The following is a 58,435-nucleotide window of genomic DNA, read 5'->3' on the forward strand; positions in this document are numbered from 1 at the left end:
GCAAATCATATTATCCATAAAACTCTATTTTCTCCTGTACAGTGGTACCTCGGGTTAAGAACTTAATTCGTTCCGGAGGTCCGTTCTTAACCTGAAACTGTTCTTAACCTGAAGCACCACTTTAGCTAATGGGGCCTCCCGCTGCCGCTGCGCCGCCAGAGCATGATTTCTGTTCTTATCCTGAAGCAAATTTCTTAACCTGAAGCGTTATTTCTGGGTTAGCGGAGTCTGTAACCTGAAGCGTCTGTAACCCGAGGTACTATTGTAGTTCTTTTCACATTGCAAGTGTTATTTCAATCTTGATAATGTTTTTAACCGTTTACAGTGTTCTGCCAAATATATTACAAATGTTTTCCAGTCCTTATTAAAAAAAATTATCGCCCAGAAAAAATATGGAACGCTTCACGAGTTTGCGTGTCATCCTTGCGCAGGGGCCATGCTAATCTTCTCTGTACTGTTCCAATTTTAGTATATGTGCTGGTGAAGCAAGCACCACCCTCTGATGTGGGGAGCTTCTGCTATTGTACCAGTGAAGACTTCTAATGCAATTTGATGGCTTACACATGACATGAGTAGTACAGATCCCCAAACGGGGATCAAGAGTTTAGCCAGCTAACATTTACCTTCCCGGACACTGCACATTCCCCTGAATATTGTGCAACACATGCTCCTGATCATGAACCCACGACTCTCTGTTGACAAACCTGCCTGGATGAACCCGGTTTAGTTATGGTTTGCCCCTTAAAACCTCAGTGAGCCACAGACTCCAAATCACTTAGCCTTTGTACTCATTTTCCTTTACGGACAGCTCCTGTAGATCTTCCTCCTGCCCCGGTGCTGACAGTGGATCCTCTGTCTGGAGTGGTGAACGCAGGGGGATTCCTGCGCCTCACTTGCTCGGCCATTGGCAGCGACGCAGAGCAAAGGTTCCATTTCTACAAGGATAGAGTCAAGATTTCCTCCAGCAGTGAAGAGTCGCTGACAGACTCAGGAGAACCCAGGAATGCCTTCTCAAATGCCTCTGCAAACCTCCTGGTCCCTGTCACAGCCAGCATCCACGCTGGGGGATTTGCTTGCAGGTATGAGCAGAAACTGAGCAACCAATGGATCATTTCTCCCTGGAGCCAAACAGTGAATGTCACAGGTGAGCCATGCCCCATTGGGAACACAGAACCCACCTTAGAAGTGGGACGGTTCTCTCATGGGTATTGTGTTTGAACTCCAAGACTGAAGGGTGGAGGGGAAAGAGCAAGGGGTGGGAAGAAAGCCATTCTTTGCTGCCTGCGACTTCCCAGCTCTCAGCCTTCTCCTCCTGGGATTATGTCCAAATGAGCTCTGGGCCCCGCATTGTCCAACACTCTTCTCATTTGGAAAAGCATTGTGGCCGTAATCACAATATTACGACTCACATTACAAGCCGCGATGGCAACGCTCTGCTTCCACAGTTGAAGGCAATGTTGCTGGAAGCCACGGGAGGCGAGAGAGCTGTTGTGCTTGAATCCTGCTTGCAGGTTTCCTGTTGGGGCATGGGCATCTCGTTGGCCACTGTGAGAATGGGATGGCCATTGGCTGATTTAGCAGGCTCCTCTTACGTCCTTCCTTCCTTCCTTCCTTCCTTCCTTTCCTACTTACTTACTTACTTATATTTTGACAAAGTAATAATCATAAATAAATACGAATAAAAATGTGCACCCCACCACCGAGGCCATTCCATCGTAACTATCCAGCCTCCCAAAATTTCAACACCTCTTGCAATGGTTTGACCCCTTTCCGTTTTAACAGTACGAATTCTGCAAACACCCTCCATATCTCCTCAAAATCATCCCTCCTGCGTATTCCCCGTCTTACCTTAATGGCACATGTTAATTTATAATTCATAGCTATATCCCACACCTCCTTATACCATTCTTCCCTTTTATGTTCCCCTTGCCCCTTCCACTTCCTAGCTATAATAATTCATGCAGCTGTTAATAAATTTGTGAGCAAGTCCTTCATAGCCTGCGAACCGTGCACCCCATCGTAAATCGATAATAATGCTACCTCTGGACTTCTGATCAGCTTTAACCCAGTGATTTCTGTTATCCCCTTAAACACCCTTTGCCAAATTTCTTTTTAATATATTTCCTTATGGTGTCTTTAAAGACTAGCTTTCAACATTGTGTTGAATTTTCAGGAGTAAGCCTGTTGGGTTTTTTTAAGGGCATACTCATCCCCGCTCCTTTATTTTTTTGTCTTCACAGCTCAGTTGCCAAATTCACCTGCTCCATCAGTGAGGCATGCATGGTGGGCTAGTCTACTTCTGATGCCAGTGGCCCTGTTCGCTTACTGTTGTTGGAGAAAGAAAGGCCGTAAGTGATGGGACCTTGGGACCATCCAGCTTAATCCCCAGAAGAAGAGCCTGCCTCCTGTTGGACCTCGTTCCATAGATTAACTATGCACTGCTGTTATATAATCCCATAATAATAGATAACAAAGATGAAAATATACTATTATGAGTTTGAGGGGCCAGTATGAAGGATACCCTGTGACTCTTCCAAACCTATGGTACTTTGTGCAGGCTAAAATCTGTAAATGGAAACCAGCCCACTTTGTTAAGTTAATGACTTTGGCTGGCTAGTTAAGTACCACAATTTAGCATAACGAAAGAAGTTGCTCTGTGTCATAGAATAGATGGGTCAGCCGTTCTTCCAGTTCCTCACCTACCTACATAGGGGAACAATAGGCAGAGTTGTGGGAGAGTTGGAAGCTGGAGAGAGAGTAGAGATAAAAAGGCTGGGGGGGGGCAGAAAAATGGGGGGGACACTTTCCATTTTTTCTGGGGGTTTTCCAGGCCTTCCCATCTCTAAGAGAGAGAGATGTTTGCTCTGGGTTTGGGGGCTATCCTGGAAAGCTAAAGGGGAAGCAAGATCTACGAGGATGTCAATGCTATGTTAACTTCCATCCTATGCTCTGGTTGTTTATGTGTGTAAATAAAACCATATACCCTAGAGACACCACAGTCTCTGCTGGTCTTTATTCCAAGGAAACTGAGCCCTGGATCATTGCAGGAATTTGTGGAGTCTCTCACAGATCAGAGATTAGGATGGTGCATAACCATACTTTTAACTTTTCACTCCTTTTCTCTTTCTTTATAGTTCTTTTTGCCCTGGACACATCAAAATATCAGCTAGCATCTGAGCCAAAGGAAAGCAAGGAGGAATCAAGTCAATACATGTTAGGGTTGTCGGTGCCCCAAATGACAGACCTTCGGGTCAAAGTAAGTAGAAAGGTTTAGGTTTGCATTTTGCTTCCATCTGAGCTCGGGAATTGAGTCCATCCTCTTATTGAAACCAGTTTTACGTGTCAGGATATCTTCCAAAGAAGCTTAGAAATTGTAATGGTTGTTTTTCCATCCAGGTGACAGAGACAAGTACAGTCATACCTCTGGTTGCGAACGGGATCCGTTCCGGAGCCCCGTTTGCAACATGAGCAGCGCGCAACCTGAAGCTTCGCGTCTGCACATGCGCGCGACGCGATTCAGCGCTTCTGTGCATGCGCAAACTGCCAAACCCGGAAGTAACCCGTTCCAGTACTTCCGGGTTCGGAGCGTTCGTATCCCATGACAAACGCAACCCGCAGCAATCGTATCTAGAGGTATGACTATAAACAAGTGTGTAGCTGTCCTTACAGAATTGGCTACCGCAAGGAGTGGGGAAATAATAATAATAACAATAATGATAATTAATAATAATTTATTTATACCCCGCCCATCTGCCTGGGTTTCCAGCCACTCTGGGCAGCTTCCAACAGAATGTTAAAATACAATAATCTATTAAACATTAAAAGCTTCCCTAAACAGGGCTGCTTTCAGATGTCTCCTAAAAGTCTGGTAGTTGTTTTTCTCTTTGACATCTGGTGGGAGGCTGTTCCACAGGGCGGGTGCCACTACCGAGAAGGCCCTCTGCCTGGTTCCCTGTAACTTGGCTTCTCGCAGCGAGGGAACTGCCAGAAGGCCCTCGGCGCTGGACCACAGAACGGTGGGGGTGGAGACACTCCTTCAGGTATACTGGACCGAGGCCATTTAGGGATGGCCACTTGAATGGAAAAAACCAACAAAAAACAACCTCATGAACCTCTTGTGGCTATAACTGCTAAATTGGCCATCCATGAACAGAGGAACACAAGAAGCTCCTTTATACTGAGTCAGGCGATTGGTCAGTCTAGCTCAGTATTATCTGCATTGACTGGCAGTGGCTCTTGAGGGTTTCAGACTGGAGTCTACCTGAAGATACCTTCAGGAATCAAACCTGGGAGCTCCCTTGCCGCTCAGCTACAGCCCTTATCCCCCACTCCACAAATTAAGGTAAGGCCAAAAAAAAGGTAAAGGACCCCTGGACGGTTAAGTCCAGTCAAAGGCGACTGTGGGGTTGCATCGCTCATCTCGCTTTCAGGCCAAGGGAGCCGGCGTTTGTCCACAGACAGCTTTCCAGGTCATGTGGCCAGCAGGACTAAACCGCTTCTGGCACAATGGAAACACCTTGACAAGTCCCAGAGCGCATGGAAACACTGTTTACCTTCCTGCCACAGCGGTCCCTATTTATCTACTTGCGCTGGCGTGCTTTCAAACTGCAAGGTTGGCAGGAGCTGGGACAGAGCAACTTCGGCAAGCCCAAGAGCAGGCATCCCCAAACTCTGCCCTCCAGATGTTTTGGGACTACAATTCCCATCATCCCTGACCACTGGTCCTGTTAGCTAGGGATGATGGGATTTGTAGTCCCAAAACATCTGATGGGCCGAGTTTGGGGGTGCCTGCCCAAGAGGCTCAGTGGTTTAGACCACAGCGCCACCCGTGTCCTTTCCAAACTACCAGACTACTGGTGATAAACAAAAAAGGGATGGTTACCTGATAGCTTGTGAGAGTCCCAGATACATCTGTCAGGCCGATGTCAGAAACAGAAAACAGAACTTATGAACTGATTCAGCCACATCGGTTGTGGCTGCTCGCCACAATGGCTGTTGTCTGCCTCCGCAGCTGAAGGCAGCAATGCTTCTGATTACCAGTTGCTAGAAACTACAATAGTACCTCGGGTTACAGACACTTCAGGTTACAGACTCCAATAACCCAGAAATAGTACCTCGGGTTAAGAACTTTGCTTCAGGGTGAGAACAAAAAATCGTGCTCTAGGGGCGCAGCGGCAGCGGGAGGTCCCATTAGCTAAAGTGGTGCTTCAGGTTAAGAACAGTTTCAGGTTAAGAACGGACCTCCAGAATGAATTAAGTTCTTAACCCGAGGTACCGCTGTACAGGAGCTCTTGTGCTCAGATCCTGCTCGTGGGTTTCCCACAGGCATCTGGTTGGCCACTGTGAGAACAGGATGTTGGACTAGATGGGCCACTGGCCTAGCCCTGCAAGTCTATTATTATTATTATTATTATTATTATTATTATTATATTTATTTGTATACTGCCCTACATCCGTAGATCGCAGGGCAGTCCACAACATAAAACTACAATATAAAATAACACAAAATGCATGTTAAAAATAAGAAACCAATAACCCCACTAACACATTTAAAAGGGCATTGGGTGTCAATAAGCCAAAGGCCTGGTTAAAGAGGAACCTTTTTTGCCTGGCGCCTAAAGGCGGGGCTGTTTTAAGCATATGTGGCGCCGGGGTGCAAAGATCCACCCTGCGTCCCCGTCCCCCTGGTTGCCCAGTCCCAGGCGCACAGGAGGGCAGAGCTGTCCGGCCACCTCAGCGTCTTTCTGGCTCAGTCGCCCCTGAACTCGCGATGCAGAGCCATCCGCAGCAGAAGAGCCCACCGTGGCACTCCGACCAACGGGGGGGGGGGGCTCTTCCCCAGACTCAACTCTTGGGCCTGGACTCTGGGCCTGGCACCCCTGAGAGCACAGCACCCGGGTGCCCCACACCCCTAGCGCCTATGGGTAAGGCGGCCCTGCCATAAAGGTGTGTATTCTTAAGTTCTTGTGTGTGTGTTGTCAGATATTATTTTGCTGGTCATCCCACTGAAGTATATTTTGCAGAGATCCCTGGGGGGTGTACTGGGAAAGTGGGTTGCAACCCCGCTCCAAAATGAGGGAGAGAAACCTCCTTCTCAATGGGCTGCTCCTGAGACGTTTCTGCTTTCTGGCCTGAGCCGTGATTCATCCTCAGTTTCCCTCTCCGTCCTCAGAGCTCAGACGTCACCTATGCCTCCATTGCCTCCCCATCGGCGGTGACTCCCTCTGAACCAACGCTGAAGGGTGATCCCATCTCGGCAAAAGACAAAGAGGTCCTCTACAGCGATCTTCTCTTCCGTTCTCAACAATGATCTGTAAAAATGTTACATGGAAAAATGCGAGAGACACTGTACACTTGTAAACCTAGAAAATCTCTAATAAAAAAAAAAAAACAAAGCCGCCAAGAGGCTGTGTAGTAAAGAGATGCCCCAGAAGTGGAGAGGGCAGGTCCCGTGTGAAGCAATGGATGGATTTGTCCCTTTCACTTTCTCCTTTCCCCACCCTCATTTCTCCACACTGACACATCAGTTTGTGATTTATTTATTTTTTAATTCTCATAAAAACTCAGCAGCGTCTTAGAGGGAATATCTCCTAGCATACATACTTGCCTATGCAATTTTGCTTTCTCTGCACATCCTTGCAAAGCAATTTTCCCCGATCGTAATGTGTCCCTGCATGCTATTTTCACCAATATATGCACACATTTTACCCTAAGTGTGCATTTTTCGTACACGTTGCTCAGCTGGAGAACTGCAAAATTAGTGTGAATTTCGAAGGCTGTCTCTTTTTCTGTTCTTTTTTGTATATAATTTTTATTACATTTTCTGTTTTACAATTTAAAATACTCATTTTACATCCTTAAGATATCAATGACTTCCCTTCTTCTCTTTCCATGGTTCATTTTACATGTCATAAGTCCCTGCATATTTTACAAAAACTATGCAATTCAGTATTCCATTATTGCATCCATCAAAACTTGTTTACACTGTTGAATTTATCTTAATGCCAGAGTTTTCAGGTATACCTAATTATTTCCCATATATTCAATAAACGTTTTCCAATCTTATCTAAACGTATGTTCTTCTTGTTCTCTTAGTCAATATGTTAAGTCTGCAAGTTGTGCATATTCTGTCAGCTTAAATTGCCATTCTTCTTTAGTTGGAACCTGGCTCATTTTCCATTATTGGGCTAATAAAACACGGGCCGCAGTAGTGGCATACATAAATAACCTTTTTTGACACCTGGGAATTTCAGTCTGAATTATCTCCAACAGAAAGGATTCTGTTTGGGGGAGCGGGAGTACTTTTATTTTTAATTTTTTTCCAATTCGTTACGGATCATTTCCCAGTACTCTTTTACCCTTTTGCAAGTCCGCCACATATGAAAGAACGTTCCTTCCACCTCTTTTCATCTCCAGCAGTTATCTGATTCTGTCTTATATATCTTAGCAACCCTAAAAGGTAAAGGATCTCTGACAGTTAAGTTCAGTCGCGAACGACTCTGGGGTTGCGGCGCTCATCTCGCTTTACAGGCCGAGGGAGCTGACGTTTGTCTGCAGACAGTTTTTCCGGGTCATGTGGCCAGCATGACTAAGCCGCTTCTGGCGAAACCAGAGCAGCGCACGTTTACCTTCCAGCCGGAGCGGTACCTATTTCTTTACTAGAACGGTTTCAGGTTAAGAACAGACCTCCAGAACGAATTAAGTTCTTAACCCAAGGTACCACTGTATTATCAAAAAAGGACAGGAATTCCTTTGAATTATGACATGTCAGGGAAGTACTGTGTATATTGGGTGTCACTGCCGAGGCAAGCTGCCCAGAAGCAGCCTCTTCTCCATAGCTGATGGGCAAAACCCCAACCGTTCCTTTGAAAGATGATGCAAGAGGGGGAGCCGCAGCCTGATATTACTAGCAGGGATCTGCGGAGGGAGCTGTGGTTTGGTTTTGTTTTTCTGAGAAGAGAGGAATCTGGGGAAGTGGCCAGTGTGGTTTACCAAGTGAGGGAGTGCTGTTTTTTCCCTGCACAGCCACACAGAGGAAGAGCCCCCAGGGTCAAGGCCTGCCGTTCTCTCCAGTTTAAATCAAACCTCACACACAGCAAGGGGAGAATCTGTCCGTGTTGACAGTGGCGGACTTTGGGAGAAGTGCTGTGCGTTTGGCATGCTTTAAACACGCGACCGCTGGCAGACTTCCGGCTGGCGACGCCATAGCGGGTGGTCGGGGCTGCTTCGGCTGCGAAGCGCCCGATCCATCCCGGGGGTTAGGAGCCCCGCAACCGCAAAGCGGGGCTCCGGTTGGGGCGCGGGAAGAGCGTCCCGCGCCCTGGGCTCCCCGGCGGTGCCCGTTGTGCTCCGAACCCTTCCCCCGCTCCCCCTGTAAAGGGGGGGTGGGGGTGAAGGGACTACGGAGCCGGGCCATAGGGGACATGCCCCAACCGGGATGCAAATGCGGCGACAAATCCCGAGATGAGCGTTGAAGTTCTACCTGTGATGTTAGGTCCTGAAGAACCCGGAGGTCGTAAGTACGAGATTGGACTAAATATTTTACTGTATGGAACGATCCGGGGGAAGAAGAAAGGCAGCCTGCCCTTTTCCCTTTGGTCGGAAGAAGCTAACCAGCTTGAATGACTGTTGCTACTAAATGGATATAAAGTATCGGAATTGTGGAGAGTGAGACTGTTACAATTTCCCTTCGGGGAGTAAAGGTGTGAAAGATATCTCGGTTTGAAAGTCTCGGTCTTTGCATACTGATTTTATGGAAAATGGCGACGAAAAGTTCTAACCGGACATAAAGACAGGAATTGCAATATGACACTCACTCCTACCCCTCCTTCTACTGTGTTGGGCTTTGTTTGGAGGCTTGTTTTGAATTCCACTTTGACGGACGAACAAAGACTCCTGGAACTGAGGTTGGAGATTCTCTACTGGAAAGTAAAAGCCTTGTGCGGGGGCCTGATAAGAAATGAATTTCCCGCAGAGGAGGCTTCTGAATATTTTGATACTTTGGAAGAACGTGTCTGCCGCGAGCTGAGAGGGTGGGTAGGAAGATGGAAAGAAAAGACAGGGCTGCTCCAAAAGGAAAAAGATTCCGTCTTTGGGGGTGGCAGCCCCAAGACGGTAATAAGTTCTGTTATATCCAGCCCCCGAGGTGTGAGCTCGAGGGCATGGGACAAAGAATTGAGCTATTTTCAAGAAGAATGGTTTGGAGGAATGGAACAGCCGGGAGATCGCGAGATGGATACTCTGGAGCTCGTTGCAAGGAGCGCGCTGAACTGTGCCTGCCTCTGTGACTCTTTGGGAAGAATAGACAATTGGAAACTTGGCTCTGGCACTACTAGGAGAAAAACAATGGACAGAAGGGGTGTGGGGTGAAGTAATAAATTAAATTTAAAACGGTTGGATATGGTAATCTGAAATTGGAATGTGAAGATCGGCAGTTTGATTAGATTTTTTGTTTTTCAAATGAGACATCTGAAGTTTTATGTGACTAGCAACAGATTGCAGGACAGAAGAATAAGTAATGTTTAAGAATAAGATAAGAATAATAGATGAGGATTTAGGATGAGGTTTGATCATATGGGGGTATTACTAAGAAGACTAGTGCAAGATGAAAAGTAGATCATGTTAAGTAAGATGATTTTTGTATTTTATATATAAAAGTATGTTTAATTTCTAAAAGAAGGGGTTAAGAAAAATAGATTAGGTGTAAAACCAATGGAGAAAAGGCAGGGGAAGTCGTGTCAAGATATGGAAATAGGAATTTTTTTTTTTTTCTGAGAAGAAGCTTAAGGAAGAAGGAGAAAACTTGGCGATGTTTGTGTTTGTTTTAGTGAGTAAGTGATTTGTATTTTTATTAATGTTGGTGTGGGTGTGGGTTTTTGTTGTAATAAGAAAAATGTCAATAAACTCTTATAAACACGCGACCGCTGGAAGGAGTTAGAAAAATCGCCCCTCCCGGTGTGTGCTCTTCACATAGAGGGTGGTGGGTGAAATGGGCGCACAAAGCAGGCATGATGCCGCCTTCTGAAACCTCCTCCCTCTTCCCCCTAAGAACAACCAGCTTTGCAGGTTCTGCAGAGCAGCTTACTAGTTGCAAGGCATTCTGGGAACCTTTGATGTCTGGCAAGCGGCAGCAACACCTCTCACCGACCGTCACATCTCTGAGAGCCTCTTCCTTCCCTTTGCCCTTGGTGAGATGCAAAAAGTGCATTCGGGTGCTCGGCCAGTTGCAGATATTAATATCGCGCAGTTTAAAGGTGGTTGGAGGATGGATGGCAGATAACAGATTGAGGTTGAATCCGGACAAGTCAGAAGTACTGTTTTTGGGGGGACAGGGGGTGGGCGGGGGTGGGGGACTCCCTGGTCATGAATGGGATAGCTGTGCCCCTGAAGGACCAGGTGTGCAGCCTGGGAGTCATTTTGGACTCACAGCTGTCCATGGAGGCGCAGGTCAATTCTGTGTCCAGGGCGGCTGTCTACTAGCTCCATCTGGTACACAGGCTGAGACTCTACCTGCCCGCGGACTGTCTCGCCAGAGTGGTACATGCTCTGGTTATCTTCCGCTTGGACTACTGCAATGCGCTCTACGTGGGGCTACATTTGAAGGTGACCCGGAAACTGCAATTAATCCAGAATGCAGCAGCTAGACTGGGGACTGGGAGTGGCCACCGGGACCACATAACACCGGTCCTGAAATACCTACATTGGCTCCCAGTATGTTTCCGAGCACAATTCAAAGTGTTGGTGCTGACCTTGAAACCCCTAAATGGCCTCAAAGGCCCAGTATACCTGAAGGAGCGTCTCCACCTCCATCGTCCAGCCCGGACACTGAGGTCCAGTTCCGAGGGCCTTCTGGCGGTTCCCTCACTGCGAGAAGCAAAGCTACAGGGAACCAGGCAGAGGGCCTTTTTGGTGGTGGCGCCCGCCCTGTGGAACGCCCTCCCACCAGAGGTCAAAGAGATAAACAACTACCTGACATTTAGAAAATACCTGAAGGCAGCCCTGTTTAGGGAAGTCTTTAATCTTTGACATTCTAATGTATTTTAATATTTGTTGGAAGCTGCCCAGAGTGGCTGGAGAAATCCAGCCAGATGGGCGGGGTACAAATAATACATTATTATCATTATTATTATTATTATTATTATTATTATTATTATTATTATGTGTTTAAGGAGGACTGAAGACCATTGATGGATTATCTATCAAAGTACCACCCATACAGGAAGTCTCCAGCAGGATTTGAAATATTTGGGGGGGGGGCAAATTATTTTTATTAATTTTACAATAATACAATACTAATTTCCATTACATCTTCTCCTCTTATCTTATACATATTGCCTGTGGGCTGATGGGAGCTGGATCCCAAGATCATTGAGGGAGCCTTGATCTAGGGGGAGGAACAGCAGCTAATTGGGCAAGTCCTGCCGCTTACAGGAAAAAACCCTTGGGCAATGGGGCAAAGTGTTTTAGACAGATAAATTCTTGAGGAAAGAGCTGCAGAAAGTGAGCCAAGCCGTATGCTGGAGTAGGCAGGGGAAGGCAAAACACTGCCCTTTTCCCTGAGCCCCTTGCACCCCATCTCCCTGGTCGTAAATTCCCATCTGAATATTTATTATTATTACTAGCTGCCCAGCCACGCGTTGCTGTGTTGTTGTTGTTTTGCTTTTTAAAATTCTGACCCCGAAAGTATTCTGGAAGCTCCTGTTTTCGTTCTTCCCTGTCCCTGTAGAGTAGGGGTCAGCAAGGGGCCGGTCTGGTGGTATTGATCACTTGGGACTGTGTGTGTTCATCATGCTAAGTTGCGGCGGCCATTTTAGGTGAGGGCACTTGGGAAATTTTAAAATGCCTGTGAGTGTGCAGCGGCCATTTTAATTGAGGGCACTGGGCACTTTATGGAGGCCTACTGCGGGCCTTGCTCTGGTTTTTTTTACTGTAAAAGCGCAAACACCCCCCCCCCACAAACACCCCCCTCCTCACAATTAACTGGCCCCATGCTCTACGCCATTAAAAAGAGCATTCTCCCCCATCCCAGTCCCAAAATTACGCACCCCAGCGACAAAATCCCCTCAGAGCCGGTCTTACTCACTGCGACCTCTCAGGCAGCCTTTGGCTTATTTTGCTCCCGCATTTTTTTTCTCCCCCCTCTCTTCCGCATCTGCCCTGCCTCCTGCTCTGTCTTTTTTCCACATTTCCACTAAGCAGTTTGTGTCACAAAGTCCTTGGCTGCTTACAGATGGCAGTTATAAAATGGTGGACAGGGTTTTCTTTTTGGCGCAGGTCTGATGACGTCAACAGGCAATCCGCCTTTCTATTGGATGCTGTTGGAGTCTTCAGTTCTGTTGCTGGTGACATGTAATGTGCGCGCCAATTTCTTTTGCCTTTATTCTATATTTTAGGCGTGACAGGTGTGTTGTTGTTTTTTAATTATGCTAGATCCTTCCTCGATGGTCATGTTACGCTTTGTCCTAATTTGATGCTGTTTGGTGCAGCGGTTACGGAGCAAGGTGGTGTCGCGCGCACACACAATGGGAACATTTATATATAGATAGATTATTATTATTATATCTTTATTGGTAATAACAACATAATATAACAATGCATCGATATATATATATATATATATATATATATATATATATATATATATATATATCACTATTCAATCCCTTTTCTCTTCACAAAGTCATTCTAAACTCAGCCAGATGTTTACCCTTGGACCTTGCTTTTTAAAATATTCATTCAAACATTCCCACTCCTTTTTCACTAAACTTTTTGGTTTATGTCTTACTATATCCGTCAATTTTGCTAACTCCAAATATTCACATAATTTACACAACCATTCTTCCCATCTGAATATTTTCATCTCCCCGATGGCTCATTCTTCTTCAGAATCTCTGCTCTCTTCTTGGCCTGAAGGGGAATGTTGTTGTAGAGACCTTCCTCCTGGTCGTCTGCCAGTTTGGCTCCGTTCTCCATCCTTGATGGCGATATTGGGGGCTGAGGCAGAGCAGGGGGCGGCAATGCAGTGAAAGGCGTCTGAGTCCTGAGAAAGCAGAAGGAAATTGAGGGATACGTTCAAAGAATGATGTTCCCCCAAGGCTGTTGGGAGCAAATTGAGCGTTCGCATCATCCAGTTTTGACAGCAGCCAGCTGGACACTCCTGGGCAACTCACAAACAGACCATCCTCTTTTTCTTATCTCCAGTGCACAGCAATTCAGAGGTAGACTGCTCCTGCACAATGAAGATCTACTTAGCTGTCATGACTAAAATGTTTTGGCGGAATATTCTTCACGAATGTACCTATTTTCAAAAGGCATCTAAACCACATCCTGTGGCAGCCAACTCCATAGCTTAGTTTCCATTTCCTTAAATAGAAATTTTTTTGGGGGGGAGCCAGTTATTGTATTGTCAAAGGTTTCAGGGAGGAAGTCGTGATGGTTTCAATATGAAAGACAGGAAGAATCTCCCAAACCCAGGCATGAATGGAGGGGGAAATAACCTTGCTAAACTATTTTATTTTATTTTTAAACGTTTCCATCCCAGTTTTTTACACAGAGAATACACACAGCAGCTCACGGCAAAGGTGAACGGCCAAGTAACTCAACAAATCCCTCTCCTGTAAGAAGTCCAAACTCCCATCAAGCCATCTGTCTGAGGACAGAACCTCCGGGGTCCAGAATAGACATTAGAATCATAGAATCATAGAGTTGGAAGGGACCTCCAAGGGTCATCTAGCCCAACCTCGGGCAATGCAGGAATCCTGCTCTGCTCCCTTCGCCCCTTCTGCCCCCACCTTTCCCTGTCCACTAGCTCTGTCACTGTCCCAGCCACACCATCCCTTACAGACATATTCCCTTCTCTCCAACATGCCAATCATTTCCCCCTCCTTATTCAGGTAGGTAGCTGTGTTGGTCTGACGCAGTAGAAATATATATATATAATAAAAAAATTCCTTCCAGTAGCACCTTAGAGACCAACTAAGTTTGTTCTTGGTATGAACTTCCATGTGCATGCACACTTCTTCAGATACACTGAAACAGAAGTCACCAGACCCTTATATATAGTGAGAGGGTGGGGAGAGGTATTACTCAGAAGGGTGGTGGGAATGGGTGATTGGCTGATAGGTGTGGTAAACCTGTTGACCCAAGGGGGTTGGACTAGAGACTGGATCAGGGGTCCCCAAACTAAGGCCCGGGAGCCGGATGCGGCCCAATCGCCTTCTAAATCCGGCCTGCGGACAGTCCGGGAATCAGCGTGTTTTTACATGCGTAGAATGTGTCCTTTTATTTAAAATGCATCTCTGGGTTATTTGTGGGGCCTGCCTGGTGTTTTTACATGAGTAGAATGTGTGCTTTTATTTAAAATGCATCTCTGGGTTATTTGTGGGGCATAGGAATTTGTTCATTATTATTTTTTCAAAATATAGTCCAGCCCCCCACAAGGTCTGAGGGACAGTGGACCGGCCCCCTGCTGAAAAAAGTTTGCTGAACCCTGAACTAGATGATCCACTGGGTCCCTTCCAACTCTACAATTCTATGATTCTTCCTTTGGGGTCTCTTGTTCCTTTTCCTGCTGGGGACACACTCCTCTGCCTGTTCCTCCAGTCACCTTTCATCCTTTTATCTCCTAGCCAATGGGAAGCTGTCCCTCTCTTGACTCTGATAAATCTCTCCTGCATTTCCAGGTTGCCAGGCTGTCTGTGTTCTGTGTTCAAGTCTGTGTTCAAGTTTTCCTCCCCTCCGGAAACTCCTTGCATGGTTTGTGGGTGCTCTTCACCTCCAACTACGTTCAAAACTTTAAGAACTGAACTGCTGCCTGAGGTGGCTCTTTCGCTCCTCCCTTCTTCCTTGTGCGCCATGACCATTGATATTTTGGTCGGCCAGTCTAGGAACACTTTTTGGAAGAAATGCTTTAAATAAAATAAAATAAAAATCATGAAGATACACATGCATCACATCAGTGCTGTTATACCAGCCTTAGTTGCCATTACCTCTGAGGCTTCCTAGTGGCGCTGAACATTTCAAGGTACTCGGAATTTGCTTCTTCATTGTTTTCCTGCTCGGATTTCAACGCTTCCAAAGTGGAAATGAAGAGAGAAAAGAGAAGAACGACAGTGAGACAGGGCTGGTCCTGAAAACAAACCTCTTGTGGCTGGTAGTTGCACAGTACAGACACAAGCAGGGCTCCCTCCCACATCCTAACCACATCCAACACGAAGGAAAACAAAATAAATGCTTGCTTTTAACCAACATTGCTTCCATGACCACCACCCTCGCGACGCAGAGGAGAGCACCACCCCCTAATTGGAAATGACAGGAGAGGGCCACGATCCTCAGCATCACCTACCTCTCTTCCTTCTCGTGCAGTAAAAAGCAAGAGGGACCATCAGGATCGCCAGTGGAATCGCCAAGCATGCATATAGCAGGGGTGGCGAAGAGGAATTTGGTGCCCAAACTGCAGAAAGGAAAGAAGGGGATTCGGTTGTTGGTATGAATAATGGGGGGTGGGGGGGGGCTCCATTGCAGCCATTGCCCTTGAAGGCACAGTAACAGTAATTCACTGGAGCAGGGGCGGAGCAAGGGGGTGTAGGGGGAGGGCCGCCCCGGGTACCACCCTGGGGGGGGTGACACTTGGGGCAGGGCCCCGTCCCCACGATCAGCGCCTCCAAAGCAGAGCCGAAAACATCGCTTGGCATGCGGCTTGCTCACTTGGCCAACCGCCTGCTTTCCTTTTTTTAAGGGCTTTTTTTGGCCCTGGGTGGAGCGTGACACCTCGCTGGCCCGCCCCTCGCCTCTGCCCAGGCTAGCGCCGAAAAAAAGCCCTTTTAAAAAAAGGGAAGGAAAGCAGCTGCCGGCCATGCGTCATGACGCACGACACATGCGCACTATGGAGCAACACCCCACCGGGGGTGTGTTGCCTTAGGGTTTGGCGCCCAGGGTGGCCAGGCGGCTTCCTCTGCCACTGCACTGGAGTTAAAAACACAGTGATCATACAAACTAATATCACCATCAGTTTATAATCACTGTTTTAATATAAAATAGGATTTGTTTTGTTTTGCAAATCAAAGTGCATGTGAAGACAAGCTCCAAATAGTGGGTCCAACAGTCAAGAGGGCGGTTTCTGCATATTGTTGTTGTTGTTGAATTTATATGCCACCTTATACCCAGAGGTCTCAGGGTGGTTCACAGAAAAGATCACAACATACGTAATCAGAATAAAAACAGCAACCCAATAACACCCCCCCCCCAAAAGAGCCACATTTTAAAGGGTATCAGAAGAGTTTGGATTTGATATCCCGCTTTATCACTACCCGAAGGAGTCTCAAAGCGGCTAACATTCTCCTTTCCCTTCCTCTCCCACAACAAACACTCTGTGAGGTGAGTGGGGCTGAGAGACTTCAGAGAAGTGTGACTCGCCCAAGGTCACCCAGCAGCTGCATGTGGAGGAGCGGAGACGCGAACTCGGTTCACCAGATTACGAGTCTACCGCTCTTAACCACTACACCACACTGGCTCTCAGTTGTCAAACAGATCAACCAAAGGCCTGGTTAAAAAGGAACGTTTTTGCCTGGCACTAAAAGGCGCCAGGCGAACTTACCTGGGGAGAGCATTCCACAGACGGATGTGCTGTAGAGAAAAGTGAGGGGCAGGTTGGGCTCATCAACCTGGGAAGAGGACTCTGACCCTCAACCTCCGCTGCCTTGCAGGATATATTGTGGGGAAGAAAAGGCTCAGGAGGAAACCCTACACAAATCTGGAGTCCCTAAGGCAGTTGGATGGTGCCTTTGTACACCTCCTTCTGGCAACTCCTGCAGCCAAGCTGGTGCCAAACATCTTGCTCTGCTTCCCTTTGGACGCCATCAGCCAGGCCTATGGGGGGACTTTGAACTCAAATATCAAAGGGGGTCATACCAATGCTAAAGCAGACCCTAGGTAAAGGTAAAGGGACCCCTGACCATTAGGTCCAGTTGCGGACGACTCTGGGGTTGCGGCGCTCATCTCGCTCTATAGGCTGAGGGAGCTGGTGTTTGTCTGCAGACAGCTTCCAGGTCATGTGGCCAGCATGACTAAGCCACTTCTGGCAAACCAGAGCAGCGCACGGAAACGCCGTTTACTTTCCCACCAGAGCGGTACCTATTTATCTACTTGCGCTTTGACGTGCTTTCGAACTGCTAGGTTGGCAGGAGCAGGGACCGAGCAACGGGAGCTCACCCCGCCGCAGGGATTCGAACCGCCGACCTTCTGATCGGCAAGCCCTAACCGCCAACTACTGCCACCAGTTCGAAACCACTCACCTGTGAGGTACACCTTCTGACTCCACGGAGAGACGATCCACCCCCTGCTCATTTTTTCCTCATACCTGCAGGCAAATTCCCCGGTGTGGTTGAGCTTAGCCTGCGGGATGTTTACAGACACCCCTGGGGAGGCACCCCCATGTTCTCCGGAGAACCGCAGAGACCCATCGCTGTCGGAGGTCATCTCAACACCGTCCCGGTAGAAATGGAACCTTTTCTCCACGCCGCCTCCTTTGGCCGAGCAAGTGAGGAGCAAGGGGTCTCCTTCGTTCACCACTCTGTACGGAGGGTCCGTTTTCAGTACTGGAGGAGGAAGAGGATCTGGAGCAGCCAGTCACAAAGGAGAGGGGGTTAGGAGGGACCACAAGATGAGGAAAAGCTGTGGCTCAGTAGCAGAGCATCTATCTGCTTGTCCTAGATTCAATCCCTGGCATTTCCAGGTAGAGCTGGGAATTCCCCTCAGCCAGCAGCATGTGGGGCGAGTTCCCATATGGGACGAACTCAAACCCTCTTCTGTAACTCTAAGCTAAAGCCTGCCTTCAGGGATCCATCCGTGAACTGAATGTGAGTAAAATTCTTGTTGCTTTAAAAAGAAGGCTGTGGTGTCTTTATTCTTTTAGGAGGGAATCAAAAGGGCCTTACCAGGAATAATAGAACTTAAGAGATTCTAACGAATCTGCAATTAGCTTCCTGCTGTGTAAACTTCCTGTCTTCCTGAATCAAAATGATTGAGGCCGAGGTCCACATAGATGGACTGGGGCAGTCCAGTATTTTGCCCAAGTTGAGGGACAAAGCTTGTGGGTTTGGGGCCAGTATGAATCATTATTGCTTGGAATGATGGGGGGCTGAACTGGAGGAGATGGGGAATATGGAATTACTGACACAAAAAGCTTCCGGGAAGATGTAGACAAGCCTCATTCCTCCGCTGATGCGAGGGAAAGGTCTTATAGTATGAAGGCTGAGAACGTCACACTTGGGGAGTAGGAAATGAGAAGGGACCTCTTTCACGGGTCATGAACTGTTGTGTCCGTAAAGGTAAAGGGATCCCTGACCTTAGGTCCAGTCACAAACGACTCTGGGGTTGCGGCGCTCATTTCGCTTTATTGGCCGAGGGAGCCGGCGTACAGCTTCCGGGTCATGTGGCCAGCATGACTAAGCCACTTCTGGCGAACCAGAGCAGCGCACGGAAAGGCCATTTACCTTCCCGCCGGAGCGGTACCTATTTATCCAATTTCACTTTGACGTGCTTTCGAACTGCTAGGTTGGCAGGAGCTGGGACCGAGCAACGGGAGCTCACCCCATCGCAGGGATTCGAACCACTGACCTTCCAATCGGCAAGCCCTGGGCTCTGTGGTTTAACCCACAGCGCCACCCACGTCCCTACATCCCTCTAAAACATCTCCCTGAATTCCTGCTCATGAGTAATTTTTAAACTTCCCTTCCTCTCCCTTTGTTATTTCTCTCACACCCATGAGGGCAGGGACATTTTTTATTTCGGACATACCAATGTTATAGATTTAATGTTAGCGCCCTGAGCCCAGCTTCGGCCGGGGAGGGCGGGATATAAATAAAAGTTGATTACTATTATTATTATTATTATTATTATTACATATACTGATGGGGTTGCAGAAACAAAACACTGAAGAAAAGAGGGGTGTGAAAAGGTGACTCATATGAAAATATCGAATGGGAAACCCTGCTTTTCAGCATGTATTTGGATTCTGTTAAGCACATTTTCTCGCCCAAAGTCTGCCTGGGCTCCCACTTGCCCTTTCCAAGACACGTACCCTGAAAAAAGAGGCCTCACCCATCACTGCAATATGGATGGAGTCGCTGCTCTGCGATCGCAATCTTGACTGCATAACAATGTAGTCACAGGAATACTTGCCGCTGTCTTGGGGAGACAGGCGCAGGGCATGTGTGAATGCCCCCCCAGAGGGCAGGTGCGTCTGGAAATATAGTGTCCATTGTTGACTGGAAAAGGTGACTCCGGACATGTTGTAGTGGTCAGGAGCAGAGCACGTGAGGTTTATCAGTTCGCCAGTTCTGTAGATGTCTTGTCTGGGGGACACAGAGAATCTGGGGGGAGGAGGGTAGCCTGAGAACAAAGGGGAGGAACACGGAAAAAGTTGGGGGGGGTGGATCAGGAAATACACATAGGAAACTGTCAGGTCCCATGGACGGACCTGTCAGATTTGATTTCACTGTGTTTCTCATTATTCCAGTTCTCTGCATTTCTACAGGGATTCACAGTGCGGTTTTTAAGAAACTTCGTGAAAACCCACCAGCATTTAAGTGTGCCACTACTGCGGCCCGTGTTTCGTTAGCCCCAAAATGGAAAGCGAGCGAGGCCCCAAACAAAGAAAAATGGCAAGTTAGGTTGCCAGAATACAGTGGTCCCTTGGTTCTCAAACGCCTTGGCACTCAAACAACCTGGAACCCAAACACTGAAGACCCGGAAGTAAATGTTCCGGTTTGCGAACTTTTCTCGGAAGCCGAATGTGCTCCGTTTTGAGTGCCACACTTCCGTTTTGAGTGTTACGCTGAGGTCTGTGTGGAACAAAGTCTTTGTGACTGTGTGGAATCCAGTTCAGCTACTGATTGATTGATTGATTGTGTGACTGCAGTACATTGTTTATTGCTTTCATTTTATGGATTGATGGTCTCGTTAGATAGTAAAATTCATGTTAAATTGCTGTCTTAGGGGTTGTTTTTAAAAGTCTGGAACGGATCAATCCATTCTGCAATACTTTCTATGGGAAAGCGCGCCTTGGTTTTGGAACGCTTTGGTTTTGGAACGGATTTCCAGAACGGATTAAGTTTGAGAACCAAGGTACCACTGTATGCACAACTTGCAGACTTAACATATAGAATAAGAGAACGAGAAGAACATAGGTTCAAAGAAGATCGGAAAACATTTATTGAATATATGAGAAATAACTGTGTACAGCTGAAAACGCTGGCAGCATTAAGATAAATTCAACAGTGTAAATAAGTTTTGGTGGAGGCAATAATGGAATACTGAATGGCCTAGGGTTTTTTTTTTTGTAAAATGTGCAGGGATTTCTGATATGTAAAATGAACCATGGTAAGAGAAGAAGGGAATTCATTGATATCTTAAGGATGTAAAATGAGTATTTTAAATTGCAAAACAGAAAATTTAATAAAATTATATAAATATATAGAAAATTCATCAGCATCTTAGTGCAATTTTCTCCCAAAAAAACCACACATTTTTGTCTGCCGTTTGGACTAAACTACCAATTTTGGCAAGCAATTTCTGCTGACGTCCTGCACTTTTGTCTCATAAGGCCGCAGCCTACCCAATCTGCAATCACTCAGCCAGCGATCAAAAGGTTACCAGACGTCCCCGTTTCCTGTGGACAGTCCCCGGATTTACAAATCAGTCCCCATACAAAATCCATTGAAGCTGAACAGTGTCCCCGGATTCATTGGGGGAAAAAATCTGGTAACCTTAGAGTAACCCATACTGTGAACAGCACAAACACTCTTCCTCGCAGCCAGGTATTCCACAGGTCAAGCAAACTGTTGCAGCACAAAGCACATACACTTGCTGGCTGGCAGTGCAGACCAGGCAAGGACCAAGATGGTGACAAGACAAGCCCTCCCTGTTTCTCTGTGGGTCTGAATTAGGGAACTTCTCATTGAAATTCAAGCAAAATTGAGTTTCTCCCTGGTTTTAGGCCATTGGTCCACCTTGCTCAGTGTTGTCTACATGGACTGGGGCCTTCTCCATCCCTACCTAAGAGTGTCTCTCCATCTATGAGTCAAAATGTTTCCATACGTCAGCGGCAAGACAGTCCCTGGGTTGAGGGTTACAGTCGAATAGAAAAGGGAACACAAGGAAGCTATTAGCTGAACTATGAAGACACTCCCATCTCTCAGGAGCCACACCAGCCACATTCTTCAAACCAGGCCAACACTATTGTGGTGTGTGTGGTTTCTGCAATCACTCAAAACGTAACCTCGACTTACTGCTGCGCTTCTGTCCTTTCTGTTGTTATAAGAATTCAAAGGTCTCAGATATAAAATAAACGTTCATCAATGTACAAGGCAAACACATGCATAAGGATATACAGGTGAAACTCGAAAAATTAGAATATCGTGGAAAAGTCTATTTATGTAAGCAATTGTTTTCATTAGCTACTGGAGTTTAATATATGAGATAGACTCAAGACATGAAAAGCAAGATATGTCAAACCTTTGTTTGTTATAATTGTGATGATTATGGCGTACAGCTGATGAAAACCCCCAAGCTGAAATTGTTAATTTGGGGTTCTCATCAGCTGTACGCCATAATCATTACAATTATAACAAATAAAGGCTTGACACATCTCGCTTTGCATGTCATGAGTCTATCTCATATATTAGTTTCACCTTTTAAGCTGAATTACTGAAAGAAACGAACCTTTCCACGATATTCTAATTTTTCGAGTTTCACCTGTAAACCACGTGTCTGAAATAGTACAGGAGAGCAATCCTGAAGCCATTTTGACTCTCCCAATGACCTCAAATATTCCTCCGCAGTAAGGGAGGCAAATGGGGAAAGACTTCCCATTGTCTTTTCGCTTACAAATCCTGTCTTAAAGGGCTCATAGGGTGAGCCTGTGAGCTGGATTCAGGAATCAAAATATTAACCATCACAAAAGAATGGCCAGGCTTCCCAGGTAATGCAATCAGTGACCATTATCAGGTATCCTGGCAGACAGGATTTCTGCTGTAGGCTGCCTCCTTTTGTGATGTATGTTTGATGCTTTGGGGTGGTGGTCTTGGGCTACAGGGTGGGCAATTTCAAAAGTCTATATAAGAGCTTGTTCTGGGTTCCTCTCCTCCCTCCTGAATGTGGTGAGTGGGGCACCCTGTTGCAACAGTATAATAAAGATCAGGCTTACTAGCCGCTTTGCTTCTCAATATCCTCTGGTTGGCCTCTGTAATTTTCTCCTACCAATAGGGCAGTGTTTTTCAACCTTTTTTGGGCAAGGGCACACTTGTTTTATGAAAAAAATCACGAGGCACACCACCATTAGAAAATGTTAAAAAAATTTAACTCTGTGCCTATATTGACTATATATAAAGTAATTCTCTTGAATAGGAATCAAATAAACACAATTTTTCCCACGGCACACCAGGCAACATCTTGCGGCACACTAGTGTGCCACGGAACAGTGGTTGAAAAACACTGCAATAGGGAACCCACTTAAGGACTCTATATGGGCTCTTGGATACCTCATAACGGAAAAGGAGCAGTTCCCTCCCACCCCCCCTTATAACACTATCTTTGAACAATGCCTAGAGAGAACTAGACGGGGGGGGTGTTGGTTCTGCTGAACTTCTTGGGGGCTTTCAATACCATCAACCATGGTATCCTTCTGGGCTGCCTTGCTGGGGTGGGACTTGGAGGCCCTGGTTTACAGTTGCTCTGTTCCTTCCTTCCTTCCTTCATGTCTTCCATGCTATTTAACATTTACATGAAACTGCTGGGAGAGGTTGTCCAGAGTTTGGGGGTTCGCTGTCACCAGTATGCTGATGACACCTGGTAGCCTACAGTGGAACCCCGGGTTACGCACGCGATCTGTTCCAGGTCGCTGTGCGTAACGCGGGCATGCGTATCCTGAACGCACAAGAAAAAAACCCAGAAAACCCGGAAGTAGCATGATTTGAGTGCTCCTGCGCATGCGCGAAGTGCGCAGAAGCATTCTGCGCATCTGGGGGCGAGCGCGGGTTGCGCGCACTCCGGAAACGCTTCCAGGTTGCGGATGTTCTTAACCCGAACGTATGCAACATGGAGCATGCACAACCCGGGGTATGACTGTGTGTGTGTGTGTATATATATATAATGAAAACAGCATACAAAAATGCATTATATTGGAGAAGATTCATCTGCAGAAATGTTATGTTGGGCAAAATTGCATAAGAAATGTGTATAACACAAGAAATTCGCACTTTAAAGCTGATGGATTTTCACGAGGACTTAAAAACATTGTGAAAACAAGGGGAATTTGAGATTGGTAAAATGAAAAAAACAAAAACAAAAAACAAACCTGACAATGGCAGATTGCCCCTCTCTCATACAACTTTAGGAGACATTTGGCAAGGAAATTAGATGTTTATGCTAACTATTTACTCTAATCTTTAAAAAAAGAGTAACCCAACCTTGGGCGGTTGGGTTTATCCACCACTGTATATAATTTTTGTAATGGGCCAGTTCTATCAAGTTTATGCATCAAAACGAAATTCCACTACCAGCCTTTCAAATAAAGGCCTCTTTGTGTGAAAAAAGACTTTTCCATCCACCTCCCCAACCCATTTTTCAGTTTTACTTCATTCCCACCCACACCGTCATTTCCGCCTCCCAGATTCTGGATTTACGGTAAATGTTCTTCTTGGTGTGGCAAGTTGGAAATTGTCATTTTGCAAGCAATTTTGGACTTAGTTATTTCACATTCAATTTCTGGATTATTCTTCCCCTTCTGTTTACAGACTTCTTATACAAGGATTTAAGAGTAGGAGTGGATGCAATTAGTGCATTATTTGCCTTAATTATACAGCAATAGAGACGAGCTTTTTAATCGGCCATTGAAATGGGGGGGGGAATCAGAGATAACACCCCCCCCCATCTGCCCCATAATTCATTCCATCCTATTTAAACTCATTCCACCATTCTCCAAGTTGACATTGCTAAGTACAGGATCTGTTTTGTTATTTTATTTTTCCTTTTCTTCACACACAGGGCGAATACCTTATCAAATTAAGATAGAATGTACAAATGTTTAAATTCAGCTGTCTCAAAGCACTTGCAATCTCTATTATATTTGCAGAAAAGCAGAGGGGAAATGCAAATATGAACCCCCCACCTTCTGACACCTTTTTCATACAGAATAAAGAAAGCTGGTTCTGAGCTTCAAATAATAATAACTTTAAAATTATATGCCAGTAACTTCTTTTAGTTTGCTCTGTGTTAATTTGAGTTAACGGGTTGTCTCCAATCTTAGTCACACGTGGAGAAGACCCACTGAAGGCAGTGGCCTGCAGCCTTGAATTTGCTGCTGCTATCGAGAGTCCCACCTTATTATTGCAAAGTTCCTTTCTCAGTTAGGAAGTTAGGAAGTTAGGAAGAGAGCAGAGAGAATTGTAGCAGATCCTTTACATCCCGGTCATCATCTGCTTGATTTACTTCCATCTGGACGTCGCTACAGGACTTCATATACAAAATCGGCCAGGCACAAGAATAGTTTTTCCCCCTTGTGCCATTAAATTGTTAAATTCGTAGTTGTATAGCTGAAGGGGAGGTAAAATATGGGTGGGGTTTCTTTGCTTCTTTGTATTGTAAGAGGAACACTGTCTGTATGTTTACATTGCAATGGAGCCGAAACAAATCCCAAGTATGTTGGAAAATGTACTTGGCCAATAATAAATTCTTCCTATTCCTATTCTCTGCTTTTAGCAACTGAGGAACAGGCACAAATCCAAAAGGGGAAGAACATGCTCTGGAAAGCTCCACCTGTTGATTTCGACCTGTTTCAGAGCTGCTAAATGAGCAAGAGTTGTCTCAAGTCATTTAAAAGCGTGATTCCTAACTGCACCACCCATCGAAGACGGGCTGAAATTGTCATAGCAGGAACCAAAAGTCAACGTTACCTGCACAGGCCGGTCCCCAGAGGTGGGTCAAGAGAGAGGCTGGCAGGAAAGAAGAGAAGAGAAAAGGCATGAGGAACTGGGGAGGGGAGATATCGATGGGAGTTTTCCATCTGAGAGAGAGAGAAGGGAGAGGTCTCAAACCTGTCACCAAAGTCACAGATGCCATGCTCGGTCGGTGTTTCTTGAAAGCCACCCAGCTGGTTCCTCAGCTCATCGCCGTCTTCCGCCCAAAAAGAGGTTGCAAAGTAGACATACCCAATTTTATTATTTCCCAACCCAAAAGACCAAGCCAGGAAATGTACGGGCAGGTACACACCCATGCAGCACTACCGACCCCGGCACACATCTCAGCTCGGTGGCCTCGGAGACAGCCTAGATGTTGTTTAACACTGCCAAGAGCCGCTAACCACATCCAGCCCCTTGTGGCATCGCCTCCCTCAGCCACAAAAACTTCTTCAGAATTGACAGCAGTGTGGGCCTTAAGGAAGCAAGTACATGCAGCTGACTTGAAAAATTGAAAACCAACTTTTCACCTGGCATCATGCTGAGACATTGTGTGTGTGTGTGTGTGTGTGTGTGTGTGTGTGTGTGTGTGTCTTGTACTAGGCCTTGTTAACAGAGATATGGAAAAAAATAAGGGTGGGTTGGCTTTTGCTGTCCAACTCCCCCAAGGTCCCTGATCAGTCAGAGATGAATGGGTGGAGACAGGATGCAGTGAAAGCAAAGCAGGTCTTCATTTTTCTGTTGTGACAGAGTTCCCTCCCCTCCTTGCAAGGAGGCAAGAGAGACCCCCAACCAGGGGCGTACCCAGGATCAAAACTAGGGGGGGCAAGCCATGGTCGGGTCCCCCCCCCCCCCCGGTTTCAGGAGCCAATTATAGCGAGGGAGAGCCGCTTTAGAATTAGGCTACTGTCCTCCCCTCCCTGGCCTGCGTGCTCAGCCCCCAGAGCGCAACAGGGTCCTAGCGCCTCCAGAGGGACGCTGGAGGCGTGAAGGCACCAAGCCCCTGCTCTGCCTCACTTACCTCCCCGCTCTCCCCTCCCCGGACTCTCCCCGGAGTCTGCTTCTAGGGGGGGCATTCAGGTAGGTAGCCATGTTGGTCTGATGCAGTCTCTCTCTCTCTCTCTCTCTCTCTATATATATATATATGTGTGTGTGTGTGTGTGTGTGTGTGTGTGTGTGTGTGTGTGTGTGTTAATTTTGAAAGCCATGAGGCAGGAGGGAAGGAAGTTGATAGGCTCTAAGGAGCCAAAGTGGTAAAGTGGATAATGATGATCTGAATATATAATATTAAATGGAAAATAAATTATATATATACTAGCTGTACCTGGCCACGCGTTACTGTGGCTCATTTGGTACTGGAAGGAGACCCCATTTTCGCCTAACTCCCCACAGCTTCTCCTGTTGAATTCCCGCCTGCCTCCTCTCCCAGCGGAGAGGTTCCATGGTCTTCCTCCCTCATAAACGGCTCTTCCATCCAAACTGCTGGCTCCGCCCCGCACGCACATGACTAATGAAATTACTGTGTGCTGCTTTTGCCCAAAATCAAGTTTTTACCTGTCATAGGTGTGACATTTATGTAATATTTTTACATAAAGACACTCCTGGATTGGAACCCAATGTTGTTTCAAAATTTCAAAGCCATCAGTCAAGGACTTTCTGAGATTTGAGATATTGAACAAATGAACATTCACATTTTTATTTATATAGAAGGTAGAGAGAGGGGGTCCCCAGTCTTGTCACTAAAGCCGCAAACAGGACTTCCGGAACAGATTAAGTTTGAGAACCAAGGTACCACCATATTAACAATGAACAGGGTTGATTGCAGTTCCCAGGCAGTCACCCTTCCAGGCCCTGGCCAGACTCAAACCTGTTTAGCTTCGCCAAGGTAGTAATCTTATTTGACTTCAGACCATACCCTGCTGAGGATCAATCCACCAATTGGCTAGCAATCTAGGACCCAACTTGTCCAGAAACCTCCACAATCGTCTTCAATTTCTTCTTCTGTTGTTAGATGGAAAGAGAATCTTACTATACAACAGACCCTCCTCTTCAACCTGCTGGAGCTCATTCTCCATCACTGGTCCTGAGGAAGTTGCAGCAGAGCAAAAGGGGATGACGGCATAGGTGGTACCTGAGCCCTGTGAAAACAGAAGAAACTCAAATGTGCCATTGCTCACCAGTTAAACCAGAAAGGGCCCGTTGAGAATGAAGCTTTTCTCCCACTTTTTAAAGCTTGTTTACAAATGCAAAGGGATTCCGTGTTAAATATATAAATGTGAATAAAATGTAATCTTTACATAGTTCTTGGCCTATGTTAAGGACTTAAAGAAGACAGGAACGCATTGCTAGTTTGTTTAGAGCAATGCGTTACTTTGTATTTGTCGATGTTTTATTTTGTAACTAGTTTAAGACAGTTTTGCAGTAAAACATTCTTGTGGTAAAGCTTATTTGTTCCTACTCTGCACAAGGTCCAGATCAGGGAATTTCACTCAAATAACAAACATTCAGCTCTCAGGAAATGTCTTCAAGGAACCCAGGGCATTGCATTTATTTGATATGGCGGGCCAAACAATGGCCAGCACCTTCTGATAATCAAGAACTGCCCTGCTAAGTCAGCTCAAGGGCTGATCTAGCTCAGTTTTGTATATTTTGCTTAACACCAGGTTACAGTCTGTATATTCATATCCAATTACTCATAACCTTGAATGAGCAGTGAGTGTGCACTGGCAAATATCCCCTTACAACAGGCATAGGCAAACTCCGGCCCATCAGATGTTTTGGGACTACAAATCCCATCATCCCTAGCTAACAGGACCAGTGGTCAGGGACCAATGCCCCCTGGGAAGGTCACAAGCAACTATGAAGAGGACAAACTTATATCTTGTCTTTGGACACAGAACTGCCAGTTGGTTCCCAATGTTAATAACTTACCCCTTACCTGACTGAGTGTTGTCTGGGGCTCCAGTGTTCCAAGATCACCTGGTCCCCCCTCCTCCTGTTCTTCTAGATTAGATTTCCCCCAACATTTCACTGCTTCCAAAGAAAGAGAGCATAAGAGTGAAAATGTATATGTAATATTGCTACCCCTGCTGGCCGTTGCCTTGCAAACTCACATCCATCCAGACCAGATCACCAGACAGCCTCTGCAAATCTCGTTCCCTCTCCCTCTCCCTCCCCCTCCCTCTCACTCTCCCTCTCCCCCCCCTCTCTCTCTCCATCAAAACAAGATTATCCACATTTACTTTCCAGGAACAGGTCCACGCTTAAAATCTCTGTGTCCAAGTCTGTGTGTTTTTGTTCCAGAGCTTTCCCTGTGAAAACTTGCTCTTTAGCACTCAATCGGAACAAACACCCATTTGAGTTTTCTGCAGGTAGCCCATTTGCTCTGATTGAGATTTAAAGTTACAGGTAGGTAGCCGTGTTGGTCTGCCATAGTCAAAACAAAATAAAAAATAAAAACATTCCTTCCAGTAGCACCTTAGAGACCAACTAAGTTTGTTCTTGGTATGAGCTTTCATGTGCATGCACACTTCATGCACATGAAAGCTCATGCCAAGAACAAACTTAGTTGGTCTCTAAGGTGCTACTGGAAGGAATTGTTTTATTTTTTATTTTGTTATGAGATTTAAAGAGCAGATTTCTGCAGTGAAAGCTCTGGGGCAAAGGGAGGGGGGGAAAGGGCTTAGACACAGAACTTTTAAGCACAGACCAGTGTCCAGAAAGAGCAGGACAGAGAGTGGGGAAGTGGGGAAAAGCCCCCAATAACAATTTCAGGATATGAAATGCAAAGCGACCCCCCCCCCCCCCAATCGCTTACCACCAGTCTTTTTCCATCTGCAGTAAAAAGCGAGTGAAATCACCAGGATCACAAATGGGACAGCCAAACATGCATAGAGCACTGATGGACCTGGTGATGGAGGGGGACCTGAGAAAAGGAAATCAGAAAGGATACGGGTTTTTTTAAAAAAAAAACCAGTCTTGTTCTTGAAGGCCCAAGTCAGGTAGGAAATATCACTTTCAGCAAATCATTAAGTTCTGAAAAGTCCTTTAAAATATCCCTCGCAGAAACAATATAAGCACAACCTCAGATTCTCAATGCTTGACCAAATGAGAAGGGTCTCTTGGACAGTAACCGGGGTCAGACTTTTCCACTCTGTCCCCCTATGAATTTTTCACATTTCCTGTTGACTGAGAGAGTAAAGTGCAGGAAATCTGCTCTGTTCACCACTCTAGGCAAAAGATTCACTGCTGGCATCAGAAAAAAGGAAGGGGTTCTGGTAAGACTCATCCACAAAGGAGTACAAAAGCTTAAAGCAAATACAGTGGTACCTCGGGTTAAGAACTTAATTCGTTTTGGAGGTCCGTTCGTAACCTGAGGTAACACTTTAGCTAATGGGGCCTCCCACTGCCACCATGCGCGATTTCTGTTCTCATCCTGAAGCAAAGTTCTTAACCCGAGGTACTATTTCTGGGTTAGCGGAGTCTGTAACCTGAAGCGTCTATAACCCGAGGTACCACTGTAATAGACTGTGGTCTACTTGGTTTTTAACAGGAAGTCATATAACTGGGTCAAACAGCTGTATGAGAGTCATGGGTCTGAGATTAGTATCCTGATTTGTCGATTGCCAGTCCTGTGGTCTGTGTTTCCTGATTTATTTATTTTTTGATGCATCTAGAATGAGCCAGAGAACAATCTTCCCCCGTCCCACCCCCAAAACTGGAGCTTGTGACCGGGCCTACAATATTGGTGGTGATTCTCAAATTCCCCCTGCAGTCACCACCTTTTGTTCACTCATTCATATATTTATGGAAAATCCAGATGGAGTTGTTGCCAAATTGTTATATCTCAGTGGTTTTTTTAAAAGATGATTTTAAAAATAACGGGGGGAAATGCAGAACTTGCTCACCTTCCATTATTACAGAGATGATGTTGCTGCGTGGAGACCGGATTTCCTTCTCTTCTAATCTGATGGAATATGCACAGCTGTAGTTCCCGGCCGTATCTTCACCAACGCGCAAAGCTTTATGGGGAATCGCCAACTCTTTACGGGGAAGCTCCTCAGATGTCTGACCTTGTAGCTCCTTGTAAAAGGTGTACCCTGCCGCTTCCCGCCCATCAGGAACTGAGCAGTGCAAAGTAATCTGTTCTCCATGGGTGTAAACAGGATTCAGGGGGTTCAGGGAAAGGGTGGCAGGGAGTGGGAAATCTGGGGTTGGAAGGAAGGGGGAAAACAAACCAGTCAGCTGGGGGGAATAAATGGATGAAATGCTCTGCAATATAACCCCCGTCATGAAGCTTCAATATGCTGATGACAACGTAGTGTGTGCACACTCAGAGGATGACCTCCAAACCATCCTACACATCTTTGCAGAAGCTTACGAAAAGCTCAACATCCAAAAAACCAAAGTGCTGCACCAAAAAGCACAAAATAACCCCTCTGCAGCGCCACAAATCTAACTCAATGGTGTAACGTTGGAAAATGTCAATCACTTTTCCTGCCTGGGCAGTTGTTAGGGCGCCAACAAGTTGGCATGCTAAGTGCAGCAGTCAGTCAGATAAGCCAAGGTCGAACAGTCCGGGTCAGAAGCCAGCTGCAGTCAGATATCAGTATGGGGTCAGGAGAAGCCGAAGTCAGAACAGTCCAAGTCAGGAACCAGCCAAGTCAGTCAGGGAAAAGCCAGGAGCCAGGAACAAGCCAGGAGTCAGGGACAGAATGAGCGAGAGCAACCACGCAATCAGCATATCAGTTGCAGGTGCTAGTGAAGAGAGCAGCTAGCCTTTCTTAAGTAGCTGGCCTGCAACCACGTCTCTTATGAGTTGCAGCTGCCTCTAATTGTTCCCTGCGTCTCTCAGCTCTACGCTCTACAGCTGAGAAGGGAGGAGGGGAAGGGCCCTGCCTGTTTCTCTCCTCACAAGGGCCTGATTCTGGCTCGACTTCCTCCTCCTCCTGTTCTGGTCTTTCCCCCTCTCCATCTGACTCTTCCTCTTCCGAGGAGTGCCGCCACCAGTCTTCTCCAGGTACGAACTCCTCCATTTCCCCAGGTTCTTCCGTGGGTGCAGCCTCACCAGGGGGGGCTTGCCACCACTCCTCCTCATCTGGCTCAACCCTGACAGCAGTTATCTTTCCACAAGAGCTGACATTGATGCCGAAATCCAGCATTGCCTGAGCTCTGCAAGTGTGGCTTTCTCCCGATTGAAGTGCAGAGTGTTTGAGGACCGGGACATTCGCAGGGAAACCAAAATGCTTGTTTACAAAGCTATTGTACTACCAACCTTGTTGTACGCTTGTGAAACATGGACCACTTATAAACAACAACTCCGTCTCCAACTTCTCGAAAGAGTCCATCAATGGTATCTCCGAAAAAAAATTACATATCACTTGAGAAGACAGGCAAACTAATGCCAGTGTACTGAAAGAAGCAAAGATCACCAGTGTCGAAGCAATGATTCTTCAACATCAGCTTCATTGGACTGGTCATGTTGTGCAGATGCCTGATTATCGTTTTCCAAAGCAACTACGCTATTCCAAACTTTAAAAGGGGAAGCGCAATGCTGGTGGTCAACAAAAGAGGTTTAAAGGCTCTCTCAGGGAAAATCTTTTAAAATGTAGTATGTTGTTGTTCAGTCGTTCAGTCGTGTCCGACTCTTCGTGACCCCATGGACCAGAGTACGCCAGGCACGCCTATCCTTCACTGCCTCTCGCAGTTTGGCCAAACTCATGTTAGTAGCTTCAAGAACACTGTCCAACCATCTCATCCTCTGTCGTCCCCTTCTCCTTGTGCCCTCCATCTTTCCCAACATCAGGGTCTTTTCTAGGGATTCTTCTCTTCTCATGAGGTGGCCAAAGTACTGGAGCCTCAACTTCAGGATCTGTCCTTCTAGTGAGTACTCAGGGCTGATTTCTTTGAGAATGGATAGGTTTGATCTTCTTGCAGTCCACGGGACTCTCAAGAGTCTCCTCCAGCACCATAATTCAAAAGCATCAATTCTACGGCGATCAGCCTTCTTTATGGTCCAGCTCTCACTTCCGTACATTACTACTGGGAAAACCATAGCTTTAACTATACGGACCTTTGTCGGCAAGGTGATGTCTTTGCTTTTTAAGATGCTGTCTAGGTTTGTCATTGCTTTTCTCCCAAGAAGCAGGCGTCTTCTGATTTCGTGACTGCTGTCACCATCTGCAGTGATCATGGAACCCAAGAAAGTGAAATCTCTCACTGCCTCCATTTCTTCCCCTTCTATTTGCCAGGAGGTGATGGGACCAGTGGCCATGATCTTAGTTTTTTTGATGTTGAGCTTCAGACCATATTTTGCGCTCTCTTCTTTCACCCTCATTAAAAGGTTCTTCAATTCTTCCTCACTTTCTGCCATCAAGGTAGTATCATCAGCATATCTGAGGTTGTTGATATTTTTTCCGGCAATCTTAATTCCGGTTGGGGATTCATCCAGTCCAGCCTTTCGCATGATGTATTCTGCATATAAGTTAAATAAGCAGGGAGACAATATACAGCCTTGTCGTACTCCTTTCCCAATTTTGAACCAATCAGTTGTTCCATATCCAGTTCTAACTGTAGCTTCTTGTCCCACATAGAGATTTCTCAGGAGGCAAATGAGGTGATCCGGCACTCCCATTTCTTTAAGAACTTGCCATAGTTTGCTGTGGTCGACAGTAGTATAAACACCGACAATTGGGAAGCACTGGCCTGCGAGCGCTCCACTTGGAGAACAGCCTTTACCAAAGGTGTCATGGGCTTTGAAGACACTCGAACTCAGGACAAAAGGGAGAAATGTGCTAAGAGGAAGGCACGTTTGGCAAACCCTTACCATGATCAACTCCCATCCAGAAACCTATGTCCCCAACTGTGGAAGAAGACGAAGAAGACGAAGACGAAGACGAAGAAGAAGAAGAAGAAGAGGAGGAGGAGGAGGAGGAGTTTGGATTTGATATCCCGCTTTATCACTACCCGAAGGAGTCTCAAAGCGGCTAACATTCTCCTTTCCCTTCCTCCCCCACAACAAACACTCTGTGAGGTGAGTGGGGCTGAGAGACTTCAGAGAAGTGTGACTAGCCCAAGGTCACCCAGCAGCTGCATGTGGAGGAGCGGAGACGCGAACCCGGTTCACCAGATTACGAGTCTACCACTCTTAACCACTACACCACACTGGAAGGACGTGGTGGATCCAGAATTGGCTTCCACAGTCACTTGCGGACTCACTGTTAAAACCGTGTTTCTGGAAGACAATCTTACTCAGCTATGAGTGATCTCCAAAGAAAGAAGAAGAAGGATGAAATGCCCTGTTATCGTAGAAATAAAAGTCATCCAAAAGCAATTTCATGTATGGAAGCCTTGATAAACTGGTCAAAGTGTGGGACAATCAGCCTCATATAATCAACATGCTTAACTCTAATTAATGCATGAAGGGGTTAAGACCATAGAGTAAGCTGTCCTGCCAGGCTTAGCTAGGTCACTCCCCCTCACCTTAGGAGGAAAGCCTTTTTTCTTCCCATTCCACCATGTGAACCGTACCAGTAAGGAGGTCTAAGCTAGATGCTCCAGGCATAGACAACATGGCTTAAGCAAGCTATATTTCTGCTTCTATACAAATAATTTCGAAACTTTCTCCACTTTGAAATCTAAGTCTTACGGCCTGTGTTTTCTGACTGCTGTATGGAAAAGCTCATGAACCTGACCTTCAAAGAGTTTGTAAGTAAACCATTTTTAACTTGCCATGTGTGTGGCCTCTTTCTATGCTAAGCAAAATGGGTAACTTTGGAAGCATCTTAGAAAGGGAGCCTATATTTCCATGCTTTACTTTGCTACATATTTTGTGGTTTTAAATCTCTGCCAGGGCTCTCTCACCAAAGAGTATTTGCCCTAAACCTGGATCTAGGCATCCAGGGAATTCTCCTTTTGTTTTAGCTGGTATTTTTTCCTTCAACCCAAATACAAAAAAAAAAAAACCAACACAAAATTTACATTTAGAATTGTTTACATGCCACAGAAACCCCACATTTCATAGAGGAGAACTGAACACGGCATCTGGGATGCCAAACTCCCAGCTTTCTCCAGGTGTGACTCCCTGAGCTGCTAGGAAGCTACGACATTCTGGTTCTTGTCCTTTTCACACTTTCATCACATCCAGATGGGGCTGCCCTTTGGCATTGCGGAGAGAGTAATTCATTCACAAGAAGAAAGTTTCTTACCAGCAACAGAGAGCACAACCTGGTTGCTCTTTGCAGACTCTCTTCCTTCCCTGTTTTTCCTCCAGTAAGAACACACAAAACTTTCCCTTGGCTCCAGATGCATTGTGGAGACTTCCAAGATACTGCGGTTTATTATTCTATACTTGGACCACTGACCACGTCTGGTGGCTTTAAAGAAATAGAACCACTCTCCCTTATGCCCTTCTGGTCGGTGGCATTTAAACTGGACTTTCTCTCCTCTGACAAAGGTGGCGTTTGGAGGAGGAGAAGTGGTCAGCCTGGGCGCTGGTGGAGGTGGAACCGTCTGAAAACCTGAGGAAGGAAAGGAGAGGCCAATTCACATCTTTCCCTCCTCGTCAATGTTTTTCATTGACCTCTTTCTTTCTTTTTAATTTTATTTACTTTATTACATCTATACAAAAGAAAAAAAGAACATTGAATAAAAAACAAATTATAACCAAAGAATAACAATGTTAAAAGATTACATGTTGAATTCTTCCTAAAAAACCACAAAATGCATTCAATTAATGCCTTCCTATATTCCCAATAATTCAGTTGTAAATAATACAAAGCAAAACATAACATCCAATTCCATATTCATATAAATCAGTTCTACTAACCTTTAGTAATATTTCTTTCTTCCTTTCTTCTGTCCATACTTGTCCATTTCTACTATCTGTTACTTCCCCTTCCCTTACGGCATCCACTTGTCTTCATCCCAGGTTGTCAGTCTATCTCTTCTAGTTTACTACTTTGGTACTCGTGTGTAATCCTTCTATTTTATTTTCTTCTATTTTCCTTTCTAACTTTAGCTCACAATACAGAGTGCTTAGAAATGGAGCCAGCATTTCACAGTGGGGCATTGCTTTTTCAGGTAGTCTCCAAATTTCCCCCAATCTTGTTGGAATTTTTGGTCACTACTTCCTCTAATTTTATCAGTTAATTTAATTATCTCATTGACCTCTTTCTGCTCCTGAACTCTAAACCCCAAATATTTGCTGCCGAGCACCAGACCTAGCTGTGTGCGGTTTTTAGTTCTCTGGTATCAGAGGGAAGCAGAGAAGTATTCTGGGTCAGAATCCTGCACAAGGCATTGTCAGTGATAGGATATTTGGAGCCTGGGTAGGAAAGTGGGTTTGGGGGAGATCCTTGATATGAGGATCTTCAGCCACATCCTGGTTTAATCTGTTGACCCTCATTTCCCCCTGTTGTCCATTGTCTGTGTTCACTCTATACAATAGACTTGTAGGGAGCCTGGAAATACCTGCCTTTTAGAAAGGACAAGTTAAGGTGCTTACAATGTAACAGTGCCTTGCTGAAATTTCACAGAGCATTTATATCTGCCCCATCCCATAAATGCAGATTTTCCCCCTCCTCAAACCACGCATCCACTTGTCATGGTTTGCTGTTGGACACATTTTGCTCTCTAAAACATGTGCAGAGACACAAGTCGATTCTCCTCTCCTCCCCTCTCTGCAAGGAAGCAAGACTCATTCTTTGACGGGCAGTCATGCCATTACTTTAATTCTTTTGTGTCGTCAGATCACTACCCTTGGTCTTTGTAATAATAATCATCATAATAATTTATTATTGATATCCTGCCCATCTGGCTGAGCAGATACCACAGCCACTCTGAGCAGCTCCCAGCAGAATATTAAAAACACAATAAAACATCAAACATTAAAAAGCTTCCCTAAACAGGGCTGCCTTCAGATGTCTTCTAAAAGTCAGATAGTTGTTTATTTCCTTGACATCTGGTGGGAGGGCGTTCCACAGGGCAGGCGCCCCCACCAAGAAGGCCCTCTGCCTGGTTCCCTGTAACCTCACTTCTCGCAGAGAGGGAACTGCCAGAAGGCCCTCGGAGCTGGATCTCAGTGTCCGGGCTGGACGATGGGGGTGGAGACGCTCCTTCAGGTATACTGGGCCTTTAGGGGTTTCAAGGTCAGCACCAACACTTTGAATTGTGCTCGGAAACATACTAGGAGCCAATGTAGGTCTTTCAGGACCGGTGTAATATGGTCTCAGCAGCCACTCCCAGTCCCCAGTCTAGCTGCCGCATTCTGGATTAGTTGTAGTTTCCGGGTCACCTTCAAAGGTAGCCCCACCTAGAGCACATTGCAGTTGTCCAAACGGGAGATAAGCAGAGCATGCACCACTCTGGCAAGACAGTCTGCAGGCAGGGAGGGTCTCATCCTGCGTACCAGATGGAGCTGGTAGACAGCTGCCCTGGACACAGAACTGACCTGCGCCTCCATGGACAGCTGTGAGTCCAAAATGACTCCCAGGCTGCGCACCTGGTCCTTCAGGGGCACAGGTACCCCATTCAGGACCAGGGAGTCCTCCACAACTGGCCACCTCCTGTCCCCCCCAAAACAGTAGTTTTCACCATTCTGGTTAATTCTACTGAATCTGATTTTCACCTAGGAAAAGACAAGTGAGGGCGTGTGCTCTCTCTTCCTGCCTTGAGGTGCGGGGATTTCCGGTATAGGGAAAGAAGTAACCGGAAATGATGGCACCTGTGGCACTCACTCAAGAATCCAAATGTGCCCATGTGACTTTCAAAAGTTAGTGACGCCAGGCTACAAGGATGAATTAATTTTCTTCTTACCTCCAATGGGCACCATCCAGGAAAGAACTGAGAATGAGACTGAAATAAAAAAGGAAAGAGACTGAGGTTGATGACAATATATTCCAAATAAAATCTCAGATGCCAATAAAAGGTGGCCAAAGCAGATGGGCCCAAGACTTTGGATATACAACAGAATTAGAGAAATGGTGAAAAAATTGGAAATACAATATCAAATTTACAGCCTGCTATTTAATTAAAGAAAACTTTTTTAAAATGATGTATAGGTGGTACCTCACCCCATCAAAATAGGCGAAAATGAACAAAACGAAAAGAAAAAACTAGTAGTAAGTGCTGGAGATGTAACCATAAGGATGGGAATCTATTCCACATGTGGTGGACGTGTCCCAGAATAAAATTATTCTGGGACATGATATACGATGAACTAAAAAAGATGTTAAGATACACTTTTACTTAAAAAAAAAATCCTGAGTTATTCTTATTAGGTTTATTCACAACAGACACCCCAAAGACAACAAAAGAGTTTTTTTGTCATGACGCACGCACACGCTGCAACACCCCGCCCCCGGGGGATGCCGGGCGAGGGCTTTGGAAGCCTCTGCGGACTGCAGAGAGTCCCGAAGCCGCTGCTGTAGCACAAAGGGGTGCCAGGCTGCAGCTTCGGGAATCTCTGCAGCCCGCAGAGACTCCCGAAGCCGCCGCCCGGGCCCCCTCGGGGGAGTCACCCCTCTTTGATGTCACCCCTCTTCGCTGGCCCGCCCCTCTCCTTGCCCCGGCTCCGCAAGCCAGCCAGCGGTGCGAAAAGCCGCTGGAGGGCGGGGACTATTTTCCGCGCTGCCAGGGCAGAGCCGCAGGGGTGGCCAGCGAGGGGGGGTGACACCCCGACTCGCTGGCGGCCCCTGCGGCTCCACCCCGGCAGTGCCGAAAATAGCCTAAAAATAATTTTTTTTAAAAAAAGTAAAAAAAAAACCCAGTGGGCGGGGCCACCACCCAATGTGTCACCCCCAGCAGGGGCGCTGCCCAGGGCCCCCCGCCCCCTCCGCCCCCCCTACGACGCCCCTGCCTGTTAGCTAGGGATGGTGGGAGTGGTAGTCCAAAAACATGTGCATATCTGAGGAAGTGTGCATGCACACGAAAGCTCATATCAAGAACAAACTTAGTTGGTCTCTAAGGTGCTACTGGAAGGAATTTTTTGATTTTTGATTTTATATTTTGTTTTTAATAATAATAATGTTATTTATACCCTGCCCATCTGGCTCTCCGGGTTCTGGGATGCTTTCTAATGACAACGCATCAGCCAGGTGTTGTTCTGACTCTCCCCTGATTTCCCAGCTTTCCCCCTCATCTGCCTCTGAGCTTCTACCTCCCTCAAGCCCCTGTTGTAAATCAGTATTGCCTTCCTCTTCCTCATCCCTGGAAGGGTCGTGGTAGGGAGGCGGTCTCCACCATTCCTCCACCGCCCAGTCCCTGACACATTACCTATTTGGGTGTAAAAATACCAAAGTCGTTAACAAATCTGGAAAAACTTACTTATCCTCTCACAGAGAGATAAAAGATATAAAAATGAAATTGACAGATTGGACCAAACTCCCCTTATTGTGGTTAGATAGAATTGCTACAGTCCAAAGGAATGCCTTGTTATTTGTCCCACCCAATGTTTTAGTCAAAAGGGGGGGGAATCCTACAATATAGGAAATGGAAAGAAAAAGGCCTATTTCACATCTAGGATTTTTTCATTGGGCCAATTCCTTTCACTGGCCCTCAGAGAGTGTAGAACCTGGGGGACCTACAATATAATTGGCTTCAGATACACCAAACGTTCTCCGAATGCAATCCAACAGGTCAAGAAGCCACTCACTCAATTCAAGGACCTTCTTTTAAATTAAACATTCACAACAAAGAGGGTAATTTCCTAAATGTGGGGGGGGGGGGATTAAGGTCACAAGTGAGGGACCTGGAGACCTTAAAATAAATTGGGGAGATGCACTTAGATGAAGAAATTGACTCAGGTAAATGGATTTAAAAAAAACAAAAAAACAAATCAATTCAGATTCCTCTAGAGTATACTGCTGGTATTTGTCTCCCTACACCCATGTCAAAAACTCCTCTTTGCTGGATATGGGGAGACAGGAACATAATTACATATGTGGTGGGACTGTCTCAATATTAAACCATTCTGGAGGGGGGGGGAATCTTTGGAGAAGCTGGTGAAATAACATCCCAAGATATCCTGATGCAACCTCAGATTGTTCTACTTTCCCGTTTTTAATTAGGAATGTCATTATGAAGTTTATGAGGAACTACTTTCATTTATATTACAACTGCGAGATTGGCCATCGCGATGTTTTGGACAACTTGTGCTGCTGCTATGTGTGAAATTTGGCAGCAACAGCTTTGGTTTCTAGCACTAGTGGAAAGTTTGACTGCAAAGGAGAATGAACACATCAACAACAGTGGGACGAACAACTTTGATGTGGAATGGAACATTTTAATTTTGTATACAGCTACAAAAGAACGCAGCTATCAACCGCCAGATGCACAATCAAGCATCATGGCAAGATAGCTTGAGATAACTAAAATATTGAAAACTCTGCAGCATATTATCACTAGAAATAGACTTTCCTTAAACAGATTTCACCCCAAACAGGGCTGGGAGTTCTTTGTTGTTCATTGTACCTGTTTTGTTGAAACCCTATTGTTTGTTTGTTTGTTTGTTTGTTTGTTTGTTTCTATACCACTTTATATTTTTAAGAAAAATCTCAAATCAGTTTACAGAATATTAAAACATCAATAAAACAATCTGAAGAAAGTCAAATATAGAGTACGCAGCCAAAGCAACATAATTAACAGAAAACTAAAATATTCTCTTAAAGATTTCAAAACAAAACATTACAAAGGAGGTCAACTACAGAATACATATTTAACACAAACAAAGCTAACAAAAAAATCTTAAACATTAAAAAAAAACAACCCACAACATTGCTAAGTGAAGTCAAATATAAAACGCACATTTAAAACAGCACAATTAACAAGAGAATAAAATATTATCGTAAGCAGGACACGGCTGTTTGGCAGGCACAAAAAGATGGGGCAAAAGAATCCAATAGTTAAGGTTTGTTGTCAGGCATAGCAGCTAGCTAATTTTAAGAACTAGCACTTTTAACAACCGCCGCATAATGTTCATTCCACGCTGGCAAGGAATCAACCCTTCCATGCAGCAGCTGCTAAACTCTGGAACTCTGTTATGCAAGATTATTTAGCTTCTTTTCAACACCTGCTAAACCCCTTTTTGTTTAGGCAAGCCCGCCCAGACATATAACTTTGCTGTAGAAATCTGGAGTTCTTGGTAATACCCAGAAGTCAAAAATTATTTTTTTTTTATCAGAATTTATTGACATTTTCACAAAATAACACAAACCCAACCCACACCTACAAATATCAAAACAAATACAAATACACATAATGTCAGGATTCTTCTTCTTATCTGTATACCTTATTAAAAAAAAAAAATTTCTAGTTCCAAATCTTGACGTTTGACTTCCACCGCCAATACACCTTCGGTTTTAAAACAATACACTATTTCCTTAATAACTTTTCTCTATGAAAATTTAACTTTACTTAAAAAAGAAAAAACACCTTTATCTTATTCTTTGCATTATAACCTAAAACTTAACCAAATATTCTTACAGCTAAACTTATTTCTTCTATCATTTATCATGCTGCTTTTAACTTAAACTCAATATCTCCTTACTTATTTAACATAGACTTGTAATTAACAAACTTCACACTCCGATTTCGGATACCATGGCAGACCATCTATATTAGATCCCTTCCAATCGGGATTCAGGCCTCACCATGGGACTGAAACCGCCTTGGTCGCGCTGGTCGATGATCTCCGGCGGGCTAGGGACAAAGGTGAGAGCTGTTTCCTAGTTCTGCTGGATCTCTCAGCGGCCTTTGACACCATCGACCATAACATCCTTCTGGACCGGCTAGAGGGGTTGGGAGCTGGAGGCACTGTTATACAGTGGTTCCGCTCCTTCCTCCTGGGCCGTGTTCAGAAAGTGGTGGTGGGGGATGAGTGTTCAGACCCCTGGGCTCTCACTTGTGGGGTGCCTCAGGGTTCTGTCCTCTCCCCCATGCTTTTTAATATCTATATGAAGCCGCTGGGAGAGATCATCAGGGGGTTTGGGCTGGGTGTTCATCAGTATGCGGATGATACCCAGCTCTACCTCTCTTTCAAATCAGAACCAGTGAAGGCCGTGAAGGTCCTGTGTGAGTGCCTGGAGGCGGTTGGAGGATGGATGGCGGCTAACAGATTGAGGTTGAATCCTGACAAGACAGAAGTACTGTTCTTGGGGGACAGGAGGAGGGCAGGTGTGGAGGATTCCCTGGTCCTGAATGGGGTAACTGTGCCCCTGAAGGACCAGGTGCGCAGCCTGGGAGTCATTTTGGACTCACAGCTGTCCATGGAAGCGCAGGTTAATTCTGTATCCAGGGCAGCTGTCTACCAGCTCCACCTGGTACGCAGGCTGAGACCCTACCTGCCCGCGGACTGTCTCACCAAAGTGGTGCATGCTCTGGTTATCTCCCGCTTGGACTACTGCAATGCGCTCTATGTGGGGCTGCCTTTGAAGGTGACCCGGAAACTGCAATTAATCCAAAATGCGGCAGCTAGACTGGTGACTGGGAGTGGCCGCCGAGACCACATAACACCGGTCCTGAGAGATCTGCATTGGCTCCCAGTACGTTTCCGAGCACAATTCAAAGTGTTGGTGCTGACCTTTAAAGCCCTAAACGGCCTCGGTCCTGTATACCTGAAGGAGCGTCTCCACCCCCATCATTCAGCCCGGACACTGAGATCCAGCGCCGAGGGCCTTCTGTCTGTTCCCTCACTGCGAGAAGCAAAACTACAGGGAACCAGGCAGAGGGCCTTCTCGGTAGTGGCGCCCACCCTGTGGAACGCCCTCCCATCACAGGTCAGGGAAATAAACAACTACCTGACATTCAGAAAAAACCTGAAGGCAGCCCTTTTTAGGGAAGTTTTTAATGTTTGATATTGTTGTATTTGGTTTCTGTTGGAAGCCGCCCAGAGTGGCTGGGGAAATCCAGCCAGATGGGCGGGGTACAAATAATAAATATTATTATTATTATTATTATTATACATTAATTAGTTCAACCCACTCCCCTTCTGTCCATTATCTTCTCCTGTCCTTCACCAGAACCAGATCTCCAATTATATTCTTCTAAATATCCACAGATCCAGGTTGCAACCACAACAAACCCTGCATCGAGCTCCAAGATGTTCGTCCTCTCCATTCTGAGTTTCTCCGTGCCTTTGTGCCATGCTTCTTCTTCTTGTAGAAATCTTAATTCTATGTCCCTCGACCCCGAGCTGCCACCTCGGAGTCTGGATATTAAAAATCTTTCCGTTCCAGGGCTACTGCCACCCCCTGAAATCGGTCCCTGTTCCATTCGGATTTGCTCAGCCATCTCCAACCATCGTTCCAACACATCTTCCAACTCTTTGCAGAAGTCTGTTTCCATTGAATAAAACTTTCGAAAAGCCTCCTCTGTGGAAAACAAATTCTTTCCATTTATAATCGCACTCAAGGCTCTTAGTTTTCGATCAAGCAGTTCCAGTTGAAAGACAGTAAGTTTTTCCTCCTCCTCCCAATCCTTCAATGCCAACGTAAGCGCAAAGTCCAACATCTTCGGGGGGGAGGTGGGTATCAAGTTACGTTTCCTGTCTTTTCCTTCCTTTGTCTCAATTTTTTCCTACGCAAGTCCAAATCGCCGCCATTTCTTCCGATCCCGGAGTATAAAGACCAAAACTTCAAATGGAGATATTTTTTCCTCCGTTAACCCCCAAAAGGAGATCTCAACAGACTCAGTTCTCAAATTCCAAATGCTTTCTATTGATTGTTGTAGCAGCAGTCACTTAAAGAGTTAATTTCTTTCACCACCCGAAGGCTGCCTTTCTTCTTAATCCCAGAGCTTTCCCGGAATACAAAGAGTCAGTTAATTACTCACAGCTTCTGGTTTCTTAGCAACTCCTTAATGACAGGTAGAACAGAGACGCTCATCACGGACTTTGCCGCCGCATGTAAACATCCCGGTTGGGGCATTTCCCCTAAAGCCCGGCTCCGTGGTCCCTTCACCCCCACTCCCCCTTTACAGGGGGAGCGGGGGAAGGGTTCGGAGCGCAACGGGCACAGCCGGGGAGCCCAGGGCACGGGACGCTCTTCCCGTGCCCCCACCGAAGCCCCGCTATGCGGCTGCAGGGCTCCTAACCCCCGGAATGAACTGGGTGCTTCGCAGCCGAAGCAACCCAGGACCGTCCATAATGGCGCCAGCCGCCGGAAGTGCAGAAGTCAAAAATTAAAGAATTCAAGGCCTTTTTTCACTAATTCTTCCTCAGCTGGAATGTTAAGAAATCCTACGTTAGAAATAAAACTTACAGGGCCTTGTCCTGGAATTTATTTCGACTGGAATTTGCTTCTATATTAATAAAACTGTTTGAAGACTTTAAAATTGATCTCCTGCCTGGCCAGAGTTCTTGGATTCTTTAATTTTTGACTTCCAGACATATAACTTTGGCATGTATTTTCACAAATAATTTTATTTGATTAGGTATAGGTTTGGTTGTTTTTTTTCCAAACTACCGGCTATATTTGAAATTTTGATAAACAGAACCTTAACGTCACACCCAAACGTCCCTGTAACACTGTATTTGCTTTGCAGCGTTTAAATGCTGACTGAGTTTATCCGTATTTTTAATTTACATTTTATGCTGTTTTGTGTAAACTGCTTAAGAGGCTTCGGTGGCCAAGCAGTGTATAAATCCTGTTAAATAAATAAATATTAAGAGTAGCATTGAAGAGGGCAAAAATGAAAAGGGAGTGCATGTGGTCTATGAAAGCGAATGAAGCAGCATTTCTAGTCAACCTACTCTGTGCAGTTACAATTTGGCACTTCATCTCCTCACGTGTAACACAGCTAGAAGGTTGAGGAGGGACAAAGGAATATGGGCAACATTTTAAGGATCGGTCCCTGTCTGCATCTTCCGCAGCTGAAAAGCAAACAGAAATCCAGGAAGGGAAGGTTACTGAGCTGCAGAAAGATTCACCCTTCCCATTTTTGCCTGTTATCCAAGGGCTATTTAAAGAAGAGCTGCAGCAAATAATAATTTTAAAACCAATACCCTCTCTTGGTTGTACTCAGAGGCGTAGGAAAGTCAGGTGGTACCCGGTGCGGAAAATTTCTTGTCCCCCCCCCCATTGATCCCCCCTCCCTGCAAAAATGGTTTTACATCATTTCATATTTCCTTACAAAGGAATAATAACAAGTAATAATAATAATAAACTTTTATTTATATCCCGCCCTCCCCGGCCGAAGTCGGGCTCAGGGTGGCTAACATCAGATATATAACATTGGTATAAAATCAAACAATAATTAAATTGCCTCCTAAAAACACCTCACAATTAAATAAAAGTCTAATTAGATGGCTTTCCACAGGGTTAGGGTTGGGAACAGTAAGTGCTCCACTGAACTGAAATTTCAGCCTTCACGACATAGGAAAACAGCCAAGTAAACAGCTATTTTGGTGGAAGAGGGTCAAGATATTAACCGATATGCATGAAATTTCATATATAGCTATATAATCCCTAGTATAGTAAGATAAGACCTTTGGAGCAGGCATTTAAAAAAAAAAGTTTTTTAATGAACCGCCCTAGTAGGGCAGTAATTGTTCCTTGATAATTTGTCACCCCCTCCATTATGGAACCTGGGGGCGGCCTTCCCCCTACGGCCCCCCCTTGCTGGTTGTACTCCAGAGGAGGCCGGTCAAATCCACTTTGTCAAGGACAGAAGCCAAGCTGATTTGCACAAGCTGATCGTGGGAGAAAGATCTGGAGAGAAACTAGAGGAAGAAAATACAGGGAAGAAACGCAGTGACAAATGGTGGACATGAGAAAATACGGACATTGGAATTCAGTTTTGAGTTGGGCAGAAAGAGAAAAGTGAGGTCCCAAACCTGTCACTAAAGCAGCAAACTCCATCCTCCGTCAGCTTCCCTTGAGTCAGTGTGGTGTAGTAGTTAAGAGCGGCAGACTTGTAATCTGGTGAACCGGGTTCGCGTCTCCGCTCCTCCACATGCAGCTGCTGGGTGACCTTGGGCTAGTCACACTTCTCTGAAGTCTCTCAGCCCCGCTCACCTCACAGAGTGTTTGTTGTGGGGGAGGAAGGGAAAGGCGAATGTTAGCTGCTTTGAGACTCCTTTGGGTAGTGATAAAGCGGGATATCAAATCCAAACTCTTCCCTTCTTCTTCTTCTTCTTCTTCTTCTTCTTCTTCTTCTTCTTCTTCTTCTTCTTCACCACTGTCCTGCCTCCTCTCCCCCAAACTAGGGTGAACTGCCCCTCACTGACTTTACCGCTTCTCTGTATGACTCAAAAGAGAAAAGTAGGGATGATGTCATCGTCACCACCTTCTCCCACCCCAGGCATTGCAGCCGTACCCCCAGCCAGGCATGCAGCTCAGCTCAGGGGCCTTGGCAACACCAAAGGCTTTATTATAATGTTATATAGGGCAGCCCACCACATCCGTCCTGGCTGTGCTTTTGCCTGGCCTCTCTTGCAAGCAAAGAGCTTGAAGAACCTATGTAGCAGCAACACGGGGCTTAGAAGTGAGAAAGCGGAAGGAGGCAGCAGTTGCCGGCAGCAAACTCAAGTAGAGAAAGCAGGGGCACACGGATTTAAAAGAGTCCCGTTGGATCCAGCCGGGGAGTTCATCTCGTCCAGTATCCTGCTCTTGCTGAGGCCAACCAGATATCCCTGTGGGAAACCCAGAAGCTGACATTGTCACACACGGGGGGTCTTATTCTCATTCAAGTTGTTGCATTGGGCAAAAGGCCATTCTTCTGAGCTACGCCAATAAAACTCAGAGACTAGAGGAGCTAGGAGTCCATTTTGTTTTCTTTATTGCAAAGCAATAAGGGTTACAGTGGAAATCGTTTCGCAAAGACTGCAACCCCGCCCAAAGGTCTGGGCAGGAGTATTTATCTTTGTGTGATTGACGTATTCGCTGTACTACTTTCCCTGTAGGGAAGGTCTCATGCCAAATCATCTGTTCCTTAAAGCAGCAGTTTACCATAATTCTCTATTAGAAGCATATTAAATGATTTATTGGGGTTCACATTATCATATTCATTGTGGCCCCTTTGGGCCGCTGCTACAAAGTGGCCATGAGTAGAAGCCCCCTCCGGACTCAACAAGGAAGGAAGAGGCTGGTCGGGTGAGGCAACCTTGCAAAGGGATGTCTGGCACTGGGCACTGTCCTGGCATGCATGCCCCTGCTCCCGTTCCCTATTTTATTGTGTTATTAAATATATTTTAATGAAGCCTGTTCCCTGTTTCAAGCTGAAGTGTGTGTCTGCTAGGAGCAAAACCAAGCTTGCAAAATGAGCAAAAGGCAGTGAGAAGGAGGGGGGAGCTCTTTTGTGACTGGCAGGTCTAACTTCTAATGAGATGGAGTGATATCGACAGGACCCTCCAATCACAGCGCTGGGGAGGAGGGATGTTGAACTCATGTGTCATATTCTGCTTCTCGGCTCTGTGCCGTGTACATGGATGGCACTGTAGAAATAAATAATAGCAGTAATAATAATAATAATAATAATAATAATAATAATAATAATGGTAATAATAATAACACACTCGAACAACTTCCAATCAAAGACAAAAGGTAGGCCCTAAAATATACACCTCAATTGTCAAAAGCAAGGCAAAGAAGGTGTGTCTTTAGCATATACCAGAAGCTGCATATTGAAGGCCTCAGATGCACTTCCGGGGGGGGGGGACTGCCACATGGCTATGCTTACTGTCCAAGATTTGGGGTAGTTGGAGAGTCTTTCATTCTTTAGGACTAAGGGGTGTGTGTGTGTGTGTGTGTGTGTGTGTGTGTGTATGGAATGATTATTTGCTGCCCACGTAGTCATAACCTCAGTGTCTAAAGCAGCACTCGGTCTCTTTTATTTCCATGTAATAAACCAATCTTTGTCCCACTTCCTGCTGTGACAAGTTCTTTATTAGAGACTTAAAGACTGAGGGCACAAGGAGAAGGGGACGACAGAGGACGAGATGGCTGGACAGTGTTCTCGAAGCTACCAACATGAGTCTGACCAAACTGCGGGAGGCAGTGGAAAACAGGAGTGCCTGGCGTGCTCTGGTCCATGGGGTCACAAAGAGTCGGACAACAGCAACAAGGGTTAAGGGTATACATGCATATTTTTATTACAGAGCTTCTATTCTTCTCAAGAGTTCACAATGGATCTACACAATGGTGTACACATGTGTGGGTTCAGGTGTACCTCTTGTAGCTGTAGGAATTAACAAGGAGGCAACAGAGCCCACAGAACTACTTGTCTGAAGTTCTCCATTCTTCCGAAAGGTGGTAAACAGGTAGGGAAGCTGTCCCACCCTCCACCCCTGATGTTATTGAATTCTCATCATTGCCACCCAGGAGAGTCATTGTCCAGCAATGATGGCCATTGTGGTCTTTCAACTTCTGGTGGGTCCAGCCCTGATGGAAGGGCTCAGTTCAAGCTAGGAATGTGTGGGGCCAGTTGCCTGCTCCCTCGGCTCTGTCCAAGGTGCTGAACTGCTTGTTTCTTATTTTCCTCCTTCTCTGGCTCACCATCTTAGCTTGGAGTGTGGAACCGGAGCCTGTTCAATGAATACATCAGCTCAAAACCACATCCTGCACCAGCTTCCTCCCAACCTCTCCCTGCACTCCAAAATTTAGCCAATTAAAAATCCTATTGGCATGCCTGATAGCCTAAAAGTAATATTTTTAAAGCATTATTTAACAGAGGTCTATACCATTTTTCATTTAGAAAGAACATACCAAAACTGTTTGTTTTAGAAAAACATAGCAATACTGAATAAACATTAACCAGCACCCGCAAAAACTTCCACCAGGCCCATCTCATATATTAGTCCATGAAATACAGATCCAATTAGCTTATATTGGAATTCACAAAGACTAAATCTCCCTAGTATCCCTAGTCAAGGTGAAGGCATAGAGCCTTCTTAAAGAAAGGCTGGGTAGATCTCCACATTGGATGCCTCCAGAGGAATCCCCTGTTTATCAAGGAGAGGGGGGTGTCCACATATCAATTCCTTCTTTTCTTCTCAACCAGAGGTGGGAGTGTGGCCCTCCAGATGTTGCCAGACTACAACCAGGAATGCAAGAAGGCAGCAATTTCCATTCTGCCATGTATTCATCACAATCAGTGTTGTTTCCATGCAGCTGCAGTTCGGCTTCTGCCAAATACTACATATTTCATCGTGTTCTTCACTAGTTACATAACTTGAATTCATTTCAATGTAAAGGAAATGTGAAAACAATACTTTTTTCAGTCAATAATTGGAGGTTGTGGGTGGCGCAGCCGGGAGAGCATGAGACTCTTTAATGCCAGGGTCATGAGTTCAAGACCCACATTGTGCTGTGAACTGTCCTGAGACCTCCGGGTATAGGGTAGTATATTAAATAAATAAATAAAATTTATTGGACTAATAAAAAAATGATAGGAATGAATACCAAACATTTCACTCATATGTTCTAGACCACAGATGAACATTCATACTGTAGCAATTTCCACTTCCTTTTCCATTCTCATTTTAATCTTCTGACATATCTAAATACACCCCGCCCAATCTTCCCCTGACCTTTGACCATGCTGGCTTGGACTGATACATTTTGGTCCAACAACAACTGGAAGGCTACAGGTTCCCCCAGCCTTGTTCTAGGTAGAAGACAGAGGGCCTTCTTGGTAGTGGCGCCCTCCCTGTGGAATCATAGCTGTCAACTTTTCCCCTTTCTTGAGAGGAATCCTATTCGAAATAAGGGGGGGGGGTTGACAGCTATGTGTGGAATGCCCTCCCTTCAGATGTCAAGGAAATAAACACCTATCTGACTTTTGGAGGACATCTGAAGGCAGCCCTGTTTAGGGAAGTTTTAAAGACTTGATGTTTTTATTATGTTTTTAGATATGCTGTAAACTGCCCAGATGGGCAGGATATTAATAATAATAATAATAATAATAATAATAATAATAATAGTTAGAAAAGGAATTGCAATGGCTAGATGTGGTGCCATTGGAAGTTTATGTCCTTTGGCCTTGCTCGAGGTTAATCCAAGGATAAAATCCACGAGATTGTGTGTTTCAACATAGATGCACAAATGTGAGAGTGTTGCAACATAAACTCTGCAACAGGTGGCAGCAGCGACAAATGTAAAAAAATATACTCTCGATACTTCAGCCAACCAGCAGGTGAAAGCAAAGAGTCTCCAATAGATCCTTCTCGTGTCTGAAGCATCAGCTAGTCAGAAACACAAGCAGGGTGGAGGACTTGTAAACAAGGACATTATCGAGGGATTGGTGGAGGAGACTGAAGAGAGTGAGCTTGTGTCTTTTGGATTAAGGCTGGTTGCTTGTCTGAGCTGTTTGGAGCCTTATTTGCGGGTTTGTTTGTGGGTGTGGCTGTGTGCTCTGCTAGAATTCCAGTAGGGACAAATGTCAGGTTCTGACTTGGGCAGAAATAACCAGCTGCATCAGCATAAGCTGGGGGCCATCTGGCTTGTGAAAAGGATCTAGGGGTCTTAGTAGACCACAGAAGAAGAAGAGTTTGGGTTAGATATCCCACCTTATCACTACCTGAAGGCGTCTCAAATCGGCTAACATTCTCCTTTCCCTTCCTCCCCCACAACAATCAATCTGTGAGGTGAGTGGGGCTGAGAGACTTCAGAGAAGTGTGAATAGCCCAAGGTCACCCAGCAGCTGCATGTGGAGGAGCGGGGACGCGAACCCGGTTCACCAGATTACAAGTCTACTACTCTTAACCACTACACCACATAGGCCTAACTTGGGTCATACGGCAGAAAAAAGAAAAAGAAGAAAAGCTAATGTTATTCTAGGCTGCATCAACAGAAGTATCATATCAAGGGAGCTAATAGTAGCACCTCTTCTGACCAGGTCAAACTCCACCTGAAGTATTGTGTCCAGTTCTGGGCACCACAATTGAAGAAGGATATCCACAAGCTGGAATGTGGGCAAAGGAGGGCAACCAAGATGATCAAGGGTCTGGAGACCAAGGCTTAGGAGAAATCGTTTTGAGGGAGTTGGGTATGTTTAGGCTGGGAAAGAGGAGACTGAGAAGAGAGATGTTCTTCAAATATCTAAAGTGCTGTCACGTGGGAGATGGAGCAAGCTTATTTTCTCCTGCTCTGGAGGGTAGGACCTGAACCAATGGCTTCAAGTTACAAGAAAGGAGATTCTGACTCAACACCAGGAATAACTTTTTGAGAATAAGAGCTGAATGACAGTGGAACAGACTCCCTGGGGAGGTGGTGGGCTTTCCTTCACTGGAGGTTTTTAAGCAGAGGTTGGATGGCCGTCTGTCATGGATGCTTTAGTTAAGATTCCTGTATTGGACTCTTCCAGCTTTACAGTTCTAGGATTCTAGGATTCTATGGGCCACACTAAACAAGCTGAGCCTTCAGTGGCTGGGTGTAGCAGAGAGGCATGTATAAAATGTATTTTTCACAGCCCCAGAGTTAGAGGAAGTGGGAGAAAGGCTACGAATAAGACTAGACATGTGATGGTGGTCAAGAGCTGTTGGCCACAGGCCAGACCACAAGATTTTCAGCATGCTTTGCATCAAATAAGCTGACATTTGTGGGTGTGAAGAGGGTGAACGACTTGCTTGGAGACTTTTGTTGTATGGATGGATAGATAGATAGATAGATAGATAGATAGATAGATAGATATAAAATCACATTGTCAGAGACAAATGTTTGAAGCTTTCTTATTCCAGGAACTTAAGCTGGGTACATATACCTTCAAATCACATTTGAAGAACATGCCTTCCTTCCAAGAATTCAGGGCGCTGTAGTTTGCTAAGGGTTTGCTCAGGTTTGTGACTCTGTGAGAGGTGAACGGAATAATTTGAGGCAGATTGTCCGGGATTTCTCGGTCAGGGACATGCAAGCCATGGTTAATGGGAAGAGAGGAATGAAATGAGAAGTGAAATTAGGAAGTGGAGAAAGATTGCCAGCCTTGCCACTTTTCCCATGAAAAACGCGTTGGCTTCGAGGACACTTTTTTTCAACCCCTCCATCTGCTTCTCCTCCATGTCACCGCTTCTTGCTCTTTGCATGTCACAGAGCTGTGAAAAAAAAACCCAGCTTCCAAAAATAAGCACAAAATAGAAAGTGAGGACCACAAACCAGCATGAGGACTGTTCCATCCTGTGTGAAGCTGTGCAAAATAGCTGCGCCTCCATCCGGTGTGATGCTGTGTGTATTCCGTTGTGTAAGTGTAAATGAGCGTTTGTGTTTTTCAAATACCTTTTGTCACCCCTCAGTGACTTTAAAAAGCCCCAGCTTCCCTGTGTCCCCTGCGACAGGTGCTAACGTGTGCAGTATTTTGTCAGTTACCCAGTTTCTCCCAGCATCCGCATCTGCATTTGAGAGTGGCCATGGCAGCTTCTGCAGAGCAGCTCAGTGCTGCAAGGCATGCTGGGAACTCATCTTGAGGCCACCCTGGTGGTCAGCCCCGTTTGACACCAATGGCGCGCCCATAATGCTCAGAAATGCCACTGTGTTTCTTCCCAGTGTGTTTGTGTATCTGAAGAAGTGTGCATGCACACGAAAGCTCATACCAAGAACAAACTTAGTTGGTCTCTAAGGTGCTACTGGAAGAAAAAAAAAATATTTTTTATTTCGTTTTGGAAAGAAGATCACTATTGCAGATGCATCAGCTCAGTGCAGCCGCTTCTTCTAAACTCAGCCTTTGAAGCATGGAGCAAATTGGCCATCTCTTTGTCCTCCTGGGTAAGACCCCTTTCTTCTGCCCTCCAACCCCCCTCTTTTCCTTCTTCTGGAGCCTCCTATCTACACATCCTTTCCCAGTTTGCACTGTCTGTGTTTACTCAAATCTTCTGCCTCTATTCTCTGTTTCCAGGTGGGTCTTTAGGGAGGGATGGGCACGTCTCAGGCAAATCTTTCACAGCATCCACACAATGTCACTGGCATGGGAAAGTGGGCTGTTTTTTACCTTTACCTTTCCTGCAAAATAAAATCCGATAAAAACCTGTTGCCAATAGCTTGTTCACAATCTCTGAAGGACTGATTGACAATCTTGAGCCCTTGCTTGGGTTTACAGTTTTCCTGGGGTTTTTTTATTTCCACCATGACATCAAAGCAGTTCTTTTTACATAATCATCATCTTTATTGCTGTTGCTGTTTTTATTTTATTTTATTTATTTTATTCTATTATTTTAAAACAAAGAATATTCTGGGGGGAATTTTGCTTATCAACCCAGAAATGTGTCAAATTATGGGGGATTGCTTTGCAAAATAATAATAATAATAATAATAATAATAATAATAATAATAATAATAATATGTATGAGGCTATTTAGGAGTCCTGATTATGAAACCTGAAATGATGCCAAAAAATGTTTTACATTACTGGGTATCTAAGCACCACATTTTTTCCTCCTCTGTTCTCTTTCAGCCTCATTTTCGGCTCTTTCCTGGATGATGATCCTTGCAGGTAATCCAGACAATTAATATAACCTCAAGTACTGAGTGCTGGGGAGATACTGTCTGTGTGAACACATCATAAAATTTAGATGTGGATATACTGTTGTGGCTATTTGTTCCTTATCCTGTCCATTATCTTGAAGTCCAAGAGCTGAAGGGTATGAATGGTGAGTCAAAAGGATCACCCACACTTCCTTTCATGCTCTGCTTTCTACGCACAGATCTGGGATTTCCAGGTCCAAACAGGTTTTATTTTAAAATATTTTTTTGCCCCAGGAAAACCAGCATTTCACCGCTGAAAAACTGGCAATCCATGAAAAACCCACTCGGACACGGAGCTGGGAATCCCAGACCTGTGCCTAGAAACCTGGCACGACAGTGTGGCTGAGCCCTTTGGGGAAGGGGTGGCAATGGCAAACGGGTGAAATGCAATGACTTCACATTGATGGGGAAGGGGAGAAGAGTCTTGTTTGCCTGAATAAAGTGTTACATTGAAGAAGCTCTCTCCTGCCTGCTATGTCAGAGGGCTGAAATCACTTGCTGAAATCACTATCCCCACGCTACTACAGTTGGGACAGTCAATCCCAAGCAGTAATCAAAGTTGAGGATAAGTCAGAGGGAAATTCCCAGGTATCAAAAACAACTATTTATGTATGCCACTACTGTGGCCTGTGTTTTGTTAGCCCAAAAATGGGGGGGAAGCAAGGAAGAATGGCAACTTAAATTGATGGAATATGCGCAACCTGCAGATTTAACATATAGAAGAAAACAAGAATATACATTTAAAGAAGACTGGAAAATGTTTACTGAATATATGGGTGAAAATTGTGTTCATTTAAAAATGCTGGTAGCATTAAGATAAATTCAGTGTAAATAAATTTTGATGGATGTAACAATGGATTGCTCAATGGTTTAGTTCAGGCATGTCCAACAGGTAGATTGTGATCTACCAGTAGATCACATGACATCTGGTAGATCACTGGCTCCCCCCCCAAAGAAGCTCAACAACTTTGGCTCCCCTAAAAAACTCAACATTTTTGCTCTGCACCCCAAAGAAACAGGGCTTTCCTCCCCCCTAAAAAAGCCCTACAACTTTGACTTGAACCCCCCAAAAGGAGGATAGATCAGATCAGCTTTTAATTCTGTGAGTAGATCACAGTCTCTTGGGAGTTGGCCACCCCTGGTTTAGTTCATGTCAAATATGCAGGGATTTATGATATGCAAAATGAACCTTGGAAAGAGAAGAAGGGAAGTTGTTGATTTAAGGTTATCTATATGAATATTTTGAAATGTTAATTAGAAAATTTAATTAAAAAATGAGAGAGAGAGAGAGAATCCCAAGCACATGCACCAGGCCGTTGGAGGAGAACAGGCTTCATTGATATGCTCCCCCCCAGAAGGACAGAGGGCAACGCTGTTCTTTTTCTATGAAAAGAGAGGTGGTGTACCAGTCTCTTTTGGGATGTCTCTCTTCACAATTCCTGATAAATATGATCCTGCTCTTTCCTTTGCTTTCTTGATCCAATTGTGTATTGTTTAATAATTTATAAATTTCTGTAAGTATTTTTTGTTTACTCTGTAAAATCTCTTTATCTAGCTTTGATATTTTATTTTTGCACCCTCTATTTTTAAAGTCCCTTTCAAAGGTCTCTTTCAGTTGGAAATATTACAACCATCTTATTCCCCTCCTTTTAAATTCATCATATTCTATTAATTTAGGTTTTTCTTTCATTTCTTCTACTAATTCTTTATATGTTGGCCACATATTTCTTGCATCATTCTTAAGTGTGGATGTTGCCTCTAGTGGGGAGGTCCACCACGGGGTTTTCTCTATAATTTCTCTTTTGTTCTCTCCCACACTTCAAATAAAGCTTTAGATTTAGATTTAGATTTTCAATTAAATTAAAGAAGGAGAGAGGGAGTTTTCCTGAGTTGGATATTTTATCTCTATCTGTTCTAGCCATTTTGGTAGATATTACTCCGTTTAAATCAACCATAAGTATCATATTTTCACTAACATAATCCCATAGTATTTCTTCTAAATTCTTATAGAATTTATCTTTTCTATTGTTCGGAGCATAAATGCCTACTATAATTATTTCCCCTTCTTTTGTTTGTATCTCCACTCCCAATATTCTACCTTCATCATCTTCAAATAATGGTTGGGGGTTTAATAGCTGATTTATATACATCACAACTCCCCTTTTTCACAATTACTGAAGATATAAATTCTTTCCTCAATCTTGATTTTTGTAGTACCCTTATATGATTTTTAGATATGTGGGTTTCTTATATGCAGATGATATCCCTTTTCCTTTATTTAATATGCATTCCATTTTGTTCCTCTTAAGTTTACCTTGAACCAACAGCTTATTTTAAAATTTTGTGGATGAGAAACTACAGGAGAATAGCTTAAGGAAGCGGCTGAATGGCATTTTTCCCTTGCTCTTCTTCCCTTTCCCCAATGCAGTTCTGCCTCCACCAGCTCCAGAGCTGTCCATTATCCTTCCAAGACAGTCCTTTATCCAGGGACAACGGATCAAGTTGAAATGCTCCCACCCAGAAGGGCAGCCGGCAGCCAACTTCTTCTTTTATGAAATGAAAGCAGATGGTAACTACACTACACTTCAAGAAGAATTCAAAAATACCCTGGAAATCACTGCAGAATTTCAGGAAATAAAGAAATCATTTGCCTGTGCCTACACAGAAGAAAGTGCAGAACGACTGTCTGAACAGAGTAACCGCATTGTGTTTTCCATCACTGGTGAGTTAAGTTTGAAGACTCAAACTTAATTGAAGACTCAAAAAGTTCTCTTCATCTTACTAAGGGCAATCCAGAAATTCTGGCATATTTATGTGGGTTGCTACTTTTTTTTTTTTACTTGTGCAAAGAAATCATATACCACTTATTCAAAAAAAAAAAAAATCTAAGCAATGTAGATAGTAAAGTTAACAATAAAACATAGATAAAATTGTTTTTTATCTTAATGAGGAGGAAGGATTTCTGTCTCTTTCTAAACTTAAGCCAGTTGGCTGCCACTGTTTTCTCGCAAGAAATATTGGCAATATTGATTTTATGGAGGTTATAGATAATGCTAAAGAGGTTTTCTCTGCATTCTCTCAAAACTTCAATTCCCCGTGTTCTTCAGGGAGGATCTATGCCAGGCATAGGCAACCTCGGTCTTCCAGATGTTTTGGGACTACAATTCCCATCATCCCTGACCATTGGTCCTGTTAGCTAGGGATCATGGGAGTTCTAGTCCCAAAACATCTGGAGGGCCGAGGTTGTCTATGCCTGATCTATGCTATTTAAACTGGGTGTTGTTGTTTTTTAATTTAATTCCCTGAAGGTTGTGCAATATCATTAGGATGCCCAGATCTCTAGGGAGGATTTCAAAAGAATATGTTTCTGCTGAACTCAACCTGCTATTCCACTCCATTAATGAGAGTCCTAAAAGAATTCATGTCTATTAAAGATGTTTAATCATGGAAGATTGGAAGATATTAATTCCAGTCCAGGGTTCAAGCCTGGATTTTGGACTCAATTGGTCTTGGTCACCCTAATGGTGAGTGAGGGACAGGGGGAATGAAACTGTGTTAACCCTACTGAATCTTTCAGCTGCCTGTGTTACTATTGACCATGCTAACTCTCCTCTGCAAAGTGGGAGTTGGGTAAAGTGCAATGGCAACAGGGGGTGTTTCCAGTTTGGGACGGGTTTGTGCTCCCTCTGAAGGGGCAGGTGCTTAACCTTCATCCAGCTCTGTCATTGGAGGCTGAGTTATCTGTGTGACAAGGATAATATTATCAGGTTCATCTGCTCTTTTGCAGCCTATTCAATGTGATCCATGAACAGGTAACCTAAAAAGTGGGTTGCTCTAATGTGTTGCCCTCGGCATTGGTTCAAAAGGAGCAGCTAGTGAAGAATGCAGCTGCAAGGATGCTCAAGGGGGTACCTGACACCTGGAACAGTTGTGGCCAATAAAGCTCTCAGCAGCTCAGGAGCAGGTTATCTAACGGACTGCCTGCCTTCTCCCATTTATAGACCATCCAAGTCTCTACTTTCTGAATATGTGGTTCTCTTCTTAACCATATCACCTGCAAAGCTCCATCTGATTGGGGTTTGCAGAGATCCTTTTCCATTCCTACCTAAAGAATGCTCTCCCTGCTGAGATCAGGCAGGCAGAAACCGTAGGGTGAATTGAATACCTACCCCTTCACCCTTCGCTGACCTTAATATTATACTGGCCATTGTGATGGTTTTATTGATGATTATTTTTCACAGATTTGTTCTCTCCTATCATTTTTTTATTATGTAGACTACTTGGGTATTTATTTCTGCAAATGAAAAGTGGGGTAGAAATCTAATGAAATGGAAGGAAACATACACTATGTATCAGTCTTAGAAAGGAAATTGTGAGACAACAGAAAACCTTTCCCTTTTACATTGTTCCCTAAATCTTTGGGTGCTTCTCTCCCTCCGCTTCCTGTGGAACCCAGAGTCCTTCCCACCTGCAGATCTTCTTCAGCAACCACAGGAACCTGTCTACAGCCCAGGAGAACGGGTTACCTTGACCTGTTCAGCTCCTGCGGAAATGGACGTGGCAGGATTCAACTTCTACAAGGAACAACATGATCAGAACTACAAGGTGTTGCCAGATCAAGGGGTAGGCCCCTATGCAGCATTCCCTGTGAATGAAAATACTGCTGGAAAATACAGATGCCTATACTGGTTGCAGAATTCAAGACAGATGATTCAGTCCCCAATGAGCTCTCCCATCTCTGTAGTCATGACAGGTGAGAGAGTTTATTCTGCATGCTGTTGGGGGAGATCCAAAAGGTCTCGGTGTCTGGCATGGAGTGGGGAATATGGGAAATGTCAGCCTGGTTATTTTACAAGGTGACAATGAAGTGCTTATGATTTACAGTGGTACCTTGGTTGTCGAACGGCTTAGCTCCCAAACAAATCGGCTCCCGAATGTCAAAAACCCGGAAGTAAGTCTTCCGGATTTCGAACGTTTTTCGGAAGCTGAATGTCTAACACAGCTTCCACTTGAGTGCAGGAAGCCACGCCTTGGTTTTCGAATGATTTCGGGAATCAAATGGACTTCCGGAACAGATTCAGTTCGAGAGCCAAGGTACCACTGTATAAGAAGAAGTGCCTTAAAGTCTCAAACTGTATTGAACTTGGACCCTCTCATCTTATTAGTGGGGAATGGGCAGCTGTAGTTACTCAGACAAGAAGGAGGTTTTTCCTCTGCACATCCTGACGTGCAAGCTGAACTCGGAAGACATAAATGTGGAGCCATGGTTTGCAGAGGGACATAGTTCAGAAGGCAGGAGCTGGGAAATACTGGATGGGGAACAGCTAGGAGAAGAAACACTGGGAGAGAGGGGGTTAACAGATTCAGAGTTTCTGGACAGCATTCCTCTGCTCAGACCAAGGTCAAGAAGAGCTCAGAAAGTGTCGGAACAGAAAGTACAGAGGGTAAAAGCTCAGATTACAAGGTGTAGAAGTGACGTAGATTAATAGGGATGGCAGGGGTGTTTCCCTTAATTGGGAGCACCGCCATTTCTAGGAGATGTGTTCTTATCTACTGCCATGGGGGGAGGAATTCCCTGAAGCTTGACAGGAATTCTCTGTTAGAGATCCCAAGACCCCACCCCAAGCCACAGATCCCAAGGTTTACTGGAGGGACTACAGTGGTACCTCGGGTTACAGACACCTCAGGTTACAGACACTTCAGGTTACAGACTCCGCTAATCCGGAAGTAGTACCTCAGGTTAAGAACTTTACCTCAGGATGGGAACAGAAATCGCACAGCAGTGGCACGGCGGCAACAGGAAACCCCATTAGCTAAAGTGGTAGCTCAGGTTAAGAACAGTTTCAGGTTAAGAATGCATCTCCGGAACAAATTAAGTTCTTAACCAGAGATTAACCACTGTATTGTTAAAATAATTAAACTGTAAGTTGGGTATGCTCCAAATTCTTGAAACAGAGGTGTTTAACAAACAAAGATTGTTCTTCCTTTCTCTGTGGTCCTTCTACTTCCTTCTCAGAACACCCTCATCCCCCAGTCTTA

General features: G+C 45.1%; 1 protein-coding gene and 1 non-coding gene across 2 annotated transcripts; both read right to left on the minus strand.

Moving 5' to 3' along the window:
- Window positions 1–386: 386 nt before the first annotated feature.
- Window positions 387–493, minus strand: LOC117059494. Its single transcript, XR_004427914.1, has one exon. It is a non-coding gene; the product is annotated as a U6 spliceosomal RNA (small nuclear RNA).
- A 12,362-nt stretch (window positions 494–12,855) lies between these two features.
- On the minus strand, window positions 12,856–44,820 carry LOC117058880 (Fc receptor-like protein 5). The gene is made up of 14 exons (XM_033170293.1): window positions 44,782–44,820; window positions 36,768–36,806; window positions 34,142–34,471; window positions 33,991–34,047; window positions 32,130–32,132; window positions 29,861–30,160; window positions 27,892–27,983; window positions 26,983–27,091; window positions 24,951–24,989; window positions 19,099–19,389; window positions 17,292–17,612; window positions 15,344–15,451; window positions 14,988–15,069; window positions 12,856–13,039 (listed from the first exon to the last, which is right to left on the minus strand). Exons 1-14 carry the CDS (start codon window positions 44,804–44,806, stop codon window positions 12,856–12,858), a joined length of 1,980 nt encoding a protein of 659 aa, XP_033026184.1. The 5' UTR covers window positions 44,807–44,820.
- Window positions 44,821–58,435: the final 13,615 nt, after the last annotated feature.

This window comes from Lacerta agilis, chromosome 14 (genome assembly GCF_009819535.1).
Source record: "Lacerta agilis isolate rLacAgi1 chromosome 14, rLacAgi1.pri, whole genome shotgun sequence".
In the NCBI taxonomy this organism is placed as follows: domain Eukaryota; kingdom Metazoa; phylum Chordata; class Lepidosauria; order Squamata; family Lacertidae; genus Lacerta; species Lacerta agilis.

Excerpts from the sequence above, each read along its gene's own strand:
- LOC117058880 (XM_033170293.1), bottom strand. The coding sequence starts at position 44,806 with ATGGAGTTTGCTGCTTTAGTGACAG. Across the intron at positions 34,472-36,767 it reads CTGGATGGTGCCCATTGGAG|GTTTTCAGACGGTTCCACCT; the intron begins GTAAGAAGAAAA and ends TTCCTTCCTCAG. Across the intron at positions 19,390-24,950 it reads CTGGGGACCGGCCTGTGCAG|GCTACCCTCCTCCCCCCAGA; the intron begins GTAACGTTGACT and ends CTTTGTTCTCAG.